The sequence below is a fragment of the Haemaphysalis longicornis genome, unplaced genomic scaffold (assembly GCF_048455015.1).
Source record: "Haemaphysalis longicornis isolate Haplotype H1 unplaced genomic scaffold, Haemaphysalis longicornis Haplotype H1 scaffold_5, whole genome shotgun sequence".
Classification (NCBI taxonomy): Eukaryota; Metazoa; Arthropoda; class Arachnida; order Ixodida; family Ixodidae; genus Haemaphysalis; species Haemaphysalis longicornis.
The window spans coordinates 181379340-181451428 of record NW_027526385.1 but is presented as its reverse complement, the minus strand read 5'-3'; the positions used below and the strand labels follow the sequence as shown (position 1 = coordinate 181451428).

The following is a 72089-nucleotide window of genomic DNA, read 5'->3' as shown; positions in this document are numbered from 1 at the left end:
GGACTAGTGCGCTAGTCCTCGTCGTTTCCAATTCTTCGTCCTTTTTTGGTTTTTTGCGCAATCGTTGGCATGGATAGATTCCAACTAGGCCGGGGCTCACGGTGTTGCTCACCCTGTCACCGACCCCAGAGGCATCCACGCCTAGATCGGGGGGGGGGGGGGGGGGGGGGGTGAGACGCCGGCGGGACGTTTTCTATAAAATTTTTTGTCTGCAGTGGTCCGCGTGTTCTGTGAGGTACTCGCAAGTGTGTTGTTCGGGCGGGTTTTTGCGTAATCGGAAATACATGTGCGGGTGATAGATGTCGGAACGGGTCGTTAGGTCTGGTGCGAGGTGCTGGCTAGAACTCTGACCCTTACAAGGGCTTATACCGAGAGACGGTGCGGTGCGATAGTAGTGGACGAGAAAGAAGTTACACACCAGGGTGTCGAACCGGAACCGGAACCGAACCGAAAACCAGAACTGAACCCGAATTTTTGACTGGAACCGGAACTGAACCGCACCCGTATTTTGTCCCCCATTTCGGAACTGAACCCGAGCCTGAACGAACCTAAGGAACCGTTCCGAACCCGTTCCGGGGCTTCAAAACTAATTTCTAGCTTTCGATTATATGGCTCTACTTCGTGTCTCACGATATTTTTGCCACTAGCCTGACGGAACCACTAAATACCATGCACGGTTTGCAGTTCCACGATCCAATATCAGGTTCTCTTATTATTATTACCCTGAATTTATTATGAAGATTTGCGTGTATACTGTCAGTTTTCATAAGGTACTGCTCTTCTCCCCCAGTTTTCTTTTTCATTTAGAATAGGTGAAGTTAAACGTATATTCCAAGACAACATATGATGGCTTATTCTTCATGGTTCCTACGTACATGGTGCTTAGTATGGTGTAAAGTTTTTGATGCGTTTGTAATTTTAATGCACCCGTGCCCCTTTTTGAAGACCCTCAGGTACATAAAAAAAATAAATCCGTATCTTTCGCTTATTCTCGTTCGAATAGGCAGTTATATATACAAACAGCAGTGAATTCAAACACTCGTAGTCCTCTACGTCACCTGGAATTCTTCTACAGGGACATTGTGTCCTTTGTTTACCGCTCTAACAGGGTGTGACAATTAAAAAAAATGGCGCCTCTTCAACTTTGCTTTTAAAGTAGTTGCGACGGCATTTTCTATCATCTTGAATTTGCTCAACCTTAACAGACGGTTAAAGACGGTTAATGCGGATTATCGGGCATATTGGACGGTTAGTGAGATGATTGAGTGAGCTAATATGAATTAGAGGAATTGTTGAATTCAATAATTCGGATTGGACGAATTAGCGGTCCAGTTAAGGTGTATTAGCGGGCCGCACAGACCTCGATATTTTAGGGGTCCTTGGCATTTCGATATTTCGCGGCGCTCCCACTCTCGACCTATCCGGTAACTTTGTTGCGCACAAATATGACAACCACCTGAATGCTATAAGATATTTTTCTGTGTGCACGTATTGCGCAGTTATAGCCACGTTTACTTTGACCCGCAGAGACGCGTTGATTAAAAAACAACAGGTTTTTTTGACGCCCCCCCCCCCCTTGTATAAGCGGAAGGGTTGGGTCGGAGAGCTGTCACGGCGAGTCCAGTCGACCCGGAGTCAGGGGGTGGATTGGCTCGTCCATCGGGCTGAGTCGGAAGGCCGCGAGGAGCAGAATACCGTATTTGCTTGAAATTTATTTATATCATTCCCTGACTATATCCTACTGCCCAGTCTCACCAATATTTTACCTGGGAAAAGTTTCTTACTGTAAAAAATTTAAACTCGACAAGCTTGACCCCCGTCACTATCTGCCCAGCGCGCCTCGGTCAGCTTTAGCAACTTCTATCTGCAAAAATATTCATGAGGGGCAATTCGTATATTTATGCTGAATTTATGCCTAGTGTAAACTTCTCCAAAAAGTTTTGTCGCTGACAAGAATATAAACTTTTTGCAATAAAATGTTATATTCGGCTCATAGCCAATTTTAAATCGAAGGTTTAGAGAGAGAGAACTCTTTAATGTGGGCTGGAAAGGTCAGCTCTGCTAGCGGCACTGCTTGCTACGCCAGATGGGGGTGATAACAATGCAGTGAAGTGAATGTGAGAGATCGGGAAAGCAGCAATAGAGACAAAACAAACGTTAATTGCATTTTATTGCGAAGGTTTAGTGCCCCACTGACGTCGTTGTACTCGAATACATCGTGCAGGAAAGCCAACTTTGTCTGACGATGGGGATCAATGATCGTGGGTGAAGTTGCCGGAATCGAACCCGGGTCTATCGCGTTATGAAGCGGGCGTCTAACCAATTGCTTCATTCGGACACAGTTGAAGTGAACGCCCAGCAGGGGGTACCGATTCGCGCCGTACAACCTAAACCCCAACGTTAGACCCATGGAGTGCACAGCCGAGAGTTGCTGTGAGTATTCTGGAAAAGTGGTGCGTACCTCCAGAGTAGCACATACTCGCAGTTTGGGATTTGCCAACCAAATAACCCATCACAACAAAGCTTCCCGTTCAACCATCGTCGTCATTGGACGGAGAAGTGCATGATTTTTTCGAACTTTTAGTCTATATTAGAAGTACTTAAGTTACAACGATCATGTTACTCGCGTGTGCGCCCTATACATTTCTAAACAAACACAGCAAATATTCTAATTTTATACTGTGCAGTTAAGATGCACCTGGCGCGCAAGTTTGAAGAAAAAAGTGTAAAACACGAAGTGCAGGCGCTAATATAAAAAAGTAACATCATCGTTTTTTTCCCGTAATCCCCGCCAGATGTAGGCCGTCACATGTTCTTTCATTATAAAAAATCATGTGCCATTATTTTGTTCGTGGAGCGCGTACAGCGCGAGAGAAGCGTCCGATCTGCCCGGCTTTGCACGACGTTCTTTAGTAATAACGACCTGCCTCAGATTTGTATCAATTATTTATGTTTTGTATAAAAGGCGCATCATACCTCCACGAATAGAACAGAAAATGGGACAGAGAAACGACTCTTTCTGTCCACGTTGGAACCATAAAAACTAATCCCCGCCCCAATTTACAGTGTAAAGATTGGGTAAAAGATGACAAAAATCTTACGTTCCGCCAGAGATTTAAAAAAACACTCTCATTTGTTGTTAAACTTTTGAAATTTGTTGATTGATTGATTGAAGGGCTTAACGCGCCGACGCAACGCAGGCGATGAGGCGCGCCGTAGTGGAGGGCTCCGGATTAATTTTGACCACCTGGGGATCTTTATCGTGCGCCGAAATCTCGTACACACGGGCGTTTTTGCTTTTCGCCTCCATCAGAAAAGCGGCCGCCGCGGCCGGGAATCGAACCCGCGACCTCGTGCTCAGCAGCGCAACGCCTTAGCCCCTGAGCCACCGCGGCGGGTTTTTGAAATTTGTTTCACGACTTCCATTTGAAATATAAACACCTTGCATAAAATTGATAGTAAAGTGTGTACAGCGCGAGCATGGATCCCTGTCATCCATGATCATCACAATTACAAGCAGGGATGTACGTTCACCCGGTTCTAATAAATTTATTGTTTCCCACACAGTACGCCACTTTATGCAACTTTTGTCCACAGCTAGGTACCCTCCAGCACATAATTGTGGAATGCGCTCACAACCCAGCCCTACCACTTATCTCTACCCGCCATGAGGTGTGGGAGACACTGTTGACCAGCTGTCAACCGGAGGACCAGAGTATCCTGGTGACACGGGCCAAGACGGCGAGGGCAACGCATGTATTCCCGAACTAGGGTTCCACCCTCACATTTGAGCTCATTAAATGTTTTCTCTCTCTCTCTCTCTCTCTCTCTCTCTCTCTCTCTCTCTCTCTCTCTCTCTCTCGCGGCGTGCTCAGACATGAAACGCTGATATCGGCGTCCTCAGAATATCGATATATTCGATATAAACCTAGCATTTTGGATAGCGGTGTGCACGGATCCAGTGAGTTGGCGACATGAATCAGCTCGGAAAGATAAAATAGCATATCAAAAAGAAGAGTATCCATGCTTTAAGAAATCGAGAGGAAGCTCTAAGAACTAAACCCGAAGAACACCGTTTCCTTGCTGCGCGGATTTTCAGGGTATATATACATTACAGCAATGGCGTCTTTGTAGTACAGGGGCGCTATATTTTTGCTAGTTTGAATAGGACGCAAAGTGTTTTTACTTCTATCAAAAGTAAATTTAATTGGCAACGTCTTGGGAAAGTTTCACAAAAATTGAAAGTATTTTTTTTTTTTCAAATCTGGCGCACAACATGAGTGTTTTCATCTTTTACCCAATCTATACACTTTAAATTGGACGCAGATTGGTTGGCATTGTGCCAAAGTGGACATTAAAAATTCCATTTGTTCGGTTTCATTCTCAGTTATTGTATCTCGGGGGGGATCATCTGCCTTTTATACGAAACATATATAATTTATACAAATCTGAGGGAGGTCGATATCACTACAGTGCGTCGTGGAGAGCCAGGCGAATATGGCTCCTCTCTCGCGCTGTACCCGCTCCCGAAACAAAATGATGCAATATGTTTTGACGATAATGAAAGAGCGTGTAAAGGCCTACATCTGTGGAGGATTTCAGAAGAATTGAAGCAGTTTTTTTTTTATGTTAGCGTCTGAACTTTGTGTTTTTCAAATTTTTATCCAAACTTGCGCGCCTGTTGCATCTTATCCGAGTTTTACACAATTATAATACCCAGTGTGTTTGTTTATAATGATTAGCAACAGAAGTGAGTAAAATTTGGTAGGTTCAGACTTCAGCACTTTTTGTACAATTTACACTCGAAAATAGAAAAAAACTGGGCTCTTAGACGAATTTGACATTTTATTGCGAAAAACTGTTATTTTTTCCAGCAACAAACCTTTTTCGTGGAAGTGTGCACCAGGCGTAAATTGGGCATAAAATTTAAGAATTTCCCGTAAAGAATATTTTCATAGATTGACGTCACAAAATTTGTCCGAGGCGCACGGGCACGTAGCGGCGGGGGTCCACCTTGTCACGTTCGGAATTTTTTTCATAGTAACACGCTATTTTTCTTAGACAAAATATTTGTGAATATGAACATATCAATAGCCAGGGAATGATATAAAAATGCTCAAATAAATTTAAGAGGTCGAACAGCCCCACTTTGTCCGATCTGATCTGACATCACACTCCTGCCCTGCGCCCCCCCCCCCCCCCCTTCCACACCTTCGTTAATTCGGAATTTCGGGTGATTAGGACGCGCCGTCTAGTCCCATCCAAATTCTGCGTTGTTCTATGGCTTAAAGCTCATTTATTTGGACAGTATCGGCCACAATTCGGTTAATTTGGACTCCCCGCCGAGTTCAGGTTGGGAAAGAGCAGGGCATCCTTCCATGGCTGCATTTAGCTAATTCTGATTCGCAGCTGAAATAAACGGCATAATCAAACGAAGGTCGTATCGCTCGTTCGTATCGAAACGGGATACGAACGAGCTTGAGTACATATCGGAGTTGCACACCAAAAAACACATGGCACTGGGTCATCATCTAGCCGACAAACGAGGCAAACATGACAGTGTTTTCTTTTCTGTCTTTTGTGTAGAGCACTTTTGGGTTGTCAGAAAACGGCGGTGACTGACTTGCAAAAAAATAAAAGTTTGGTTATATTGAAAACCATATTTCGGTGTTATGACCATATTCTCGATAATTCAGGCTCTCGGTTTATTCGGACAACGCGTTCGGTCACGTGAAATCCGAGTTTACGGAGTTTCACTGTATATATAAGGTAACTCTGTAGGAAGCAACAAAACTGAAAGAAAAAAGGTCCGGAGAAATTAAGAGAATTGGCTGCTAATGCATCGCATTCTTAGGCCACTTGTGTAGACTGTGAGTTCTTTGCAACCAAATATGAAACATTATATATCTTTAAAGTTTTTTTTTTGTTTTTTTTTCACCAATGATGCAAACATATATACCGGTATACCGATGTCATTCGCTTACTTCGATAATAAGTTTTTTCGACGACGCAAGGCGTACTGCAGAGTTGATCCATTTACGCTATTTTTACGGGTATTTCCAATGTTCTTTGGCGGAAGATTTTCGTTTATTTTTCTGTCTTTGGGGAAATGTATGAACCTATATTTTGGATTTGTCAGATTATTTTTGTGAAAATTTAGTTTTTCAATTTTTTGTTTTTGTTTCTAATTTTAGTTTCTTCAATATTTTGTCAGACAAATTATCTCCGTTTACTCTATCATGACGATTACAGGTGTTTCGCTAAATCTGCCCTTTTATGGAAATGCAGGACGTTACACTACTGCTTGCGTATCTCCCTATATTCAGTGAGTCATTATAGACGATCCGTCTTTCTAGGCGGCCTGTTAGCGCCTGGAAGATGAGTAGAATGAAGTCGCTTGAACGCCACCTGCCACACTTTGCAGGTGGAGGCTGACGCCTACGCCGGACAGTTTTTGACTTCTAGAGCTGCTAACGATCTTGTGTTAAAGCTAAACCACCGTTGAAACTATAGGCACATTAAAAGCGAAGGGACATGACAAGCTAAACCGCTGTTGAAAATATGGGTACACGAACAGCGCAGCAGACCAACCAGTTTTCATAAAATCTGATATTTTGCCTAACTGTGCGAGAATACGCGTGCGCGCGCGCGTACATGTGTTGACATTGGTTGTTACCAAAAGAGATTGCGCCCGGAAAGGCTCTCTTCTACCCAGAGGGGTTGCCTACCCTCCAAAGAGGCTCTCCACTTGCCAGCAGATGCTTCCGGTGGGGACTGGGGACGGTGATTTCGAGACGAGAAGCAGCCCGTCACAAGCCACCCGGGGAAGGGGGGGGGGGGAGATCGGGTGGGATGTTCGGAAAGCCGCACTGCAGTGAGACTCGATGCTACCAAAAAACGATGGTGGACGAAAGGGTCGTCTGCTTAGTGGGTTGACCGGGCAATCGGCAGCCTGCAGGGAGGCTGTCTATTTCGAGAAGATTCAGGGGAGGACGCGACAATGGAGAGGCGGAAGGGCAGGGGGGGTGGAGAGGCGTCAGCAGCATCGGGAGGCTGCCACCTGGCAAGAAGGCTGCATGCCTGCTTGCCAGAAGACTGCGGCGAGGGTGCATAATCTGAAGACGAGGTGCGACCCGTCCCGTGTAGGCGAGGGTGAGCATCAGAAGGCGGCACCTCGGCGACAACGTAGAGTCACGATCTAGAGCGCAGCTCTTCACGCCCGCACCTGTAATTTTGCGTAGCCCCTAAGCGTCGGCCTTGTTATAACCGGGAGACCGAAGAAGCCGACGAAGATAGAGCGAGCAGGAAAGCGGAGGATGAAAGTATGGAGAATGTGGGAGGCGGAGGGCGTCATGCCGACGCCGCGCAAGAAATGCTCTTCGGCGGCAACGCGCCACGATATAACGCCCGAGAATAGCGCGCGCCACGCCTCTTTTACTGATGACGTGTCACTTCTAGAAACAAAGAAGCTATGCGCCGGCGCCGACAAGACTGCAGTTCCCGCTGCGCTCAAATTTTGCGTTCGGGAGTACTCCTATCATGAGCCTTTGCGGTCTCGGCGTAACAGGTGCGTGATAGCAGCGCGGTGGGGCGAGGAGGGGCGCGCGCTGCTTGCGCATGCGCGCTCTCCGCCTCGTACTGCTCTCCCTCTACTGCGCGCGCTGCAAAGATAAAGCGGCTAGCGGTCGCTCGTGCTTCAGTCACTGCGTTGCTCCTTCCTTCCTTGGTTGACGCTCGCTCCCACGTTTACTCGTGTCTGCTACTCCAGCATCACGGAAGAAGCGATGGAAGCAACACTGCCTTCAATCAGTACTGAGGCCCCAATGCTCTGCATTTACTCGTGTTCCCCTCGCGGGAAGGCGCGGGAATTTTTTTTTGTTCATGAGCCTTTTTTTGTGTCCTCAACGAAACAACTGCGGGAAATGAAGCGGCGGGTTTATATGCCGTAATAAAATTTAATTCAGTTATGTAAATAAACTAACGTAAATTATTGTAAAATTGACTGGTGGAAACAAAGAGTAATGCTTAACACACACAGTAAAGAGTAACAGCCATAGGCAGCCTTAAGTGTTGCTGCGAACCTTTTATTTCGGTTCAGTTAGTGTTGTAATCGTTGACCTCATATAGAAAGCATTTAAGTTTGCCCAATCAGAACATTTGCGCAAAGGAACCTACATTAACAATTAACGATTTGGCAGAGGAACGAAAATCTAGCACAAAAAAAATTAAACAAAATTTTTTTTTCTCCGATCCCATCAGAACCCGTTTGAACCCGTCAGAACAGGAACAGAATGGGGCTCCGGAACCGAACCGGAACTGTGGCCGAAAGGCTTGAACCCGAACCCGTACCGAACCCGAAGAAATTCCGGTTCTACACCCTGTTACACTCGCCCGCACACACGCACACACGCACACACGCGCACACACGCACACGCACACACACACACACACACACACACACACACACACACACACACACACACACACACACACACACACACACACACACACACACACACACACACACACGCGCACACACACACGCACGCACGCACACGGGCGTTCAGGCAGGTAGGTGTTAGGGGCTGAAAGTTCGGGGGAGGGCTAATGGCATGAACGAGAGAACTTGTTCCTGATGGGACGTAGAAAGGAGAATGTGTGGGTAGCATCCTGCGGAGTGGCCATCTGTCTCCGTTATGGTTACTCTAGCTCCCCTGTACTGCAACTGTCGCAGTATCTGATGTTACTTCTCGATCCCGTTTAACGAGGCAGGCGCGCCTTCTGATTCCGACTCCCCAGTTACCAATTACGCTTGCTGGAAATTCACACAATATCTATCATAGAACCACGTCCAACCAGAATTTTACCGACTCTAGTCGGCGGGTCGGGGCACCGGTTATCATTTTCATTTTATTTCATTTATGGTCCCCTTGTCACTCGTAGGGATTACATAATTTTGGGGATCGGGCAAATATGACAAGTGTAGTAGAGCACGCAGTGTACACCAATGAATACCAAGCAATGAAGAAACAACAACCAAACCAAAAAAAGTTATTTTGCGCAGGTTGAAAAACACTTGCTGAAAACAAAGGCGAACATATTACAACAAAAGGCAGTAATAAAGGGGAAAAGGCAGACACGGGCATTGGTTGCATTTTGCTTCCGGGACTGATGCTTTTTTTGGGAGACATTTTCTCGACGAAGTAATTCTGTTTTTTGTGACTATCACCATAAAAAAATGTATTTTACTACGTAGCACTGCTTGGGCATTTACGATGAGTGCAGTCAATTCCTAACCGAGGAAAACCGTGAAGACAAAGTAAAAGATATGTTGATTTATTATATTGCCAAGTTTAATATTTAATAATCCCTCCAGTATTCATGGAAACTTCGAACAGGTAAGCCAGTCGGCTCACCAGACAGTTTTCAGCCCTCCACCTATTACGTAACAGCAGATAGTTTTCTGCGTTAATAGTCAGAAACAAGATCTACCGCCAATAAACATGACCATGCAGCAGTACTGGGTCCTTTGGCCGCATCTGATCGCAGCACTTCAGTGTAAACGTGGACTGTAACTGTTTTGGCAGCTGAACAATGACGTCACTGGTGATGAAAGTTTGTCCATATCAAAACTGTCTGTATGAGGTAGAAAACTACATTCGTTGTAGGCGGAATGGAGCTGAGCGATTTAAAAAAAGACGGTTTTTTGAATAAATCAAGCAAGTACAAATGCGAACAAAAATATGGCTCTCTTCACTCCAGGACAGAAATTTCCCTGCGAGCGGCTGAAGACCAAGGCTGCAGTGGAATTTAGGTGACGTGGCTAGCTGAGGACCTTCCGCCGCTCTCGGCAGCTGTGGCCCCCGAAACCCAGTCGCCAAAAGTGCTGCCACTCCGGGGTATATACGGCAACGCCGAGGACAGCGTCGGCGCTCTGCTCAAAAATCTCGCCACGAACGCCAGGGCCGAGGTCTTCACAGTGAAGGTGAGATGGTACCGGAAAAGATTCGTCGAGACATTATGCTCCGCGCTTGCGCAGAAACGCAGTATCTGAAGCCTCGACGTCGTCACCGACCTCGCTGTCGGCTTAGATGGCGGGTGGTGCTCCCTGGCCGTCCGTGCCCTCGTCTTCAATACCACCGTAACAGAGGTTACCATACGGCGTGTAGACATCTCCCGGCACTCCATAAAGACCATTGCGCATCTGTTGTCGATGAACGGCTCATCACCGAGTTTACCGTGCAGAGCTTTCTTGGGTTGTACACCAAGCGCTTTGCTATATTGTCTCGAGTCGTGGCCAGGAACAGAAATACTGTGGTGGCACGACTGAGCTGAGAGGAACCATAGTAGTTGAGGAGCGATCTATTTACGCTATATACATACAGCCATAGGTGCATGTCTCAATATCGTGGAGTTGCCGCCACCCGTGAAGTTGGAGACGAACCACGTGTCCCGTCGTGTGTTGAGTGCCGTTAGAACCAATTTCGGCCTTGTCAATCTGGCCGTTCGGTCCGCAACGAAGTAGCGACTGGGTAGGCGGGTGTTTGAGGAACTCAGCGCCAAAGCGTCGTTTCTGCCGCATCTGCTGAAAGTGACGGGGAAAAGCGAGGAGCAGCCCAGAGCTCCCACGCTGTCGGCGCACCCTAACATCTGGTCAAAGTGTTTGCCCCTAGTTTGCATCGTCTAGTAAAGAGTCGTCTGCTTCACCGGCCCAGGCACGCCAGCAGACGCCCTGAACCACGAGTGCTGAAGCAGTATTGTCAACATTCTCAAGTTCAAGTGGTCGGACGTGGTGCAACTTCAGCCTGAGCTGTGAAAAGCAGTAGTTCACCTCGAAAGTTATTCAGTCTGAATTTCTCACATTACAATGGCAGTTCGGTGCTACAAAAGTGAATCATACACGGCAAAAAAGTTAGAAAATAGGTAAGCTTCTGACTGGTATTCGCAGTGGGGCTTACGGTATAGCACATTATACCTACAGAAGGCGAGCATACCCTGCGCCACAGCCGAGTTTTAGCTTTAGATAACTAAAGGCGAGCTAGAGCATATTGAATTGTGGTTTTCAGCGTATTTTCGCAGACTTTCATAGATGCGGACGCAAGTAATTTGAAAAACGTAACTCCATAAGTACTACAGCACGTTTACGCTAATGGTGACTATGTTGGGGCTTCTCTCCTCACAGCGAAAACGCCTTGAGCACTCAGGGCGAAAAATACTTAAGCTAAATATCCCTGTATCAGACCTGGCCCAGGAGGCCTGTCCCCTCCCTGCAATATTTTAGAGCAGCTTATCATTCCGCCTGTGCCCCGACATACGCATTCAATTTACAATGCCCTACAATGACTACTACAACTACAAACTACAACTGTTTTGTCACTAACGTCTAAACTAAATGTAGATCTTCGTAACGTGTTACAGTAATGTAATCTTAATAAGTTAAAAATTAATTCTTCTAAAACAAAGTTCGTTGTCTTCCATTCCCACCAAAGGGCCATAGCATCCACACCATCTGTTACCATTGACAATCAGCTAATTTTCGCTAGTGAATACTCCTCATTTTTAGGCGTCCTGCTTGACTCCAACTTGAAGTATCATCATCATATTGATAACGTAAAGAGAAAAATGGCTTACGGCATGTGCATCCTCATTAAAGCAAGATCTTTCTTCAGTCATTCAACGCTAATACCACTATACTATTCATTTATTCATCCACATATTACATACTGCATCTCATGCTGGGGCAATACATACGACACTCACCTTAACCCATTACAAATAATATAAAATCAAGCTATTCGAATTATCTCCTCAAGCACGTATGGCGCGAATGCTCATTCATTGCTTTGTTCAAATAATATTTTGTCTGTTTCCAAACTGGTGAGTTATAACCTAGGTATTTTTTTGTTTAAGGTGCTTCGCAATGAGTTTCCGTGTTTCTCTTTTTTTGGCCGCTAGTCTTGTTAATACTAACACCACTATGTTTGCTTTTAAGCACAATTTCATTTTACCGAAAGTAAAAACTAACTACGGCAAACAGACAGTGCACTTCCCGGCTATATGTCTATGGAATTCTATGCCACCCGCAATTAACTCTTCTAACACATTCTTCAAAAAAGATTTAAAGTGCTACCCGATGTCCCTGCCTCAGACGTTACGAAGATTTTTCCTGATGCTTTGTTTTTCAGTGTTTTTCTTTTCTAAGTTGATTGTGTATAGTTATTGCTACCATGCCATTTACTTATTGACTCTGCTTTACATCATTCTTGTACACATCCCTCTTTTCATTTGCTGCTATTATTCAGTGTATTTTAAGTTATTCTGTGCAGGAGGTCCCGCTAGAGTCTTTGACCTTGGGACCTCCTTCTGTATATAACCCCCATGTATCATTTTGAGATATTAATAAATTGATTGATGACTCTCAAGGGCTGGAGCACTCGCTCGAAATCGACCCATCCGGCCTGATGTCGTCCACACAAAGTCCACCCACTAACACGTGGAATTCGTCTAGGCCCCTGCCCACGCAGGCCTAGAGGGAAATGAGGTGGCACACATGGAGACCCGAAAGCTGACACACCAGGCCGGCGTGAACACCCCCCCCCCCCCACCCCCTTACGGGGCAGTTCCAGCAAAAGCACGCTAATTACTCTTATTACCGTCTCTGCCGTCTTCTCTACCCACCAACCCATGCAACTCCTTGACATAAAGTACCAACGTAGGGACTGCTTGAAACGGGAGCTTCTCCGACGAGATCAATTGTCCATCATATTCACCCGTATCTCGTTGCGGTGTCACTTCGTCGCTAAACCATTCCATGTGGGAATGCCCTCAATGTCCATTCTCCACAATCACGAGCACCAAGCAGTGGGAGGCCTGAAACGCTGGGAAGCTCAGACCCTGCCACCCAAGAGCCACCACCAGCCTGGTGGTGGTGGCCCCGTCTCTTTAACCAATCTTTTCAGAATGAATTCTCCCTCTCTCTTTCTGTATCTCATGGTGTAACACCCAAGTTGTGATTCTGTCTGGCTCTTAATGTAAATAAGCCAAATAGAGCGCTCTGACCGACCACCTGACCGTTTATTATGTAAATTGAACCGAATCAAGCCCACGACAGCTTCACCTGAAAGACTACAGGAGAGCCAGGCAGCAGTTACCGCAGCCACACCCACACCTAGAAAGACACCAGCAGACTACATTCAGACAAGCACAAGTCGGTACACTACACACACCTGCTAGACTACACCTCATGCAAAGTAGAAAGACAGATACAGCCCCCGTATGCCGCACCTGTAATGTGATCGCCAACCAACAACACATATTATGGGAGTGCCCCATTTATGCACACATTAGACGACACTACACTATAGAGTGGCTGGCCACCCAGAAGACCAAGGACGAGCAACGTGGCCTGGTGGACTTCATCGAGAAGGCCATCAGTGGGAGCCTGGACGGAGGCACCCAGACTCCATGAAGCTCTCCGACAGAGACATTTCCCCTCTTTTGGTTAAAAATAAAACTCTCTCTCTCTCTCTCTCTCTCTCTCTCTCGCTCTCTCTATCTATCTATCTATCTATCTATCTATCTATCTATCTATCTATCTATCTATCTATCTATCTATCTATCTATCTATCTATCTATCTATCTATCTATCTATCTATCTATCTATCTATCTATCTATCTATCTATCTATCTATCTATCTCTCTCTCTCTCCTCTGCTCGTGCAGCCTGGTAAATTGAATATTTTCTTGAATAGTTTAATTGCCTTGGCAGAAAAAACGAAACAGCAAGCCAGTGATATTGCAAACCAAAAGGTGTTTATTCATGTCATTGCTGCCAGCGATGAGGAATCTACGGAATCCATTTATGCTGAACGGGCCAACAGTTGTTAGTCGACGACGTACCATTTAGGCAAACAAAAACGCCGGCCGTGTTCATTTTCTTGGCATGGACAGTGGTGTGGACATTGGCGTGGACTAGTGCACTAGAAAAAAAAATATATGACGGAGTCTAGTTGTCGCGCCAATATATGTATAGTTTGTTTAAAGTTCTGCTTTTTTATTTATTGGCAATACATTCTGCTGCCTGTAAAGTAGGTTAAGCTATATACAAGTGGTGGGGTATTTACGGAGTACAAAGTAAAAACAAGACGCGTATTACAGAAAGACTGTTGTTAAAGTTACAAAGCGTCTAAAATATTGCTTGTACAAGCGGAAGCCCAACATTTTCGTAAAGCCCCTTTCCGCAAGACATGTGTTGACTGATTAGAGATATTTGTTTATTTTATTTGTTTATTTTTACATACTGCCAATACCATGAGCGATTTTAGCAGGAAGGGCGTGAACATAAAACTCGAATAAGTGCACAATGGAGACACATACCTCGCGATAAAGTACAGAATGAAACTAAGAGAATCGGATCATTTAAAATCTTCAGTTCACGGACACCATAAAACATTGGTGTAAAGAAAAGTTCTTGGAAGAAAATAAATGCAGTGACTTGAATAATGGTTGACACCTTGGCATATGCATTAAGAAACACAATCAGAAACTACAATAATAAGAAATTACAATATGGCGAAGTAATTCAAGTCAGGGAAAATTTATACACAAACTAATAAAAAAAAAGAAAACATGACCAAGAATCACCAGAGTATTTTCTCTTCTCCTGAATTCAGTACTAAATGATGCTTAAACACAACTATACACAGTAGGAAGAATATGATAACATGATACTTCGCTGGGTAAAATATACACCCAAACACACAAATGAGAATCAACTAAGTGATTCCGCTTGCATAATACAAAGTTCATCTTCGACAAGGGTTAGAAACGTCTCTAATTCGGTAGTGCTGGAAATATTCGGATTCAGTTGATTCCATTTATTAGTGGCTAACGGAAAAAGTGAGCACTTAAAGCCGTTTGTGTTGAATGAGTATTCGTTAAGTCTCATTGGGTGTTTTTGGCGTGTTGTTTTGGTTAGGTCAAACGTGAGATAGAAGGATACATCAATTTTTAGATGACTATGAATTAATTCATGCATAAATTTTGTATGTGCTAACCTTGTTCTATTCATTCAAGTAAGTAATCCAGCGTTTTTAATTAGTTCTGTCGGGGAATCTGAATGTCTGTACCGGTTGTAGATGAACCTCATAGCTTTCCTTTGTATTCCTTCCAGTGTCGTGATTTGCTGTTGTGTGAATGGGGACCAAATGATATTTCCTGTCATTTACTACAAAACATCTGTCATTTACCCCGAAATAACGTTTTTTCTACAAGGAAACCTCATAATAAAGTGGCTGCTCTGAATAATTTTCATACGGAAGTTTTGTTCAAGCAGCTATCTACCGACACTGATTTTTATGGAGTTATCTTGGAAAAATCCATAATATAACCAGGTAGCGGTATACGTAATTTATACAAGCTGTGGGATAGAATAGAATCTGCGGCTAACGAAACCATGCGCACTTCTGTTTCTAACAGCGGAACTGTTATAGCTGGCTGTAATGTGGGGCTCGTAACGCATAACGCGTTAAAAATACCAAGAACTTGCCGAGCGCTCGTGAGCGCGTGTCTCGCGGCGACCGCTGACCGTCCCTCGCACGTGCAGTAGCTTTAAAAAAAAAAAAGCTGGCGAAAGCCCCGAGGAGCGCCTAGCGTTGCCTAGCAACCAACAATGCCACAGCTGGCACAACACCTGTGCCATGGAACGTCGACGCGACTGTCGGAACGCCGCGCATGCGTCGTCCATGTACGCGCCACCGCTGCGCCCCGGCTATCGTCACGCGCTACCGCTCATGTAATGCTTGGCACGAGGAACACGACGACATCGATGCATATGACGACGGCTACTACTAGTGGTACTAGCACAGTACAAAGCGGCGACAGAACGTGCACATAAGCAATTTCAAACATGTACAAATGCGTGGTGACATGTCGTTCAGTGCTCATGTCGAATGAAATCCTTCAGGTTCGCTATGATTGAAACCTTCCACGACTTATAGTGGAAGCGTCGTCAGTTACAATTTGCCATAGACACAGTAGCAACGTTTACAGAGCTGGTATTGATTTGCGGCGATTTCATGTGCTACCAGGAGAAAAAGCTTGAAAACATACTCTTTGCAGAAACATTTGAAAACTTTACTACACTTCTTGCGTATAAAATTGCCGAATTAAAATTGAGTCGCTTGCTAGTGTTATCCGGCGTAAAATGTTCATAGAATCATTGAGTTGGCGCATTATTTTTGTTAATATTGCGCACTTTGACTAATTTGATCCATCGCCGGACTATATGGTGGAAGTCTAGATCCTTACTTGAAATGTAATTATCAGCCCAAGAGAAAAAGCAAGCGCCATTGCTGCTATTGCTGAGACCGGAACAGAACCGAACAAGAGACCGGTACCACGCCGGCTGGAACTCCTGCCCTGACAATCCGCCAGTCGGAGTGGCAGCGTCCCCCTGAAGGCATCAACCAAGGGAAGACAAAAACTCAACCCGTCAATCAGGCGAACAAGGTGCTACACCATCACCAGGTGAGCACCCGGCGTTCCTCGTCCGACAAGGCTCGGTCTCGATCCTCTTTGCCACCCTTTTCCCCTAACCATTCGTGAGAACTAATGAAGGAGCTTCGGGCCATCCGTACAAGGGTCGCTACCCTGCTTCAAGAAAATGCCCACCTTAAAAGGGCCATGAAGACAGAATGCAAGTTCGGTTCTTTCGAAAGCTTGCCTCGTTAGCATAACACTGACAGCACTTAAAACGCCAACTTCGTTCAAATAAGCTCTGAAGAATGGTCATGCGACCCACTAGCTCATTTCTCGCACTAGAACCTAGGACGTATTATGGGCATCTGTGCGATAGGCTGAGGAAAGAAAAACGAACACAAGTGTTCAACCTCGCAAGCTTCCAGAACACGCTATTTGTGGTTCAATTTATTGCATATTTATATAGAAGTAAAAATTTTATATCGTAAGAATGGTGGCGTAAACAATAACAGTCACGGAGGCACAAGTAAACCCTAGGCCGGTTCTAGCTGTACAGCCATCCGGCACTTTGAGCTTACACCGGCTGACCGGCAACAGCGACATTCTCTTCTGTCACTCTGTCGAGCACACCCAATGTTGCACGAAATGATTGCTATCAACCGTAAGAAAAGCTGTACAGCTACAGATCCAGTCAAGACAAAGCATGTGTGGAAAGCGGTCCTGTGCAGTATCGTTGCGTCATCTGGGAGGACGAACGGTAACCGAGGCAACAAAACAAGTTTGGCCTGTGGCTGCAGCCGTAGTGGCCGTACTAACAATTGTATAAACTACCTGCCCTGTAGGCCTCCTGCGCTGGAGGTTTGGCGACATGCAGCGCCCCAGGTGGCCGACGCCTCTGGGTAGTACAAAAGCATACGACCCTCGCCGCGCTCCATGTGTTTTCAATAACAAGATAGAGTGATAGTTGGTTGTACTTTGTTTAATCGCTTTATGGCGCGTTTAAATGACTACATACTATATGAAATAGCCGTTAAAGTAGTTGCAGAGGCTAAACAAAAATAATATCAGTTAAAACAAGCCGATTTATCGGCTTTCTTTTGAGCGAGCTGTCGCAGTCATCGCGGCGTGGGGCAGTATCGCCAGGTCGGGTGGTCTAACCTCCTGACTATGATGATGTTCGGAGTTTAATGGCGCAAGGCCGACTAAGGGCAAAGAGCGCCAAACAATAGTGATTACGATGATGATGATGGTTTAAGTTTAATGGCGCAAGGCCGACTAAGGGCAAAGAGCGCCAAACAATAGTGATTACGATGATGATGATGGTTTAAGTTTAATGGCGCAAGACCGACATGAGCAAAGAGTGCCAAATACAAAGTTATTTGATGAGGAGGGAAATCGAATAAAGTCAGTTAATGACTATGAACACGGCTGGTGTAAAGGGCCAGGGTGAAGAACATGAGTGGTTAAAAGATAAATAAGGTGGCTGGTGTATAGGACCAGGGGTAAAATTATGGGTGGTATGAGATGATTTGTAAGAAATCAACTTCAGATAGGAACTTAAAAGTGCACTGAACAGAGAACATGGCATCATCTCCTAAGAAGTATGACGGGTATGTCGTGTGTGTAGTTGTGGGAAGTGTTTGCGTCGTGGAATGTCGAGTGCCTTACATTGTATGAGGATGTGGATCACGGATAGGGCCTCTCCGCACCTGCCTCCTGACTACCATTACTACTAACCTCCTGACTACCACTACCGTTCTTTCCTCTTGCGTGCGGTCAACAAAGGAAAGTTCAGGAGTAGAATAAACACGGAACGCTGCTGGTAACTGCAAAAGGTTTGCTTCAGCGGCAGCATGCAAGTGAACGCAAGAATTCTACAGCCGACTCAGCTTACATTGCTGGCCTGGCACCACCTTGAAAATAAGTTGAAATTTTGTTTTGTATTTTGGTAAACTAAATGATTCTTGCGTGGTGTTTTACGCCACACGATTTACGAACGGCAGGATACATGTATACTAGCGAGTAGGTGAGGCAAAAGCGTCAAATAAATAAATTAAGGGCTATTAAAGTACGCAAAACAAGCACCAAATCGCACGCACGCTGCCTGCAAAGATGTGTGCTTCTATATTTGCATAACATAACAGCCGCATGCATGGCGCGCGGTCCCGATTATTTACGTACGATCATCACTGACTCTGTTGGTTATCTTCTAGTGCAGGGGTCGTCGCTAACAATCTGAACGGGACACGCCAGTTTTGTCCTCAAATGGAGTTAGGCAGCGAGACAAAAACAGAGAATTGGTCGCTTCCAGTTGAATTGTCCCCCATCTTCACACTGCGCCAGAATATTGTCAAATATTATTGGCAATTCGTTATTTTTTTTGCGTTCAAATCCTCCTCTCCCTCCTACCCGATTTGCCGTCCAGCCCTCCGCCTTGTCGGCTGCATGCAACTTGGCCCAACGATTCAAAACGTTGCTGACTCTCATTCTAGCCTATAAATTGCGAACTGGGAATATATAATGCAAGAGCGTAGTTAAGTAAAGTGAGACCAAACAAGGAAAGCTAGCGGCCTCTCAGTTCGCCCGACCACCTTGTTTTACCGTCATTAATTTCGGAATCGTAAAACAGATTTCAGGCTTCTGCCGCTCGCTGCATTTTGTCACTGAGACACGCAACAAAACGGCAAGCTAACGCTGCACCATGTATTCGCAATGGCGACGCAAACGAGCACTGTTTTAATGAAAGTGCACGCATAGTGCGCAGGCACGCTAAAGAGCGGCGCACCGCAGCAGGCGAGCCAGCGGTCCGCCAGACTCGCTGGCTTTTTAAAGCGCGATCATCGCCGATTGCGTCCCTGTTATTTTTGATCGGCTGTTGTTGAAAAGTCCTTGTCCCGTAGAGTATTAGTTTAAACTACAAGTTTTACTTCAAATGGTCAATGAACCTGCGAGTGGGAGAGCGCCGTCACCGTCCCGGCACTTTCGTCGGCACTGTAAACGTGTCTAGCGCTGCAAAGCTTTTTTCCCTTATGCCAAGTTGATCGCCGGAAGAGACCGGACTCGTCGGGGATGGGCTGGGGACCATGTCGCAAAACAATTGGGAACATAGAGCTCATTTTGCTTCTCTCAACACACGATCCTATGGGACCCGCGCAGCTTTATACTACCCGGTAGTACTGCCCGGAAGCCGCTTGCGCAGCGCCCCCTGGGCAGCGCAGGAGGCCTGGACACGCAAACTCTGACGTAACGAAACACATGACTTAGCAGGATAATTAACATTTTCCCTTAATGGCTTACTTTGTCAGTAAATCAAACACCTTTTGGTGCCGGACAAGCGATGAGGGCACTATAAAACACCAAATCTTTGTAATAAAACCAACATGTATTTGGTTTGCATGGTCCCTTTAAGCGGGAACTCCAACTCACGAAATTTGCTTCTCTCAGAAGGAGATCACATGCTCGTGGGAACGTTGGTGGTCGCACCTTTAATGCGCTTTGGCGTTTTCCCCCTTACAGCAATAATTGCAGCAATACATCCGCGACCACCGTCACTGAAACACGCAAGGTACCTTCTGTCCAACTTGCATTCACGGATGGGCTCACGTTTGTTTATGAGCAGCGTGGTAAGAATAGACCACGCCGGGACTTCCTGCTAGGCCTTGCCGTCGCTTCGGACAACCCTCGTTGTGGTGGCAACGGGAGTGTGCACCTTTGCTGATCGCTCGCCTTGGCCGTGTGATAGAAGTGGCGGTCGAAGGGGAGGGCCTCACTCCTGATTATTTTCACGACGACGACTGTCAGCATCGCATCTACCAGAGATACATCGAAACAAGCAAGAGCAACCAAACCCCCAGCAACCAGCAGCCGACGCACCAGCCGAAGACGCGCCGAGCAAAGCAGCGGATCCTGCCATGAGCCAGCCTTGCGGAAGGAGACTGCAAATCGTCTTTCACCCAAAGGGTCGATTAGATTAGTGGATTAACGCGGCTGAAAGCCACCGACAGCGTTAAACGTGATCTATGCAGCCTCCGGGGTTCCTTACATAAGCTATCATCAGGTACGCACAGAACCCATATCGAACTACTTCGTCGTTAGTACGCCCTCCAAGGATCTAGCGGTTCTGCTCTCTTCCCTTAAGGTTATTCACATTAAGGACCAAACCTTTGAAATGCCGACTCACGTCGTCGCTCTGCCCCGCACAGTGACCGGCATCGTACTCAACATACCTGAGGAGGAATTTCCGGACGACATTACTACGGAATTCAAGGATCACAACCTGAACTTATTCAAAGTGCCAGGAGGATGGGAGTCTCCAAATCCATCCAAATTCTGTCTCAAGGCACCGTAGTACCATATGGGGTCCGATACCGAGAATCTCCCAACGCTGCTACACGTTTCGCAGGAAAACGGCGTCCTTCCCGCGCTGCTGGAAAGTAGGCCACCGACCAGATGTGCGCCCAGCGGTCTAGAGCCGCAGCCACACCTACGGCATAGTCAACCCTACCGAGGGACACCCATGCATCCCCAAGTGTGTGGTCTGCAATGGTCAACACCTGATCGGTGCAGTAGACCGCCCGCTTAGATTACAACCCCAACGGAGACTCCCACCATCGTAACAAGGCGGAGGACAGCTACAGCGACAAGAACACCACCTGAGGTCAACGCAGCGGTTCAAGTTCATACTGAGAAACCCATGGCCGAGCCTGCAGGAGCCAGAGAGATGTCGCTCAAAACCTCATTTTTCTTCCGGCAATACCGCCAAATCCATGTCTCCATAACGGAGCCAATCGAGGTCGCCGTCAGTCAACAACCGCAGGTGACTAACTTTCCAGGAAAGGGATGAGACGTTACCACTAGCGTCATTTGAAGCCGCCGACAAACGGGTGAGCTCGGGTACCGGGCCATCCCACCGTTCCTCGAACAACAGCCCTCCTCCTTGGCTACCCAAATCCCCTCAGAGTTTCGGCGGGAACTCACTAGTCTTAAAGAAGTGAAATCTCTTACGAAGAGCACTGAGAAGCTCTTAAAGGATAAGCAAGCCTTGCGGGACGAAAATAAAGCACTCCGTTAACCAAAGACTACCTCGGCAGATCCCTCTGGTAGAGGTGTTAAGTCATCTCCCACAAAAAGCGCGCTGTCGAAACCTCCTTCCCTCATCAAGGCGCAGATAGACTTGGCGACATTGCATGCACGCTTCAAGGCATTCTAGAAGTGAAAAATGCTATCTAAAAGTGTATGATAATACCTCCACAGAGCCAACTACTAAAAGCTCCGTCACAGCAATACTCCGCTCCTCATGTGAAGAGGTACAAAGGAAAACCGTACACTTAAAATCTGGCAGAAGAATTACCGTGGATTTAAACGTAAGCGGCCACAACTAAGACTACTTGTTCAGACAATTGACTTTCCTCCTGATGTAGTTCCACTGCAAGAAACCGGAACTAATGTTACTCTGGGGCTATAAAGCTCTTTAGGACTCCCAAAATTACCGCAAGCCGTCCTGGTCAACTGCAACCGACCGGTGACCAGGCAACAGATTGACAGTATAGACTCACCATGATCTAATAGCAATCTTTTTAAAGAAGCGCGAAGCAGCTAACTAGTTAAATAAAAGAAGCCGCGAATTCAATAAATTAGGTAAACTAATTAAGCTAAATAAGCTAAGCTAAATTAGGCTAATTAGGTAAAACGCTGATAGTACAGTAAAAAAGGCGTGAAGCCGCTAGCTGGTTATACCTTCGTTAAGTAAGCAACCTTGTGAATGAACAGCTATTCTAACTGTAGGGGGACTCCACTCATATGTGATCGAGCTTGCGAGCAGGGGGACTCAACAGGGTTCAGTTCTTTACCCGTTCCTTTTGAACGTAGCATGATGGGGCGTCCAGAAATACTGGAACCGATCAACGGTCTCCAATGCCGCCTCTATGCGGTCGATTCCACGCTTTGGGTCAGCGAAGACAGTGACGGGCAAAGTCAGGGTATTTTGCAACGGGGCATTGAGGCGGTGGAGCGTTACGTAGGTCCCCGAGGCCTCAGGTGCCCCTCGCAAAAGTCAGAACGGTTGCTCTACAGACTCAGTAGTAAGGGTAGATGTACACACCCAAATACCACGGCTGTAAAGGTTTTCGCGAATGGAACGCAACCCAATCTCACAGTGTTCAGTATACGGGTTCGGGTTTTCGGTCTCCGAATACAGGCCAATAGACACAACTCGGAAAACGTCTTCGCGCTCCAAAAAAGCGTGCAGCAGACTGCTCGACTCATATCGCGAATCGCTAACCGGAATCACGGCATGAAGGAGCACATTCTTGTTCGATCAGTTGAGCATTCGTTTTCCCTAGGATAACACACCTAAAAAAGGGCGGGAAACTCAAAATTGACTGCTTTATTAGACGGGCCTACAAGGAGGCTCTTCGCATCCGTATCCCTGCTCCTACCGAACGTTTAGAGGCGCTGGGGCTTCACAACATCCTAAGTGAACTAACAGAGGTTCAACGGCTGGCTCAACGAGAGCGGATTAGCTAAAGCCAGATGGGTCGGCATATTGCCGGCTCTCTGGGCGTCAACCACCGGAAAATTGGCACTCGTAAGGTACCCTTTGCTCCCGAAGTGCGCAATCTATTTCACATTTCACCGATCCCTAAAAATGTGCACCGGGCACACAATCGGGAACACAGCCAGGCAAGAGCGAGGGTCCTGCACAAACGATTAAAAAAATTCCCCGCATTTCCCCGAGGGGAAGAATGTGAAAGTGCGAATGCACGAGTTGAATTTGCGCGGTTCGGTAATGTTCGCGAAAGAAAGATCACACACACACACACAACTACAAAGAAAGAAAGATGCATTTATTCACAGACACCTATTTGTGTTGTCGTTGTACTTGATTGCTAGAGCGGATCTCAGCTTTGAAATTTCGTGTCAGTACTCCTTTAAGCAGGTGCATTAGCCCTTCTCACGCCCGATTCCTGGCCAATCCCCCACGTGGGTATGTGCCTTGTCAGCGGCCAGGCAGCGCGCGCCCATCTCCCCCCGTTGCCGAGGAAGACGAGGAGATTCCTTGCCAATCCCCCACGTGGGTATGTGCCATGTCAGCGGCCAGGCAGCGCGCGCCCATCTCCCCCCGTTGCCAAGGAAGACGAGGAGCGCGCGCACCCGCAGCTGTTGCTATGCGGACGGCGGCGGACGCTTCAGGCTCGCTTAAGAAGTGCATTCGCACTTAAAAATTACACGGTTCGCGATGCCATCGCCCTTGCAATAATAGTCAATCGACACGGCAATTTAGCGCCGTGTCGTCTTTGTTCTTTCTACTTTCGTCCATGTTTTGTGAGCGCTTCAACCTTCAAGATGAGGGCAATTTCATTACCTTCGGTTTGGTCCGCACGAACGAACGGGAGGTGAGTGAAGGGGCCGCTATTGCCTTAGCAATGACGGCCTCTGCAAAAATCAAATACGTGGTGAGCGACTCAGAGCCTACTATAATAAATAACGTGAGGGGGCACATCCCTGCAGGAACACTGCTATTCTAAAGACTGGGGTCAACAACAATCAGCGGTCTGGCAAGATATGCCAAGCATGGGTACCTGCACCCTTCGGCCTGGCTCGTAAGGAATGCGCGTACGACGCCGCTCGAGGATTTTCTAACCGAGCTGGTGACAACGGGCAGGGATCAGCTCGTGTCCTACAGGGAAATCACTAATCACTAAAGGCTAGAGCGGGCCCGCTTTCCACCAGCTGATCCTACCCTGAGTAAATGCCAATCCGTGGCTTGGTGACTTTTGCAATTGAACTCGTACCCCAACCCGGTTGCGTACAGTCAATGGTACCTCAGGCAATATTCTGACAAGTGCCAGTGGTGTAAGGATAGGGCAGACCTAGCACACACACTGTGAGCCTGCCAACACGCGACAACGTTAGGAGGCAACATCGCTAGTGTAGAGCAATGGGAGACCGTATTGCTCAGTATTGCTCAGGGAATAAAATCTGGGCCATTCAGCTGGCAGATGACGGTGCTAGAGCCCAATGGCTCTTGGACGACGTCTAGGATCCCTGGCCGTTATACAATATTGTTCCTATCTCTCTCTCTCTCTCTCTCTCTCTCTCTCTCTCTCTCTCTCTCTTTATGTATACAGTCCACCGCAGAACCGTTACCACACATTTAACGTTTTTCTCGCTGTTCGCTATCACGCTGGGAGGTAGCACCGCACGCAGTAGTGGTGGTAGGAGATTTGGATGCCCCACATACAGCGTGGGGCTACAGATGCAGTAACAAAAAAAATGGTGCAGCTTGCAGTAGTGGTGCAAGGCTGGAGAACTAGCAGAGCTGGTGGCCCCTCTCTTTTCGCCGGAGACCCAGCTGTTGCACCTCATTTTTCCGGACTTGCCTCTGAAAGTTCTCCATGACTGGCAGGGCTGAATCACTTCGTCCGCAGGCTTTCACATCTCTACCAAAGTGGACCGCTTTAGCATGCGCTAGAACCCGCAGCCAAGTCCAAAGCTAACGCCCGCTCTACGAACCCAAAAGGAATGCTGGGCGCCCGGTTTTCGATGATAGCTCAATCTTTATTTCCGGACAAACACCGCTGTTGCAAACATAATACACAACAACAAAACAAACCCATAACACTAAGACATAAAATCACTGTTCCACTCTAGGATACAGTGCTGACTACTAAAATATATTCATTTTTGTTAACTTCGCCACTTGTGACAACCAGTCTGGAACACATTGGCGTGCGTTCTGCACTTCAAGAAAAGAGAATATGGCCTCTCGGAAATACTCATTTACTGGGCGCGCATCAATGTCCGAGTGGCGGACTGCCATTCGGCATCTCCACACACTGTGCAGACCTAGTAATATTATTAGATCTAGAGGAACGCCATGATCATCATGTTCAACGAACAAATACCGAATAAGATGGGCATCGATTGGCAGATCTTTTTTCAGCGTACGTTGCAGCACATCCCAGAAGAAGACCCCTTCCCAACAGTCAATAAAAAACATGTTCAATTGTTTCCGGTTTGTTGCATAACCAACACTGTTCACCCCACTGCATAAAAAGGCCCTTTTCCTGCACGCATGTTTTCACAAGGAGTGTACCGTTGTGTAGTTGAAAGAAAAATGTTTTAAATCCCGTTGCAACTGGCATTGTTTTAACCCGTTTTAACACATCTTTACCCGTGCCAGCCGAGTGAGCAATTCAGTACATAGGAATGGGAAAAAATGGGGTCGCAGAGATCGTTATACAGTCTCTTCCTAGTGACTGTGCTCAAATACTATAACAAAAACCGTGCACGTAGAAAACGTAACGAGTTCACAACTTCTTTTAGATAGCCACGGATACCAACGCAGGCAAAACCCTGCCCAATCTCACTCGGCAAACGGTGCGCAAAAAGGGATCATTTACATCCCGCCAAAACAGAAAGCAGTTTGCCAACTGACGTAAAAAGAAATGTGTTAAGCCTAACCCCCTCTTCGCGTACACGTCGAAAAAGAATTGTACGACTCATCCTCTCCCAGGTTGAACCCCAAACAAAAACGTGAAAACACGATGTAACTTTTGGACGTTTGCCCGTTAACAGTGGAGTACCTGTAAGACATATCAAAGTTTGCTCGCCATAAAAAGGTTGCAAATCGTTGTGCGAGTGAAGATGGATAAATTCGTGCCCTTCCACTTCTCTGCATTTTCCCTAAGCTCTACGGCTTGTTTCCTCCAGTAAGGGTCACTGTCGGAATAATAAATACTCTAGGGAAACACCAAGGTACTTCACCGGTGTCGTCATCCACTTGACATTTTGAAATACCCCCGGTGTTGAACTCCACTCTCCGTGCCAGATGCCCAGACACTTGTCCCAGTTTACAGCTCATCCACTAACATAACAGAACCATTTGACTGTATTAATGGCCCTAGCAATGCTTTGTTGATCTACGCAGAAGATAGCGATGTCATCCACGTATGCTAAAACGTTAATTTCAGCTGCACGAAGTTGAAGTCCCTTGACAGTGTCGTTTTTATTATGCTTTAGCATAATGATTCTATATATATGCAAAAGAGGAGGGGGGAAAGATGACACCCCCGCCTCACGGACCTCTGCACTTCTATACGCCTTCCAACCACTTTGTTAACAATAAGTCTAATTGTAAAGTTGCTGCACGCCATGCGAACACCCTCTAGAATGACTGGCGCGATGTTACTATGTTCCAAAACTTCCATACGTCCATCGTGGGGCACACGATCAAACGCCTTTTCAAGGTCTACCTGTAGCATTGCGACGCCTGTATGCGTCACGTCACAAATCTCAAGTACACTCCGCGCCTTGTGTATGTTCGTAAAAATTGACCTGCCTTTAACACCACATGTTTGATGCGGCCCTACTAAGATGCTAATTTCAATCTGAAACCTTCTAGCCAATATGTACATTAGTATTTTATAATCAACGTTTGCTAAGCTTATGGGCCGGTACGATGTGACTTGACGGAGTTTGACCATATCTTCTGGTTTGGGAATTAAAATCATGAACAAAAACGATGCTAGCTCAATCGCATAGACGCCGGTTTTATACTGCGAGGGACCCAGGTTCGATTCCGACCACAAGAAGTGTTTTTGGTTGTTCCAATTGACTGGGCATGTTATTGTTCGCCGCCACCGCTAGCTCCATAGCCCCCGCGTCCTTGGGGTGGCCCAGTGGTTAGGTTGCCGGTTTCACGGCGTAAAGGCCCCGGGTTTGATTCCCGGAGCTTCAATGACCACCTTTTTTATCCTGCTCGGGCAGGATCGACGAGGTGTTTGAGATTCGCGTCGAGCAGCCGGGGGGGGGGGGGGAAGTCACATGGAAGCCTAAGAGCAACCTTTCCTTTTAGGCCTCAGTGTTTTTTGATACTCTACGGATAATACATACAACATGGTCTCCTAGGCGTCTTGACTTGATTATCGAAGCTCTGTGACTTAACTTGCCGTTAATATGCAGGCCTAGAATGCGGATCTGTTTAACTGTGTTGACTGAAGTATCGAGCAGCGTAATATTCACAGCTTAGCCAAGGACGCCTTATCTTCTACAAGGACGGTGCAAACGCGGTGCGATTTCCAATGCATACAGAAACAGACCGTTCGCGAGAACTTTAGGCAGCTGTGGCGACCAGTACATCGACCAGTCATGACGAAAGGCCTGAAAAGAGCCGAAGCCTGTCTGCTCCACCGAGTAAGAACAGACTCAGCCCGTACACCAGCTTGGCTACATAAAATCAACATTGTTTCATCCCCTTTTTGCCCCTCGTGCAGTGTGACTGGTGGCATTGATCACTTCATTATGAACTGCTCCAAAACCAACCCTGAGCGGACGAACTTTTTTCGTGATATCCAGAAGTTAGGAGTGCCCGGCTACATCGGAGGACAATATTTTCTCAAGGGACCACTGGATTGTGCGAAGAAAGGTGTCTCATCTCCTACTGGGATTCTTGCAGTCCACAAGACTAAGTGAGGTGTGGTGACATTGTGTGTCTGTTATTTTAGGAATAAGTGAGGTGTGATGAGTTTGAGAGTTTGATATGGTATTGGGGACGATTAGGCGGAGCAATTGCCGGCAGCTATGCAAGGCTATGTTCGCCTTATTCAACAATAATTACTTACTTACTCATGCTTGTAGAGTCCTCAGGGTTAACTTTATTGAGAGGCTGTTTAGATTTAGTGGTAGAGCAGACAAGGCCACAACTTGCATAATTAAAGATAATGGTAGTGAATTCTTGTAGACTAGATGTCGGGTCCCCCAGGTTTCCGCTTGATCTCTGGTTTCCGTCATATCACCCTAATAAATGTCGTGTTGTATTTTGGAATTTAGGATGGTTATTTTGTTAGATGAATCACAGCTGTTAAAAAGGAGCGTTGAGATAACAGCACCATGTGGGGCGCCTCATGAACCCATGTAAAAAGTACCATGCTGTTTGTCTTCAAGTTTGAGAAGGGCACTGTTTTGTGGAGTTTAAGTTTGTGGATCTTAAATTGACAACGATACTGATAGCTTTGGCGTTTTTTAAAACCATAGTTAAGATCAAGGGCTAAAACATCTTTGTCATTCCCTCTCATTGCTATAGGTTGGGTAATGTTTTGATTTAATTAAAGAATGCTTTGTGCAGACCTGTGTGAGCAGGAACCGTATATGATATATCAGCGGAAAAGCCAAGATTTTTAAAGAGAAATAATCGATCCCTGCATGATTTCTATGTGTGCACCACCGCAAGAGCTTAAAACGATGGGTCTAAATTTGCCAATATTAACGCGGTCTCCCCGTTCGGGGACAAAGGTGACAAGGGAGGTCTTCGACTCAATCGGTAGCGATGACCATTTTAGATAAAATTTATCCATTTAAGTAGCGGTGCATGCCAGGAAACTGTGAGGTTTGCCCGGAGTCCGACCGCAATTATGTCTCATCACGAGGCTGTTCTCCTGCGCACCTTATTGAGTGCTGCTTTTAGATTGCGAAGCGTAACGTAAGCATCTACTTCTGGCTTTGGTTTCCCTGAGTCTGGCAGAGTACACTAGCGGTGGCTCATCCATTTACTCGGTTCGTTTAGGAACCGCCCTGAAGGAAATTCTCGTCGCAGACTGCTTGAGCTTGGAGCGTGCCTACCGCTTCTTCCGTGATTTTATCAGCTGTGACGTCATTGAAACATGTCACCTTGGTGCTACGTTGATCGGCTAGTAGCCGGCGGTATCGGCGGGAGCGGAACGGACTACGAGCATGCATGCCGAGTGACAGTGCAGCAAGAGTGCCCTGGGCCGCCCTTGCAGTCCGGTGTAGTACATGAGCTATGCTACGTACATGTATTTGCTCTGCCGGTTTAGGTGAGGCTTCCTTTAATTAAGTTTGAACATGTAATTTCTTCGCCAGACTGCGCCAGTTGTTTTCTAATTTTTCTTCAAGATGTATTTTGGCGATTGTGTGGCCTGCTTGAAAGATGTTACTTCTGAGAGCCATTACCTGAAATCTCGTGAATGCGGTCACTGTTGCCACACAGGAAAATGCTCAGGAATTACTAAGACCATGCTGAAGAGCACGACAACGGAAGAGGTACTGGAATGGTAGGGTACTACTTGCGTTAGTAGCAAATCTCAACGAAGCCACAAACAGGATGACCTCAACACTCAAGCAGGGTTTCCTTGTGCATCTTCGACTAACGCTTCACTGGCCGGCGTAATGTCGAAATTGGTTCTACTGCTTCGCCTCTTAGATTTCTTGGAAAACAAATGCAAAGAACAATTAGTAATGCACGATGTCACGGATCGCAAAATTTCAAGCAGACTGAAGCTATAGAGGGCATCGAAAAGTCTCTTGACTTGCATTCTGCGTGCGACAACTTGGCAACAACCCTGAAGTCACGAAAGAAGGAAATTAATGATCTGCAGAAAAATTAACTCGCTTAGAGGCTCAATTGCTGGCCAAGAATAAACGGCCGTGTGACCTAGAATTCCAAGTGGGTAGATTAGAGCACTACCAGAGGGAAAAGAACTTGTAAATTCATGACATTGAATGTATCGAAGGGGAGGAATTACATGTAATTCTGAGCGTTGTTGCCAAGAAACTACAACTGAAAGGCCCAGTCACGAGGTCGTTGAAGTCGTACCCAGGATCAGCGCCAAAGCAGGCGTGATCTGCCGTATACATGTTCGATTTTCTCGACAAGAAATGAAAGCTGAATGGTTTCAGAAACACTGAAAGAAAGGGGCATTTAGCAATGGAAACGTCACAGCGTGCATAAAAAGATATTGTGGTGGAGCAAGGAAGTTGCTACGGGCAAGACATACGAATTAGCTAAGCACGGATGGCTGATCGTTAAAAATCATGAGGGAGCCAAAGTTGTGGAAATGAGAAAAGTATTGGAACTAAATATAATAACGTAAAGGGACCGTAGCTTGCCATCGCTTAAACATTGGGTAGCACAAAAACAAAAGCGGGCATCGGAGAACTCCAAGAACGTAACCCTCGAGCTAATGCACGTATATTTCAGAAACCTAGACAAACCTTGGAATTATTTACAATTCGTTTTTAAGCCACCGAGGCTATCCCTATACTTTCTTATTTTGACTGAAACTATAATCTCGGAGAGTGGCTGTGCAATGCTCCCAGTAGGTTCCAGCCAAAATTGCTGTGTAGGGGGCACAGGTAAGGAGGAGGCGTGAAGGCGGTTCAGAGTCGATGGTTGTTCGACAGATTGTTTGTTATCTTTACTGAAGCTGAAGTGCTAGCATAAACGGATGCCAATCTACAAGGTGAGTTCTTAGTTTGTGCTGTGTAGAGGCCATGGAGCAAAAATATATAGGAGACGAAACGCCCATAGCGGCCGGCGTATCGAGCGACCAGATAATGTCACAATGATAACTACGGAGACATACGGAGCTCCGCAGCTACGGCGGCGAACAATTTGACAGCAGCACCTGGTTGAATGTATTAAAAGGAATGCTGTTGTTTGCAGCATTCGCCACAAGGCGTGAATCTCTATGCGCTCCAGCTGCTGCACGACGCGGTGACGGAACGCGCGTTTATCTCGGACGTAGCGTACGCGCGCGCGTGCGCGCGTCATAAATTGGCCGGTGCACTCAACTCGCTTCGAGCGCATCGCACGTGAGATAAGGCCGTGCGTTTACAGGTTTTACTTTTTTTTTGCGTTTACAGGTTCGTATTTTGGGCTTGCTGCTCGCCCAAGATTGCTTACGCATAAAAAAAATGCCCCTGTTATTCGCTCGCACCGGCCGGTTTAAAATTTGACAGAAAATTAATCGCGAAGGCCGGCTCTTCAGCCAACGGAAGCGCAGAAGAGCGCACACACTCTCGCTTCGGCCACGGAATGTTTCTGCGGCCCGGCGAAATGCCGACGCGATGCCGCGGCCGGGTTGGACTGGGCGGGCGCGAACAGAACGCGCCCGCCCACGGCGATGACCGCGCACTTCCTTCGCTTGACGCCAGATGCCGGAAACTTGACGTTCACCAAGTGCTCGTGATGTTATCAGGCTGCCCCAGGAAGCTCAGTTTCCCCTCCTATTTTATTCTTGCTCCGTGATAGAGGCCACTCAATAAAAATATTGCACTCTATTTAGAAGAGCTTTCCGTATTTCTGAGCAGGCACAACCATATGCAGATAATTCTTGCCAGAGACTTAACATTGACATTACTGATACATCTAAAGGTGGTGTTAACGACAACGTAACGCTGTTAAGCGGCTGTGGATTTGCATATACAATTCGAGATTGTACACGAGAAGAAATCTTATGTGACCGTTTGATGCAAACATGTATTGAATATATCAGCACCAGAACGCCGAAATTCGTTACATTTGGCTGAATTTAACAAAGTTGCAGACCATCACTTTACTTCACGAGCAGTTTCATGGAATAATGGCTTGCCACTAGTACAGCCGCAGTTACAAAAATGGGTAATATTGGACAAAGACGTTAGCAGAAAGATTAGATCGTTGAAATGGGATGAAGTTACCGAAGTACACAATCATTTGGTAACTTATGATATAATTGCAGAGAAATTTGAAGTCATTTACAATAAATCAAACGTAAAATAAAGCTTGAACGCAGAAATACCACAAGACTTTGGTATCATAAGGAGATAATAAACGACGTTATCAACAAGGCGTCGTGTTTTAAAAAATGCCGTAAGAACACAGATAATGCTCTGTTGGAAAAAGAATTTAGACAACTAAGGAGCAGTTTCGAAATCGGAAGCATCGTCAGTCTCGCAAACCCAAGTAAATAACCTTTTCTTAAATAAAGCACAATCTTACGCTGCCTTGCACGAGATAACAAAACTGCTGCATCAACATGTACGTGCATAAATGTAGCTTCATCGAAGCGTTGATATCTTGAAAAGGTAAGCGAAGAAAACTTTTGCACTCATTAATGCAGTAACCCCATTGTATGTCGATTGATTGAGGGGTTTAACGCGCCGACGCAACGCAGGCGATGAGGCGCGCCGTAGTGGAGGGCTCCGGATTAATTTTGACCACCTGGGGATCTTTATCGTGCGCCGAAATCTCGTACACACGGGCGTTTTTGCTTTTCGCCTCCATCAGAAAAGCGACCGCCGCGGCCGGGAATCAAACCCGCGACCTCGTGCTCAGCAGCGCAACGCCTTAGCCACTGAGCCACCGCGGCGGGTAACCCCATTGTATGTCAAGCTAGAGGAATATTCTCTGGGCTATCAACAACTGCCTCGATCGATCAGCAGGTTCAGTGGAGAGCTGTGCGCGCGGGTGGCGCGAGCACGGAATGCCCCCGTTCTAACAGCGGCGACCCTAGCGGAAGCTTTTTGTCCCTGTGTGAATCTGCCGCAGGAGTTACATGACCAGTAGAGCATTGAGGGACTCTGGCTTAGTATATGCACACTGGACAAGAAGGAAAGCGCTAGGGTAGTGAGATATTACCTAGTTCTTCCACGCTTTACATCTGACACCTTAATAAGAAAAGTTGTATATAAATCATTGTAGGAACCAATATTGTCACGATGCCAAAGACGACGCAGTTGTCTTCAAGGAAAACAAGTTTATTGGAGCGAACTTGTGCTCCCCTAACAACTCAAAGAATACACAGGCGGCGAAGCAGCAGTCAGCCGAGTGACGTACGCAAGCGAGCGTCGGCGATCGGAAAACCCGTGGCGTCTGCTCTGCAGGCTTTTATCTTTCGGCGCGAGTGTTTCTCGAACCATCGACTTACATCTGGAACGTTGTAGATCAAAGAAGATTATTCGAGGCTAGGGACGTTAGGGCGAAACGCTCTCCGTACCAGAATGAGATAGCCCGTGCAGCATCAAAATAAAGAATGAAAGATGCGCTTCGCTTGGGACACAGATAACATAGCCAGGCGCGGCCGGGCAGTAAAAACAAAAAATAAACCAACAAACCCAATGCCTAGTTCGCGGCATTACTCCCCATCTAAGAGAACATCGGCCCGATGCTAAAATAAAACGACAGTGCGAACAGACAACAACATCAAAAAAGTAAATCATCTTGCGCAGTAAGGTTTGAGACGAACCACGTGGACGATTTCGGGCCGCGTGCGTCGTCGTGATGTGCCGGAATCACCATCGGGGACCACCTTGTAGGTAATTTGACAAACATGTTCTAGAATCCGGTAGGGTCCGAAACACCGTCGCCGAAGCTTCTCGCTGAGTCCGCGTCATCGGATGGGAGTCCAAACCCACAAACGATCACCAGGTTGGTACTCGGCGTCCCGGCATCGGGGATTATAGCGTCCGGTATCCACCAGCTGCTGGTCCGTTACACGAACTCGAGCGAGCTGGCCGGACTCCCCCGCACGTTGAACGTATCCTTGGACGTCGGCGTTGAGTTCGTCGTCTTCTACGTGCGGAAGCATGGCGTCGAGCATCGTAGTCGGCCGTCTTCCGTAGACAAGTTCTAACGGTGTCATCTGCGTAGTTTCCTGTATATTGTATATGCAAATCCATACAAATCCACATACAAATCCACGGCTATCCACGGCTATTCCGGGCGAATACCACAACGTCGTCGAGGTATACGAGGCAAGTGTGCCACTTCAGGCCAGCTAGCACAGTGTCCATGACTCTTTGAAACGTTGCTGGCGCCGTGCACAGCCCAAACGGCATCACCTTGAACTCGTATAGGCCGTCCGGGGTTATAAACGCAGTTTTCTCTCGGTCTCTCTCGTCCACTTCAATTTTCCAGTAGCCGGTCTTCAGATTCATCGATGAGAAGTACTTCGCATGGCAGAGGTGGTCAAGGGCGTCGTCGATTCGTGGCAGGGGATACACGTCCTTTTTGGAGATTTTGTTTACTCGCCGCTAGTCAACGCAGAACCTTAATGTGCCGTCTTTTTTCTTTACGAGTACGACCGGCGCAGCCCAGGGGCTTTTCGATGGCTGTATAATGTCGTCACTGAGCATGTCGTCGACTTGAGTCCGGATGGCTTCCGCTTCGTGGGAAGAGACGCGGTACGGTGGCTGTCAGGTAGGTCGGGCTCCATCTTCAGTTATACGGTGCTTCGCTAGGGGTGTCTGACGTAATTTTGAACTCGACGAAAAACACTCGCTGTAGCGACGCAGCAAAGCCAATAATTTGTTCCCTTGTTCTTGCGGTAGCGCCGGATTCACGTCGAAGGGCTGCGGAAGCTTGAAGGTATCATCGGGTGTGCGTTCAAAGTCGGCGACCGCGAGCACGTCACTTGCTCTTTGCGTTTCTTCGAGGAACGCAATTGCAGCTCCCTTGTTTAAATGCTGGTATTCTTCGGTGAAATTAGTGACCAAAACGCGAGATTGGCGTTGCTTAAAGTGCGCAATGCCTCTTGCGACGGAGACACCGCGGTTGAGAAGCAACCTTCGATCACTCTCTACGATAGCGTCCATGTCAGAAGCAGCATCCTCACAGTAGACGGCGATCATCAAGCTTGCGCGGGGTGGCAGGGTGACGTGATCGCGGGCGATCCTTACAGCAGCACGGTGATCGGGATTCAGTGGCGGCGTCGTAGAGTGATCAGCGGAAAAAGTTATCGACTTGGTCTGGAGATCAATTATTGCGCCGTTGTCCGTCAAAAAGTCCATTCCGAGAATTACGTCGCGGGAGCAGTTAGGCAAAATAACGAACACAGCAGGGTACGTGGTGCCGCCTATAATGACGAGTGATGTGCACGTTCCACTTGGGGTTACGAGATGGCCTCTTGCTGTGCGTATATGCGGACCGTCCCATTTGGTCGTAACTTTCTTCAGCTTAGACGGGAATGATTCGCTCATCACCGAGTAGTCCGTTCCCGTGTCGATGAGGGTAACTACATCAAAGCCGTCGATGGACAACTGGACGTCAGACGCCGCCTTCCTCGATTTCCGGTTGCATCGGGGTGTCGTATCTCGGCTTGTGCGTCTTGACGGTTGGTCACTACGCGTCGTCGTTATCGTCGTTTTCTCAGCGGCAGGCTTGGTCATGTCGGGTACGCGTTGCGCCGTGTCGTTGTCGTCGTGTTCGAGAGTCACGTCCCGGTTATATCGGGTCGTCGGGATGAGGCCATGTCGTGAATTATGGTCTTTGGCGAGTCGTTGCGTCGTTGTAGAGTTTTCATTTTTCCGCCGTGTTGGAACTTCACCTCCAGAAGTTGCTGCTTTTAGTTTCCCCCGCGTGGGCTGGGGGACCCTCCACGTGCGAAGTCAGCATTGGCACGGTGGTTTGTGGACTGGTATGGGTAGGGTGATGGTGAACGGTTGAAATGGGCTGGTCCACGGCCGGTGTTCGACAGGTATTTTGAATCTCAGTCGGGCGCTGGACGGGTCGGGGGCGTGGTGCGTCGACGGAGAACCGTCGCAAACCGAGCCTCTTGTAAGGGCAGTGACGGTAGATGTGGTTGGCCTCTCCGCAGTGGTAGCACAGCGGACGATTATCTGGAGTTCGCCACATGTCGGTCTTCCTCGGGGCAGGGGGTTTCACCACAGTTGGTCGGGCCGGTGACAAGGGACGACGGTATAAAGCCTCGTGGGGAAGGTGGGCAAGGTCGACGGGCAGCAGCCGCGTAGGTCGTGGCTTGCGGCTCACGGGGTGCTTCTGGCGTTGTTAAAGTTCCAAACGCTAGCTGCACTTCTTCCTTAATCCCGTCGGTAAGGGAAGCGACTTGGGGTTGCGGTGGCGTTGGGAGAAGTTTCCGCAGCTCTTCTCTCACTATTGCGCGGATAGTCTCGCGTAGGCTGTCGGCCGGAATCCGCGTGCTGTCGAAATAGTTCACATTGGGGGCGCTAACAAAGTTGCGATCATACTGCTTCGCACGCATTTAGAGGGCCTTCTCAATTGTGCTGGCTTCGGTCACACATTTGGTGACGGTTTTGGGTGGATTGCAGGCACGTCCAGCAAACAGTTCCTCCTTCACACCGCGCATCAAGAAGCGTAACATTTTTTCTTCTGCCATGCAAGGGTCAGCACGCCTGAAGAGCCTCTTCATCTCCTCGACGAACACAACAATGTTTTCGTTAGGTTGTTGTGTCCGCGTCAGCAGCAATACTTCGGCCCCCTCTTTCCGCACAACCGTGGTGAACGTCGTTAAAAATTTTGTTCTGAAATCGTTCCAAGACTCTAGGGAGCTGTAGTGGTTTTCGAACCAGATCGGTGCTGAGTCCTCAAGCTAGAAGAACACTTGCCTCAGTGTCTCCGCGTCGTCCCATCGGTTAAACAGCCTGACCCGTTTGACCTGCTCCAACCAGTCTTCGGGGTCCTCCGCAGGCGACACATAGAATGATGGGGGCTCCCTGGGTTGCTGAAGAACGAGGGCAGGATTGGAAGCGCTGGTCATGGTACCTGCGCTGATCATGGAGGTTTTCGCGACGTCTTCTTTCTTCACTTTATCCAGAAGCAGTCCGAACTCTGGCTGTAGACCTTGCTGTCGGCGGCTGACACGAGTTGGGCTGGCTTGGCGGCTTCTACAGGTTTTTGGGAGCATAAAGGTGCGTACCCCGCACCTCCACCAGATGTCACAATGCCAAAGACGACGCAGTTGCCCTCAAGGAAAACAAGTTTATTGGAGCGAACTTGTGCTCGCCTAACAACTCAAAGAATACACAGGCGACGAAGCAGCAGTCAGCCGAGTGACGTACGCAAGCGAGCGTCGGCGATAGGAAAACCCGTGGCGTCTGCTCTGCAGGCTTTTACCTTTACGCGCGAGTGTTTCTCAAACCGTCGATTTACACCTAGAACGTTGTAGATCAAATAAGATTATTGGAGGCTAGTGGCGTTAGGGCGAAACGCTCTCCGTATCAGAATGAGATAATCCGTGCGGCATCAAAATAAAGAATGAAACATGCGCTTTGGTTGGGACACAGATAACATAGCCGGGTGCGGGCGGGCATTAAAAACAAAACATAAACAAACAAACTCAATGCCTAGTTCGCGGCCATATTAAGGTACGAATCAAGTATATACGGCCGAGCCTCACAATGCCGAATAAACATATTCTACAACATAATAAAAAGAATATCTCGCAGCATCTTATACGAAACACGTATTTACGGAGAGTACAAAGATTTATGCACGCATAAAAAATGGTGCTTGTCGTACACAGTTCATCTTCGCTGCGTTATATTCAAATAACTTTGAAGTTGACACCGTAATATAAAGACCTCTCGGTCGTAGTAAAAACCTAATCTCTTTATGCCTAATAATTTCTGGCGTGCGAGGGGGACAATAAACCAGTTTCGTGGAAAATAACGACGTGCACTAGATCTTTCTTTTTTTGTCGCGTGACCTTTAGGCCAGCATTGTGACTTTTAAAACTCCCACTTCCCGCTTTAAACCGAAACGAGAAGTGCGAACGCAAGAGACCAGATCATAGACAACTGCATTTTAGTTAGATCCGCTAACTGTAAAGAAATTCAATATACTTACGGGATTCCAACATCTTCGGGTGGGGTAGAATAATCTGGACCGATCCCGCCATGCCCTGTACCGCAAAGTGCGAAATATTACACGTGCATTCTTATTTATTGCTATTTAGGCCTTATAAGTAGTGCCACAGTTCCGCCTTCAAAGTACTTAAGCAGACTTGACTGCCCCGAGGAATGTTTTTCGCATGAATTCGCTGTGCCATATTCGTTTGAAGAATCAGGTTTATTGGTAATTACCTGATGGCATTACTAAGGCGAAGGCCTAAGTGCCCCATCTTCCGAAAAACTGTCGCTGCGATCCGGTTCAAAAAAACGGAACAGGAAATTAAAAAAGGCATGTGTGATCAGATCAGATTTCAACACCGGTGTCCGCAGTGGCAGCCCAATGCGCTACCGCAGCGCTGTCCGTGAAGGTCTCAAGGGCTAGAACAAAAATTTTTATCATTTTCGTTCCTTTCCCCGTGTGACATGCCAACTTGGCGGCGGAGGGGGGGGGGACGTTGTGACCCAGAATCGGGAGCTTTGAGGGGCTAATCTGCCCGCTTAACAAAGTCCGAAAACTAAAAATTGGTAACGTAAAAGTTGTAGAATAGTGCGTGCCACGTTGCGGCTGAACGTGGTGGCACGTGAGCTGAACAGGTGCCTAAAGCTACACAGAATCCTAATTCTAGGGAACTTGTGGTGTGCGGCAGCCTGCTTGCCGACGTAATTTCAGCCGTAAAACGCAAGAACAAAAGCGAAGAGACGGGTACACGGCGTAGCGGAAAACATTCATTCACCCAAAAGAAGCCGTAAGAAGTAATGCGCGCCAACAAAGATACAAAAGCAACGAAAAGGACACAGATACGATGTAGCAGTAAACAATTGTTAACAAGTATTACGAAGCTTTCGTCTTCAAAGCATGCAAGCGGACATAAAGTAATTTTTGCACGTATGTTTCTTTTTTGTTTCTATTTTACCGACAGTTTTCGATAAACAGGCAAACCAGCCGATTTCATAACCAATTTTTCATTTCGGGAAAATCTTGTGTTTAAGGATTGCAAATTTTTGGCATTACATAACATAATGCATAGCCGAAACTAGTGAAGTGTTGCGACATAAATCAGTGCTCGTGGCTGAGCTTCAAAATGTTTTCGAGGGCCCCTACGACGACCATTTTAATCAAGTTCGTGAATAAGAAGTTTTCAAGCATATTGCATGTGAGTTTGCTCTCTACCGAATATCTGCAGGTAACCATTCGTCAGCGTTTCTTTTGTATAACAATAATGTCCTGCATAACGCAATGGATATAACGCAATGAATTGTCGGTTTTTTTTTTTTTTTTTTTCAGACCGTCTTACTCCTTACCGTTTGTTCAGCTTGGAGCATGTCCAAAGACCGCTCGTACGAAACGATTTCCTCAATCAGCGTCGGATGTGCACAAATTTGCTTCAAGTTTTTTATTCTTTTTGAGTAATGGCGCCCACGTTGTTTGTTACATTCCCTTCTCTTCTCTAATTGCACTCTCCTACCATGGCAAGTTTCTGTTTCAAAAAATGCCCAAAACTAAGGAGTGGTAACGTAAGAGTTGTACAATAGTGCGTGCCACGGGACATCTGAAGGTGATGGCACGTGAATAGACCAGGTGCACACCAGCTGCGCAGAACCGAGATTATAGGGAAGCTGTGGTGTGTGCCGGCCTGCTTGCTGTAGTAGTTCGGGCTGCCAGATGGAGAAACGAAAGCGACAAAAAAGATGCAAATTCTATAAAGAGGTAACGAGTTATTATAGCGAAAGTTTAAGGGAAATCATTTTTAGTTGTACCAATGGCATTCTGTCAAAAAACGAATGCATTTTCCCATAGACGTATTCGTCGACCGGAAAGCTTATAAGATGTCTAGACACAAGGCGCGCGCGTTAAACCGGGATTTCATTGTGTCAAAACGGTTACTTGGAAATTGCGCAAAAAAGAATGGTTCTGGAAGAGAGAATAAATGCATCGATCATGAAGAAGCAGTGCAACAGTCTACCGTTATCTCATAAACCACGTATCGGTGTAGATTTAGATTGTTTGTGCAGGCGTTTATACTTAGTGCTAGAAAGATCGTCGCATGAGATCGTTCTTCGTTTGCGATTTGAGTCTTTGAAAGTTTTACAGTCAATTGGTAGCACTATAAGCGACGATTAGCGCACTTTTAGCTTACGCGCTTCTCTCAACTTTTTTTAGTAAGGGATGGCAAATTTCTTATTCGTAATGTCACGCTTTCGCCTTCAATTTTGGATATACGCGGACATAACCCTTTCATGCCCAGTGTTGCTCAGGAGCAACAACTAAAACAATACATTTTTTTCTCTCGTACTTTATAGTTTTCTCGACATTTAACACCACCTATTGACAGACAAAAGATCCCAGACCTTCAAAAATTAAAGGGGAGAGGGTAGCACGTACTTCCATGTGCTAAAAAAATATTCTTTACGCGTCTCAACTGGTATCGAGCCCGGGTGGCTGAATGGGCAGCAACAGGTAAACGAAATTGTGCAATTACCTTGTTATTACAAATTATAGAAACACAAACTCTGCGTTATTATCTTCGCTTCAATCATAAATCATGCTCTGAAGGCAGCTTTCTTGTTCAAGTGATATATGGTGCAGCCAGTGCCCAGTGTGTCCTAGTGTCCGTCCTAATGAACCAAATTTTTTTTCTGACTTCATATTTGTGATGTCCGGAGTCATTTTAAATCATAAAAAAATTTCTCACACGCATAATGAAGCAAAATAATAAAGTTTTGTGCAGCAAAGGGACAACTGCCCCGAATTTGTGTTATTGACTGGGCTGCCTTGTTGTACTACATTGCTTTTATTTCAGGTTCTTCTTAACTCTCCCCTCATCACAGTCGTGTGGTGACGAGGCTTGACTATGGCAATGGTTTTCTGTTTCAATGGGGCCAATTGTGTTTTTGGTTGAGTGATTTGGCTTTTTCCAGGTGTATCACCAGTTCGTCTATCTGTCGTAGCAAGAATGTTCATATTATGTGAAGTTCTTTCAGCAAAGCCACCTCGGCTGTTTCATGCGCCCAGTCTGAATTTTTCCATCACCAGCTCTCTCTTCTATTTTCCCTTATTTTCCCATTAATGGTCCTCCTGACGGTGTTGTACCAGTGGTTTACTCATTTGGTCCCAATTTATTATCCTCTTGAGAAGTTGTCCGCAGCCACATCCTCGTGGATAGAGTTCCGCGATTTGGTTTGTATTACCCTGTGGAAAGCTTGTAATGATTATAATACATAGTTCGAAAATTAGTGGTACCGCTACATTAAAGAAGTTCTTCGGGTGCTTCAGACTGCTTATACGCTTGGGTGTCAAAACGTGGCGATACTTACCAACGACTTCGCTACTGCCGAATCGTATTTGCGTCTCTTTCTTCGGTTACGTGCGTCCCTCTTTTGGCGCGAATAACAGCGACAGGCTTCTACAGTTCTACTATTTCCTATTTACGTTTATTTCTTCGCAATGGTTTCTTCTTTGTGCTAAAATACGCTAACAAGCTACCTGATGACACACGCCCCAGATATCCCACAATCGCAATATTGCGCGGCTGGGGTGCACCTCTTCGATTAACGTGCCATCGCGTTCACTTGTTGTCAGCATCAGTTTATTATTCATAACAAAAAAATATACAGGAAAGCAACGTGTAAGCATGCATAGGTCTAGACCCACGGGGCATGCATATAGGTCTAGCAGTGGCCTCATAGTTGAGTACGTGCAGTATCAGCCAGGTGATTGCGCACTGGGCTCTCGCTCAGGAAACGCGGATTCAAATCCAATATGAGCAGGAAGGTGTATTTTATTTTCACTTTCCAGTTGGGGCAATTTTCTGTACCGCACAACAGCAACCACACAGTTGCTTTCGAAAAATAGGGCACGTAAAGCTTCCGCCATAAACGTTGCACCAAATTCGGTGATACGGCCTAGAGCTGCGTTTAAGGGGGCTTAACATAAACGCTACCTTGATCATTCGCCTTCTGGGGGAAATGAATATGACTGCGCGGTCGACATAATTTTAGCGAGGAGCAGATAAGTGAATATTGTTTGCGGTTAAGGGAGTACGGTGGTTACGTTGTGCATAATATTGGAAGTATGGTTGCCTTCTAACTGATTATTTTGATGGTGACTCCATGGTTTTACAGCACTCCATCTTACAGCAAAAGTGAATAGGTCAGTTCTGTTTCGGCTTTATTATCGAAACAATGCACTTACTGGTGCATGTTCTTTTTAAAAGTGCCCGTCCGGTTTACGTTGCCTCGATTTGTTCCTGTGATTCATTCTGCTGTGCTAGTCTATAATCAGTAGCATTCTCGTTTGTGTCTATAAAATACACTTTAGGTGCATGAACCTGGAGCTCGACTTCTTGTTTCCCTAAGAAACCTCGAGGTCAAAATAAGTCATTTCCAAGCACTTAAAAAATTACTAAAGCTTTTTTGTTTGCAGTGCAACTAAGAACATTTTTAGCGTGTAACAAGCAGTACTCACAGCACAGAAGTCAGCATGAACATAATAAGGAGAATATGAACGGATTTCATAACGTCGTATCAAGAACTGTTGCACCGAAAAATTCTGTGCAATGGTCGAGCAAAAATAGTAGATGAATGTATGCTCGCCCTGAAACACAAAAAAATAAAAACATATATGTGAAATGCCCACCGGAATTTTTAAGCAGTTAAATATTCAGCGTCTCCGGTGGTAGGAAAATGTCTTACCCCAATTATCGCTGGCCAAAACGAAGTAAACTCCTATAGATAATAACTTCTGAATATACTTTTTGCAAAAGAGAAAAAAAAAAATCGTAGTGGCTAGTTATTGCGGGACCTAATACTAAATTTGCGTAAAAATGCTAATAACAAGCGCACACAGCCGCACAAAGGAATTGTTAGAACTTGCATGTTCAGCTTGTCTGGTGACAGGAGAAGGTTTTCACAAAATGGTCTCAGTGAAAAGGGAAAGGCAGTCGGTTATAAATGTTAGCCAGTATTACTTTTTTATCTCTAGTTTTATCTTTGCAAGCGTAAATATGAAAAATGCCGTTCTGCGCTAGCGGAGAAGATTCGTGGGGTGAAACTACACTTCAAAACGTACTTATTCGTGTACCTGGGAGAGTAACGTGTCGCGTCGAAAATCATATTTTCTCCCATCCGTCAAGAGAAACATTATTCCCGCAACAAAATTGAATACTGCGCTCACTTCAGCAAGGTTTACTTCTCCCAAAATAACCAAGGCGAAAGGCAAAACACGAGTCTTTACTATTTTTTATCAAGCATTCAATAAATTTATGTTGAAACTGGGGGAAAGCTTTTGTCTGCAGTGCTACCAATCACTCCACTGGCAACCCCAACCCGTTATGCTCGGAATGTCAGTTTAGGTCATGTGACCATAACTACTTTCAAGCTGATTTTATAAGAAACAGTAATTTTATATGTACCCCATAACGATTTGCCAACCTGATTTTGGTTCAAGCTTGTAGCAACATTGCCAAACAGGTCCTCAAAATTATAAAACAAGAATTACTTCCAGTCATCTAGTTCAATCAGCACCGAATCTGAATGGAAAACAAAAACCGCAATCTCTATTTTCTTAAACCTGAACGCGAGCAAGAACCCTTTTTTGTTCAGGTCTTGTGAAAGCTTGGCGCGCTAAAAAAAAGATTGGTGGCCGGTGTAGGACGAAACCGTTTGGCCTTGCAACTGAGAGAGTACGGGTTCAAAGAAATGGAGTCGTCATCACTCATACCATCAACCGTACAATTCTTAAATCTTTCTTAGTGAGAGCAAGAATGAGGATAAAACGCTGTATTCTAAAATACGTGTTCGGGGAAGGTACGCGCATCAAAAAAGGTAGTGTTTGGAGCGATGGTCTCTCTTAAGGGTATTCAATAGGGTATTGAAAAGTATTCTTCTCAGAAGAGTAAATAACTTTCTATATAATATTCTCCTTCCTTCCGGTCTCCCCACTCCTTTTTTAAATTTTTTTGGCAGTACTGTAGTGTTTTTAAATTCTTTAAGTTTTATTTTCTTGCCAAATTCATAAATTAGGTTGCACTTGATGATTTACAATTGTACTCAGCATCATAACAACTGCTCTAATTTCGTGATGACTGCTCATGAGTTTCAGAAAATAGTATTTCTGCACACAAAAGCGAATACTTGAGCCTAAAATATATTGTCAGGGATGATTCGACTAGCGGTATAATACTAGACAGGTACGTTAGCAGCCAGGAGCGTAGCCGGGGGGGTGGGGGGGTTTCGCTGTCAAAACACCACCCCACGCACGCACGCACGCACGCACACACACGCACACGCACACACACACACACACACACACACACACACACACACACACACACACACACACACACACACACACATTTTTGAGCGCCGCATTTCTTCCTCACCCCTCCTTTTTTTCATTGCTTTGATATATGATACACCGAATTAATATGCTATAATATAAAAGCAATAATCAGAAGTGTGTCCGTCTGATATAGCCCAAAAGTTTCTAACCTTTGTTTGGGCGCAGTGTTTCCTTTTTGTTTTGGTTTTTAAAAAAGCGGCGTATATAACCTCCGGAAAGATATTTCTGTCTGCGCCACTGCTAACAGCGGTTTTGGAAAATTCCTTGTTTTCTGTTGAGCCCTTGTATGTTGAATGAGCAGTACAAAGACGCTTTTTGGACGTACTAACAAGAAATGGTACCAAAAATTACTGCTTAAAATTGCTTAGGTTGTACGAAAAGAAGCAACACAAATATCCAACTTTTGAAAGCCACCGCAGTTGCCTACGACAAAACGCCCAATAAAAAGCTTATTATTTTTTATATAAGACTAAATTTCGCATATTTGACTCGAGTCATACAGTTTCATGCAGCGTTATCAAGCTTTTCATTAATGAAAGCGTGCGTTTACATGTATGACATGCCAGTTGTGGTTGTGGATACAGCAAGAATTGTAAGACGAGCTGTTCAATAAAAAACGTACTTAAAATATTACGACAGAATAAGCTGAGGCCTCGTGAACAAAATAAAGCAATTGCAATTAAAAGAGTGACCTTTACAGCGAAGGTTCCAAGCCTCCTCCTTGATTTTCAACGAAAGTGTTTCATAGAATTTTAGTCAACTTGATGTAGGATTCACTGAAACAACAAAACCGTGCTTTTGACGCAAATAAAGTCAGCAATGGCCAATATCCGATAGAAGGTAAAGAAAGCTGCGAACTGTTCCACAAACGTAAGTATGGGCTTTGTTTCTTAGCTCCAAAAGCTTACGACAGGCTGATTGAGTGGCAGCAGCGAAAAAAGGGATCTAAAAGTGTACTCGCACGTAAGGGACTCGCCGCAATTCCAGCGTCTTATATTTTTGGAACCATGTCTAAGAACGAAAGGCTATTGTGTCGAACGCATTCAAATCAAACTTGCGTGCATTTGGAAAGTATGATAGAAAGAGGGCTTTACAATATTCATGTGCCGAACTGTTGCTAGTTTTGAAAGCTAGCAAGAACTAAGGCATCCGAGACTGGAGGACGCCCCTTACATGGCGGGCGCTCTCAACATCCTGCACCAATGAGCTGGGAATTAAAGATGTTTATTATCTCTATCTTTTTCCTTTCAAAGAGAGTAACAAATAACCTCCGCAACACCCCACTTCCGCGTACCCACAATACCTGGCGACGCCTGTAAAGAAATATCACATTTGCACAGGACTTCACCACATTCCAAGCTAATGCTTTAACACTTGCTCCCTTCACATGTTAGCTATGTAATACTGCCCGGAACAAATTTCGTCATATAAATTAAAAAGACTGTGCTCCACTTCCTATTACCGCTTTCACTGTTTCTTAAGCGTTTGGAGGCATTGCAAAAGCTATAGTTGTCGCCATCGCGGAGCGGCACTACGTGATTTGCTCGTCGCAGCAGATACGCCTTCCTTGTCTGCTGTGCTGCTTTTGCGGCTATCTTTTTAAAGTGGCTATCCAATGAGTTCATTGGTGCAAATAAAATAAAGCTGGCCAGAAGCCGCTAGATGGCCTTAATGACGTAATTCCAGCGCTCGAAGAATACCAAGACCGAGAAAGAAAGAAAAATCTTTTGAGCAAGTTTCTAAGTTATTTGATGGGCATAGAGCAGCAAGTTTCGGGTGAGGTACTTTGTGACCCCCTAACCTAAGTACTGGATATGTTGGCTTGCTACGTTCTGAAAGCATTCAAGATTTTAAAAAAGTTGAAAAACTTTTCAGGGTCTCTTGAATGCCCAGAATCCACACTTCTACCACCTCAACCAACCCCCCTCCATTCCCCTTCACCCAATGATCAAGCTATTTAGTCTACCCGGTGGGGAAGGAACTGCCTTCTGGAACCTCCTGGACTTGACAGGCTGACCACGCCCCCTTCCCCTACCTTTTTCTTTATAAGGAACGTTTGCTCATCATCATCATGGCTGCACTCTCTTCCACATGACAAAGTGTAGGGTATAGCACGCCCAGGAATCAGTCGACGAGTTTACTGCGCCTTGGCGGCGCTTCTCAGTCGAGAAACGTTTGCACCTGGATGGGGAAGGCGAGCGACATTGTTGCTTTAACACGCCAGTTATTGTTTCCTCTGGGGCAGCGCGTTGTGGTTGCACTTCTTCGGTACTCCTATTTTTTCGTCAGGCCATTAGAAATTCTTGGGGTCATAAAGTCATCGACTTATATTAAAGGGAAGCATTCTTTGTATCACTGATGGCGGTGTCATAATCAAAAGCACTGCGGGAAAGCTAACTTTACACGACGGGTGGTCACATGATTTCGATGACGACCAGGAAAAAAACGCTTCCCGGGGTCAGAAACATCCTTGAGTCCCTTGTGTTACGAAGCGATGTCTATCCGGTTGCGCCATTCCGGGACGGTCGGGAGACAGGGAGAGGGAGAGTCAGTAAGAGAGAGAGAAAGAGAGAGAATTTTTGTTTTTCCGGCTTGAAGCAGTTTCGATTTTCGAGCACATTTGAACGCTTCCCTTCGAATGACCATGATGTGGGTGCGGCGCTCAGCTTTCTGGCGAGGGATTCGTTTGCTGTCGCCTATGTTTAGGCTGATTCTCTGGCCATTTTGACTTTGATCCTTGAAGCTTGCACTTCGATCATTGACGCTCTGAATTTGATTGCAATGGCTTTGACGTGGGTACTTCGCCATTTGATTTTCGCACCCAAGAAAGCTTCTCGTTTCAATATTCGCATTCATTAGCCGGAAAATGTCCAGATTTTTGTCGTGTTATTATTATCAATCCTAGATATTTGTTTTACAGGGAAGCTGCTTATGGTTAGGTTTCCCGGCTTTTATGTCTACAAGCAAAAATAATTCGTGAGGGCTCAGGTGCCTTCCAAGCACCAAGCGTTCGTATGCGCCTGCTTATTTGTTTGCGTGCTTGCATGCTCGTAGTTGGATCCGCAGTTTCTTTACGTGAAGGGTTTTTCAGATGTTTGCCGCTGTGCGACCAACGTCGGCCATGTCTATACGCCCGCAGCACCCTTCTTTGTTGTCGTTCCCAGCGTTTGCGTGCCTAGTTTCTTTTCCTTCCACTTCCCGGTATTGAAAAGTCTGCCACGCCTTTTACTGCCAACGTTTACACTGCTGGAAACGGGTTACAGGCGCGGTAAAGCACTAGTTGTTCAAGTGACCTACTGGTGACCAGCGGATGGATCACTGGTTGGTCACCACTGGCGCGTCGGCAGTGATCCACAAAATTGTCAGTGAGTTACTGATCCACTTGAGAGCAGACGCACCAGTAACATTTCTGATTTATTAGAGTGACAGACCAAGAAAAAATTGACCACAGCTTTCCGCGGGGGAAACCATGGGGTGATGCGACGCGGTAGCATCGCGGTAGCAGACCTGTTAGTCTCCATTCAAATCATCGGTGGTCATCGGATGTCATCGGAGCGGCGGCGGTGGAGCGACTGAGCGGAGCGGCGCAGTCATCGCGTTTATATGGACCGCGCGTTAACGGTGAGGGTAATGAGAGAGAGTAGGGCATGCGCATGTGTTAACCGAGCACTAACGTGCGCTGACGCACAGCTGGCATGGCGAGGGGAGCGAGCGCTAACGCAAGATGGCGCTGCGGTGAGAGCGGCGTTACCGCGCAGCTGGCGTGGCGAGGAGAATGGGGGAGAGGCGTGCGGATGGACACCGGATGCATGCATGGAGGGACAAGGCGAGTTAAAGAGATGCGTCGCATCTAATAAGCGCATTCATGAAACGTACCTAACGCGTTGAACTGTTTCCTTCATCAATATTTGGGTGTGTCTCGCCCGTGCGCACTGATTTATCAGTAGCAACACCCAGATCGTTGATACCTCGCATTGGCGCTTCACTTCCTTTTAACGTAAACGATTTGTAGCCGGTGATTTCGTGCACATAAAACATAAATAATTGTTCCACACATTTTTTACGTTGAAGTTTCGTGTTGGTATGTGGTCTGTATACAAAAAAAACATTTCGCAGTTGGCAACGGGATGGCGATTTGGTATACGGGAATTAGTTTTTAAGAAGTGTGCTGTTAATTAATGATTGTGAAGTTTTTATGGTTACTTTTTGTTAATATTGCTTAAAAGTATTTAAAATGGGTTGAGAAAATAATTGTAAAATGAAAGTGCGTGTTACCTGGGCGGACCAAGTCGTACACCGTCACGTGATTGGCGGACTCTCTGGCGTTGGAAGGCCTCCGTCTAAATTCTACTCCACCCAGAAAGATTGGGCCATAGAAAGCGACATGGTAATGTTTTTCGTGTTTCAACTTTTTTTTACAATTGTCGCAAATTGTTTTTCTAAAAAGTTTTCGGGTGAACGTTTTTTGATATTTTGTATGTCTATAAAATGTGTTTTGACGTCTGTTTGGCGCAACATAAATAGTGACATGTGGTCGTGCGTTCCGTCATTCAGTTGAGATAGAAGAAGGATTTCGATCCACAGCTGCGCGTAGGTGCACGTAATCTTTCGCTTAAATTTTATATGACGTCAAACATTTTTAATATTAGACAGCCCTGAAGACTGTAGATAACACAATATGAAAATCAGTGCAACATTTTAATGCGAAATTACCTATTTATTGTAACGTTATCTCTAAAAAAAACCACTCCTGTGTTGTCTTTATTTGTTCGTCCGGCCAGTTCGCAGTGGTTCCCCACTAAGAATCTGTACCAACAGGCCCTGTTCTCAACATTTTTGCAGAAATATTCCGAATATGTATAGTTAGATGCGAATGTGCCGGGCTAGAAATCTGGTGGTCATTTTTGCAGCATTTATTTACTTTATCAGCAAGGCAAGATGAAGCAGGCAAAATGCGACTCAACGACGGCATGTAAATGTGAAGCAGTTAAAAGGCCCACCATGACCGACCAGCCGGTCAATGTCAATTGTACGTTTTCTGCTCGTGTGTGAAGAAAATGAATAATAAAATGCAACATCCTAATTGCCTTGGTCGAATAAAGGAAACAGTACGCCAGGGATATCTTCAAATCTAAAGGCGTTTATTGGTGTCATTCCTGGCAGAGATGAGGAATCTTTGGACTTCAAATTTTTTCAACGGGCCAAAAATTCTTAGCGTCCAGCAGCGATGACGAACCGGCTCGTACACATGAACGACGACCGTCTCCTAACCTTTGGCATGGGCAGTCAGGTGGACAATCGCGGCTAACTGAGCACTGAAAAGAAATACGGGTGAGTCTACTTTTCCCGCACATATATGTGGTGTTTTTTAAGTTCTGGCTATTTTATGTACTGAGAGTTCTTGGTGCTTTTAAGTAGAGCTTGGAAATACTTCGAATCATTTATGGAGTCTAGAAACAAAGTGTCGTTACATACAGATTGCTGTAAATGTCTTCGAACATGCTAGGAAGCGCGTAACTAAATTTTAGCTGGAGGTTTGAAATTATGTTGCTTCAGCAAGCTATTTATTTACTGAATGCGCAATATCTGTCACTTACCATACGAAAGAAAGTTTCTTCTGCAAGAAAATATCTTAATAAAGGGGGTGCCCTGAAAAATTGTGATAAAAACATTGGATGCACACAACTTTATGCAAACCGCGAGCATTTCACGCCATGCGCACGGAGAAGATGTGGACCTAGCAGGCATTATCAAGAAATTATCAACTGTGGGAAAGGAAACTGGGAAAATAGAAATGCTGTTTAAGGAAACCGCCCACTATATTGCTGTGTTCTCTGGTATTTTGCGCAGGTACAGCCGGTAAAAGGCTTGTCTATAACACAGCGTTCGTACTCTCAGCCCTATCCTGCCCCGACGGAGCGGGACTTGAATGAAACTACTGCGGAATTCTGAAGTCTTAGCCCTTCGCTTTTGCCTCCGACATGTTTGGAACGATTATGTTTCGGCAGTTTTCGGATGTAGCTGGTTGAAGTTGAAATCGCTGTTATAGACAAGCGTTTTACTGGCTGTACTGTTGAAATTTCTACCCACTATTGGTTTACGCAACTTTCATGTGCAATGACGAGAAAACGCTCTAAAACACAGACATTGAAAAGCATCTAAACTAAGCCTATGGCTATAATCTTCACATCTTGTAGTCTGCGGACAATGGCTATACTGTCACGAAGCCAAGGACGACGCAGTAGTCTTGAAGGAGAAACAAGTTTGTTGGAGCGAACTTGTGCTCCCCTAACAACTCAAAAGAATACAGAGGCGGCGAAGCAGCGGTCAACAAATTGACTTGCGTCGGCGAGCGTCGCAGAATCGAATGCCGAGGCGTCTGCTCTGCAGGCTTTTTATCTACGGCGCGAGTGTTTCTGGAACCGTCGATTCACATCCAGAAAATTGTAGATCACAGACGATTATTCTGGGCTAGCGACGTTAGGGCGAAACAGTTTGCTTATCTGAATGTGATAGCCCGTGCGGCATAAAAATAAAGAATGGAAGACGCGCTTTGCTTGGAACGCAGATAACACAGCCGGGCGTGCGCCGGCAGTAAAAACAAACCATAAATAAGCGAGCCCATACATTGTTCGCGTCATTACCCCCCCTCTAAGAATGCATCGACCCGATGCTAAAATAAAAGACAGTACGAACAAACAACAACAACAAAAAAAGTCCGTCATCTTGCACAGTAAGGTTTTAAGCGAACCACGTGGACGACTTCGGGCCGCGTGCGTCGTCGTGATGTTCCGGAATCACCATCGGGGATCACCTCGTAGGTAACTTGGCCGACACGTCGTAGAATTTGGTAGGGTCCGAAATATCGTCGCAGAAGCTTCTCACTGAGTCCGCGTCGTCGGATGGGAGTCCAAAACCAAACACGGTCCCCTGGGTGGTACTCGGCGTCTCGGCGTTGGAGGTTGTAGCGCCCGGCATCCACGAGCTGCTGGCGCGTTGTACGAACTCGAGCCAGCTGGCGGGCCTCCTCCGCACGCTGAAGGTATCCTTGGACGTCGCTGTTGAGGTCGTCGTCTTCTACGTGCGGAAGCATGGCGTCGAGCATCGTTGTTGACCGTCTTCCGTAGACAAGCTCGAACGGCGTTAGCTGCGTCGTCTCCTGGATAGCCGTGTTGTACGCAAACGTGACATACGGGAGCACTTCGTCCCAAGTCTTATGTTCAACATCAACGTACATTGACAGCATATCTGCGATTGTCTTGTTCAGACGTTCTGTTAGTCCGTTCGTTTGGGGGTGGTACGCCGTCGTTCTTCTTTGATCCGTGTTTCTGTAGCGTAATATTCCTTGCATCAGCTCCGCAGTAAAGGCCGTTCCGCGGTACGTGATTAGGACTTCCGGGGCTCCATGTCGCAGCACAAATTGGCTTATGAAGAACTTTGCGACTTCCTGTGCAGTGCCCCTCGGAAGAGCGGCGGTCTCTGCGTAGCGCGTCATGTAGTTTGTCGCCACGACAATCCACTTGTTCTGTGATTGTGACGTAGGGAACGGGCCTAAAAGGTCCTTTCCAAGCTGTTGAAAGGGCCTCGAAGGGACGGCGATCGGTTGCAGAAAGCCGGCGGGTCTTGTCGGCGGCGTTTTTCGTCGCTGGCAGTCACGGCAACTCCGAACGTAGTTGGTGACGTCGGATGTAAGGCGGGGCCAGAAGTACTTCGCCTTGATTTTTGCAATAGTGCGAGGTGTGCCGAGATGTCCGGAAGACGGGTCGTCGTGGCACGCTTCCAAAATTTCGTCACGGAGCTCTGCATGGATGACAAGTAGGTAATGTTGTAATGACAAGTAATGACAAGTAATTACAAAGAAGTGATGACAAAGTGATGACAAGTAATGACATGTAGGTAGGTAGGTCCTCGTTCCGGGGCTGAAATTCTTCTTCACGAGGACGGAGGTTTTGAGGCTGAATGCTGGCAAGTTCCGCTTGAACGCCCTAGGCACGGGGACATTTTGTTCCTCGAGGTAGTCGATCATGACGCGCAAGTCGGGGTGGGCATGCTGCTGGGCGGCTAGGTCGCTCTCCGTAACGACTCCGAAGAACGCGCTGTATTCATCGGAGTCTAGTGGTGGCGGGTCGACGGGGGCGCGGGACAGGCAGTCGGCGTCGGAGTGTTGCCTGCCGGATTCGTAGACGATTGTAACGTCGAACTCTTGCAGGCACAAGCTCCACCGCCCAAGACGACCAGATGGGTTCTTCAAATTGGCGAGCCAACACAATGCATGGTGGTCTGTGGCAACCTTGAATGGTCTACCATATACGTATGGGCAAAATTTTGAAATGGCCCATATAATTGCGAGGCACTCTTTTTCAGAAGCTGAGTAATTTTTCTCCTCCTTCGACAGACAACGGCTGGCAAAGGCGATTACTTTTTCGCTGCCGCTTTGCTTTCGGACGAGAACGGCACCCAAGCCTATATCGCTGGCGTCGGTGTGCATTTCTGTTTCCGCGTTTCCGTCGAAATGAGCGAGCACGGGAGGGCTTTGCAGGCGTTTTTGCAGCTCGCAGAATGCCTTCTATTGGTCGTTTTCCTAGCTAAAAGGCGTGCTATCTTTCGTCAAGCGTGTGAGTGGCTCTGCAATGCGGGCGAAGTTTGCGACGAAGCGCCGGTAGGATGCGCACAGTCCGAGAAATATTCGCACGCCCTTCTTGTCTTTCGGCCTTGGGAAGTTCGCAATGGCCGAAGCGTTTTCCGGGTCAGGTAGGACTCCCGCGGCGTTGACGACGTGGCCCAAGAACTTCAGCTCCTCATACGCGAAACGACACTTTTCAGGCTTCAGCGTTAACCCCGATATACGAATGGCCTCGAGTACAGACTCCAACCTTGCAAGGTGGTTGTCGAAATTCCGGGCGAATACCACAACGTCGTCGAGGTATACGAGGCAAGTGTGCCACTTCAGGCCAGCTAGCACAGTGTCCATGACTCTTTGAAACGTTGCTGGCGCCGTGCACAGCCCAAACGGCATCACCTTGAACTCGTATAGGCCGTCCGGGGTTATAAACGCAGTTTTCTCTCGGTCTCTCTCGTCCACTTCAATTTTCCAGTAGCCGGTCTTCAGATTCATCGATGAGAAGTACTTCGCATGGCAGAGGTGGTCAAGGGCGTCGTCGATTCGTGGCAGGGGATACACGTCCTTTTTGGAGATTTTGTTTACTCGCCGCTAGTCAACGCAGAACCTTAATGTGCCGTCTTTTTTCTTTACGAGTACGACCGGCGCAGCCCAGGGGCTTTTCGATGGCTGTATAATGTCGTCACTGAGCATGTCGTCGACTTGAGTCCGGATGGCTTCCGGTTCGTGGGAAGAGACGCGGTACGGTGGCTGTCAGGTAGGTCGGGCTCCATCTTCAGTTATACGGTGCTTCGCTAGGGGTGTCTGACGTAATTTTGAACTCGACGAAAAACACTCGCTGTAGCGACGCAGCAAAGCCAATAATTTGTTCCCTTGTTCTTGCGGTAGCGCCGGATTCACGTCGAAGGGCTGCGGAAGCTTGAAGGTGTCATCGGGTGTGCGTTCAAAGTCGGCGACCGCGAGCACGTCACTTGCTCTTTGCGTTTCTTCGAGGAACTCAATTGCAGCTCCCTTGTTTAAATGCTGGTATTCTTCGGTGAAATTAGTGACCAAAACGCGAGATTGGCGTTGCTTAAAGTGCGCAATGCCTCTTGCGACGGAGACACCGCGGTTGAGAAGCAACCTTCGATCACTCTCTACGATAGCGTCCATGTCAGAAGCAGCATCCTCACAGTAGACGGCGATCATCAAGCTTGCGCGGGGTGGCAGGGTGACGTGATCGTGGGCGATCCTTACAGCAGCACGGTGATCGGGATTCAGTGGCGGCGTCGTAGAGTGATCAGCGGAAAAAGTTATCGACTTGGTCTGGAGATCAATTATTGCGCCGTTGTCCGTCAAAAAGTCCATTCCGAGAATTACGTCGCGGGAGCAGTTAGGCAAAATAACGAACACAGCAGGGTACGTGGTGCCGCCTATAATGACGCGTGATGTGCACGTTCCACTTGGGGTTACGAGATGGCATCTTGCTGTGCGTATATGCGGACCGTCCCATGTTGTCGTAACTTTCCTCAGCTTCGACGCGAATGAGCCGCTCATTACCGAGTAGTCGGCTCCCGTGCGGATGAGGGCGACTACGTCAAAGCCGTCGATGGACAACTGAACGTCGGACGCCGCTTTCCTCGAGTTTCTGGTGCGTCGGGGCGTTGTATCTCGGCTTGTGCGTGTTGACGGTCGGGCACCATGCGTCGTCATTCTCGTCATCTTCTCAGCGGCAGGCTCTGTCGTTTCGGGTACGCGTGCGTCGTGTCGTCGTCGGGTTCGGGAGTCACGTCCGGGTTAGATCGAGTCGTTGGGCTGCAGGTACGGTGTTCGGTGCGGCCATGCGTCGTTGGAGGGTCTTCGTTTTTTCGCCGTTCTGCAACTTCACCTCCAGAAGTTGCTGCTTTTAGTTTCCCCCGCGTGGGCTGTGGGACCTTCCACGTGAGAAGTCAGTGGTGTTATGGCGGTTTGGAGACTGGTACCGGTAGGGCGACGGCGAACGGTTGAAGCGGGCAGGTCCTCGGTTCGTGTTGGACAGGTATTCGTCGATCTGAGTAGGGCGCTGGAAGGGGCCCGGCGTGGTGCGTCGACGGAGAATCCTCGCAGACCGAGCCTCTTGTAAGGGCAGCGACAGTAGATGTGGTCGGCCTCTCCGCAGTGGTAGCACAGCGGGCGATTATCGGGCGTTCGCCACACGTCGGTCTTCCTTGGCGTCTGGTATTGGTCTACAGGGCGTCGGGCGGGCGGCATTTGACGGCGGTATGGCTGGGCCTCTTGACGACGGGTTGGAGCAGGGCGGGGTTGACGAAGAGCTGCGGAGTAGGTCATCGCTTGGGGCTGACGGGGTGCTTCTGAAGGCATAGAAGTTCCCAGCGCCTCTTGAACCTCTTTACGGATGACGTCACTCAGAGAAGCCACTTGAGGTTGCGGCGTTCTTGGAAAAAGCTTCCGAAGCTCCTCCCTGACCACTGCTCGGATGGTATCGCGCAATGTATCGGAGCTTCCAGTTGCGGCACCGATGTTCTCCGAGAACAGCGCGTTGACAGGGCGGTCGTACTGCCTCGTTCGAATTTCTCGCGTCTTCTCCACCGCGGCCGCCTCAGACGTGAACTCAGCCACCGTCTTCGGCGGGTTACGAACTAGACAAGCAAAAAGCTCTTGCTTCACTCCTCGCATTAGAAACCTGAGCTTCTTTTCGTCGGTCAGTTCGGGGTCCGCACGGCGAAAAAGTCGCTTCATCTCCTCAACGAAGATCACGACACCTTCGTTGGGGTGCTGCATTCGAGTTTCAAGCATAAGCGCAGCTCGATCTTTTCTCACAACGGTAGTGAAGGTCTTAAGGAACTCCCTTTTGAATTGAGTCCAGTCGGTCAAAGAACTCTCATGGTTCTCGAACCAAGTGCGAGCAGCATCTTCTAAGTAAAAGAAGACATGCCGGAAAGTTTCTTCGCCGTCCCCCCTGTTGAAGATGCGGACGCGCTCCAGCTTCTCCAACTATTCTTCAGTTTCTTCAGCGGGGGCTCCCCGGAACGATGGCGGTTCCCGGGGCTGCTGCAGGACGATTGGCGACGTTCTTTCTTGCACCCTGGTGTTGGTTGCAGCGTTCCTTCTCTTGGGTCCTTCTGGCATGAGGCCGAACTCGGGTATCAATCCTTGCAGTCGGCGGCTTTCTCTGGTTGGGCTGGCTTGGCGGCTTCCAGATGTCGTAGAGAGCATAAAGGGTGAGTACCCAGCACCTCCACCAGATGTCACGAAGCCAAGGACGACGCAGTTGTCTTGAAGGATAAACAAGCTTATTGGAGCGAACTTGTGCTCCCCTAACAACTCAAAAGAATACAGAGGCGGCGAAGCAGCGGTCAACAAAGTGACTTGCGTCGGCGAGCGTCGCAGAAACGAATGCCGAGGCGTCTGCTCTGCAGCTTTTGATCTTTCGGCGCGAGTGTTTCTGGAACCGTCGATTCACGTCCAGAACATTGTAGATCACAGACGATTATTCTGGGCTAGCGACGTTAGGGCGAAACAGTTTGCTTATCTGAATGTGATAGCCCGTGCGATATAAAAATAAAGAATGGAAGACGCGCTTTGCTTGGAACGCAGATAACACAGCCGGGCGTGGCCCGCAGTAAAAACAAACAATAAATAAGCAAGCCCATACATGGTTCGCGGCAATACGCACGACCCCATACGTTCTCCTAATCGGTTACGGGGCCAAAGTGTCCTGTCGCCTTTTAAATGCGAATGCATTTCTTAGTCGGGGGTTGTCTTGCGTACGTTGGCCGGCGTCCGCGCAGGTGTTATCTCTCCGCTCCCGCGCGCGCCCTAGCAACGGATGTGGCGCGCCTAGCAACCGGAGCAGGTGGTGAGCGGCGGAGGGTAAGGAGAGGAGGAGCGCGCGCGGTCGGGTGAGGGCGCTCGCATCGCGTAGCTCGCTCGGGCGGAGAGAGAGAGCTCGGGCGCTCCTCCTCTCCGCGCTCGGACTATGAACCATGCACACCAAGCACTCTATGCGGTGTCTCTCTTCCGGCTCCGCCAACACGTGCCCCACTACCATTCACGGGAGTTGCATTGATCTGGTCTTTACGCGAAACTGTGATGCGCGTATGCTTCTCAAAGACCCTTTGACCGTGCACTTTAGCGACCACAAGGCGGTCATTGTGGCCGTCAGGTACAACGATAACACAAACAGGTGCTGATGAATGAATAAATGGGTACGTTCACACTCACGGCTCTCTTCATTTAATTACGCCATTGATAATAATTACTCGCAGCGCACTCATCGGTGCACCCAATGCATTCGCATTTCTGCACGATCCCCTTCGGGGAGGTGGGGGGGATTTTTTTTTGTCTCAGGGTAATGCTTCCGACTTCTGTGCAGGAGCTCTGGGTGCGAATCATGAGTTTTGCAGTTTTTTATCCTTTCTTTGTTACAACGGCCAGCTTTTTCTGAAGCAATCAATCGAGTTGTCACATTTATGAGCCTTATTTTTCTTCCGTGGAGAAGAGTGGAGTAATACGCTTTAGGCCGCTTTCGGCACAGCACACAAAACACTGCCCTTCACTCCGAGAACTCCAATTTCCAAACAGCCACCTATTTTTATAACCTTATATGCAGTATTTTTCAGAGGCTGCGGTAAGGTGGCGCCTTGTATAGACCGCTTTCGATTTAGCGTGCGGAAAAACAATGACTATATTTCGGAAAGTAACGCAGGTTACGCATAGCCATTCAGATAAGACTGCATGACGTCGTGCGGACTGCCTGAGTCGCAACCTGATTTTAAAAGTATATTACCCTTCTTTACCATTATTATTGGCAAATTCAAATGAGCGACTTAGGCAATAAGTGCGTAGAAAAGTGTTAATTGAACCCTGGATTTAGTTTTGAAGTATTATTTTTGTCTGCATTGCGCAGTTCTACCCAGGCATTTCATAATTGAACCAATTAACGGAAGCACAGAGCCTTAATTTCAACGTAATTTGCGGAGCATAAAAAAAGCACGGCGCCATTCCAGCCCGCAACTTCAGGTACCGAAATGGCGTACCACTGGTCTACGGTGTGCCCTTTCAAGATATGTAAAAATACCAAATTGTGACTTGCACCATCTTGATCGGTAATAGAATTTTTTTCTTCTTCGACACACAAGTTTACCTGCTAAACGAGGGAGCAGTTCAATAAATATAAGTCTATTTAGGCTGTCTAAACGTTATATAGCCCTTTGCAGATGATTTAGACCAATACTACAGCTCAACTTTCTGTTACACAACTTCATGGAAGAAGATACAAGTAACTTATAGAACGCCGGCATGCATCCAGCCTCTGGCCTGCGGTTCAGAGCTGCCTCTGGCATATTTACACGCGACCGAGTACTGAGAAAGTGTTTTGCCAAAACATGAGCGGGGTAGGCATTTCCTTGAATTATCGTCAACAAACACCGCCTCGAAAGCCCTGGACAAAAAATAGACACTGAAAGGAATGCGACCCTTTCGCCATGCCACAGCTGTCCGAGGCAGAGGTCGGCGGACTCACTCACGAGTCCACTCACTCAGACTCATTTGGACTCAAACCCACACGTGAGTTTGAGTTTGAGTGAGCGCGAGGCTAGTGCGACATGGTGAGTTTGAGCCCGACTGAGTTTGAGTACGCCTGAGACCGAGTGAGTTCTGAGTCCATTTTCAGTTTTGAGTACATTTTGAGTTTGAGTACACTTTGTGTTCTGAGTCCATTTTGAGTTTTGAGTACATTTTGAGTTTGAGTACACTTTGAGTTTTGAGTACATTTTGAGTTTGTGTACATTTTGAGTTTTGAGTACATTTTGAGTTTGAGTACATTTTGAGTACTGAGTACTCTTTGAGTTTGAGTACATTTTGAGTTCTGAGTACATATGAGTAGCCTAGGAGGCAGATATCGTTGGCGGTTTAGTTCCATGTGTCGCTTTGGGCTCTCATTTCAGGTTAGCTGCGGGTACGGCACCATTCGCAATAAACATGATCGGTTGGTGGGGATGGGGCAGGAGTGTCTGATTTAGCGGCTGGGCGTGTGAATAATGATTGACTGGTGAGGTCCTAAAAAAGGGTTATCGCACCTTTTCTTCTTGATGGATCCTCTAAGAAGGTGGGAGAGGGTGGTGGGAAACCACACGGCGGCGCTTTCTTGTTGGTTGTTCGCCTGCTTCTGTTAACGGTTTGATTTTCTAGGGTCCAAAGGAAGAGGTGAGCGCCAAGCGGAAGGGGCGGCGGTTGTCCCCTCCGATGTTTCAAATAGGTTGTCAAGTGAACTTACTGGGCGAAGCCCGTTTAGATAGAATAATGACCGCATTATGAGGTAGATTGTGTAAAATTCAGATGTCGCTAAGGCGTGCAAGGTATCAAGTTAAAGGTCCCGATTAACGGAATCACGCGAGATAAATTAAAAAAGAATTCTTCCTGTGTATAGTCATCAGACAGTCACAAGTCATAGATTGGGTTAAAATTCAAAATGACGCCATGAGGGCGTGTCGGGAATCATATTGAAGGTCTAGATGAGGGGAATCACGTGGGACAAAAATGCGTTATGGTTATATTATGACCTAGTCATGGCTAAGTCATAGATTGGTTAAAATTCAACTTCATAGCGCTAGGGCCTGTGGCGTATGAAATTAAAAGGCTCGATGAGGGGAATCACGCCGGACAAATGCAGAAATTGTTCCTGATTATTATCATATGACACAGCCATAATAATAGGTCATAAATTTGGTTAAAATTCAAAATGATAGCACTAGTGTGTGCGAGGCATCAAATTGAAGGTTGCGATGAGAGAAATCGCATGGGATAAAAATACGGTATGGATATATCATGAGATAGTCATGGTTAGTCATTGTTTGGGTTAACATTCAAATTGATACCACTAGGATGTGTTGGGTATCAAATTAATGGTCTCGATGAGGGGAATCACGTAGGACAAATACAAAAATGATTCATGGTTACAGTCATGTGACCTAGTCATGGCGAGTCTTATGTGTGGTTAAAATTGGAAGTGATCCCGCTCGGGCGTGTAGGGTATCAAATATGCGATCGTGATGAGGGAAATCACATGGGACAAATAAAAAAAAGGCTTCGGGGTTCTAATCATGAGACAGTCATTGTGAGTCATAGATTCGGTTAAAAATTCTAGGTGAGGCCGCCAAAATAAATGGGGTATCAAATTCAAGGTTTCAATTAGGGGAATCACGTAGGGCATGTAAATAATGCGTCCTGCCCACAGTCATGAGGGTCATGGTCATACTCATACTCATCGCTTTAATAAAATTCTTGCGGGAGGAGATTGCTAATACATTGCTTTATTTGGTTACATGTACATCCATGCATCGGCGGAAGGTGTTTCAGGACCCCTTTAAGCTCAAACCATCATCGAAACCAACCCGGCATAATGTTTTAGAGCTGCGACGCTTGAGTTGAGGGAATAGTGTGAAACACTAAAAGGAATATGACTTAACAGGACTCTGCTGAGAGTTAGTTGGTTCATGTTTATGAAAAAAACCCAAACAGCACGAACGAAACAGGACAGAGGAAATAAACACATAGAGCACAAACGGGCGCCGAGTATCAACTGTTTATTTTTTTCGAGCTTACAAGCAAATTTACACCAAAAACCAGAACACGTTTCTAAGATAATCAGATAGTGGATGGCATCAAAAAAACATGCCCAACAAGTTTTTGATTACAAGAACCCGTGTAAAAATTGGATTCTTTATCAAACAGTGACAAGGATGGTGTGCTTATGCATTTGTCATTCGCTTTTTTGATGTAATAGGCTTCTATAATCTCCCTCTCGGTATTATCTGAAGCTCGGTTAAGGAACTTTGTTTCTCCGAGTAGTGGCTGACATCAGAATCTTTGACAAGGGTCGCTCATGTGACCGCCTGAATAGCTGCGTACTGCAAGTCTGTGTTCTGTTGCACGCTCGGGCCGTCTGCCGGGAAGACGGGCAGATGCTTTAATGAGCGTGCAAGAGAACACAGACTTGCAGTACGCAGCAATTCAGGCGGTCACATGAGCGACCATTGCCATCCACTATCTCATTATCTTAGAAACGGGCTCTGTTTCTTGGTGTAAATTTGCTTGTACGCTCGGAGAAATAAACAGTTGGTAGTCAGCGCCCGTTTGTGTTCTACGTGTTTCTTTCCTCGGTCCTGTTTCGTTCGCGCTGTTTGGGTTTTTTCATGAACTAAAAGGAACAGTGAGGTTTTGTAAGGGCTTAAGACTGTTCACAATTTTATATTGACTGGATCCCATATGGCAGGCGGATACGTAATTTTAGTGCGGTTAGTTTTGAGGTCTTCAAGTTACAAAATGTGTGTGCGCCTGCCTTATGTTGTGTAATATTTCTCCCAATGATGCCTATTGTAGCAGTAACTTGTAACTTTCCAGTAATGGCATTTCTGCAAACTCAGACCTCAACATTTTAGAAGCGATAGTCAATGCTACTAAATGTGCGGCCATGTAACCCAATACTGCCAGCCCTGATATGTAATGACTGGAATTCGGCATGGTGGAGTTTCCGCAACAATATTTGTTCATTAGTGCCGGCTGCCGTGTCCATTATTTGCGGCGCTGGATAACATTTTGTCGAAATTCGCAGTCTGTGGTCTACCTATATTTACTGGACGGTTGGATTAATTTCCCTTGCCCTCTAGGGCACACAGAGACAGCCCATTGATGGCCAGACTGATGGACCAAGCGCCGGCATATAAGGGTGAAACTCTTGCCAAGTCACGTGGTTTGTTTGAGCTGCCGCAAAACAAAGCTGCAGCAATGCACTCAGCGATTAAGCCAAGCCTAAGCAGGCATCTCATCCTCGCCTTGTCACGCGGCATTGCAGCGTCGATGCTCCGAGCGGACGAAGCGATAAGAAAAGCGCAGCTTTCGCGCAGGCGGATGAACGTCACTCGCAACACAACCTTGAAATATGTGGCGTAGTAGAGCTTTCGCTTTAAAAATCCAGGACATGTACGGATATTAACCAAAATTTGCACAACATTTTGATATGAATTAATTACAAAAAGGTAGTTTTTTAGTGTATTGTCAGCTGATATGAGAACAGCAGGTCAAAAAAAACTTGAAATATAAAATTTTCAGCGAAGCTTTCATCCTCTTACTTATGTATTCGGTTGTCCACCCCAAAACGTACTGAAGAAAAGCCAACTTTCCTTGGCGTTGCTGATAATCGTAGGTGAAGTAAGGAAAAAAAAGCTTGGGGTGGTCGGAATCGAACTAGACCTTCGCGTTACGAGGCCAACGTCTATTCAATTGAGCTATGCAAACATGGTCGAAACAGTTTAGACTAGGAGAGGGACGCGTGTTCTGGCAAAATTAGACAGCCATGGAATGCCACTGTCGTTATAGCATTAGCGAGCATGAGCGCAGTGCAGTAAAGATCTTCTACAAGAAACAGTAGAAAACCAAGGTATACACAATCCGCTCGCTTGTGGATTACTTTATTTGGTGTTGTACTTGATTTTGGACAGATTTGCGTTCTCGTGTCGAGTTGTCGTTGATTCAACGCTGTCTCCAAATGAAATATTTGCAACTTTTTGGGGGCAAGCAGGGAGGGTCCTGCCAAATTCTACCGAGATAGGTTCAATAGGCCTGAAGGCAGCGTTATTTACATGCCATCATCCAAAGTGAAAATAGAGCACAGAAGTTTGTAATGTCGAAATGAAAAGAATGCCTCCCGCCAATAAGCTCACTTTTGCGCAGACGAGACTTAGTAGAATCAGAAATGTTAAAATTGTTTGTTTCTTTCAACACAAAAAAAAAATCCCGCGGCAAAAACGGCATAAAATGGTATGAGAATCGCGCCTTTAGGGAAATAATGACGTGCTTTCCTGGCTATTAGATTGATTTGATTGATTGATTGATTGTGGGGTTTAACGCGCCGACGCAACGCAGGCGATGAGGCGTGCCGTAGTGGAGGGCTACGGATTAATTTTGACCACCTGGGGATCTTTAACGTGCGCCGAAATCTCGTACACACGGGCGTTTTTGCTTTTCGCCTCCATCAGAAAAGCGGCCGCCGCGGCCGGGAAACGAACCCGCGACCTTGTGCTCTTTTCTGGCTATTCACCATATGGATTTAATGTGCCAATTATGTTATAAAGTAAGCCAGATCTTTCGCTACTAAGTATTACTCAGTGCAAGTCCAGTGTGTTGAATGTATAGAGACCAAATTATACGAAAGAAGCAAGGTATGATGAATGGAGACCGGCCCATTTATGCGTAATCAAGGCAACATGCGAGCTATACATTTTTAACACACGGAGTAGTGCCCAAGTGGCCACGAGAATTGAGTCCGACTATACAGAACGAACGCTATGATCGAAGTGAAATATAATGAAATACGACTGCCATTATTCACAATGTTAATAAAGATTGGCGTGGCCAAATAATAGGACACAACGCCTACCTGCCTTTTATTGCTTACACGTGTGAGTACGTCAGGAACAATATGTTTCCGCACACACAATGATGATCCCAGCTACATCGACCACATCGATCAGGCCTGTCTGCGTGCACCCACTGCTATTGTTGCATCCAAATTATTAAATACGACGCCTTAGGTGTGGACGTCCTTCAACGTTAATTCAGATGGGCGAACCAAGATAAACACCACGGACTGTTGGTTTCGTGACAGTTTCACAATTATGCTCTGCGTGAGTGATATCTTTGTGCACGTAATTTACCGTGCTTAAACTTGACATGGCGGTCATGTCGGCATCTGCAGAAGAACATGTTTCGCTCCAGGACACCATTAGAAAGTACAACGGCAATAAAACTTAATGGCAAGGGCAATATTTATGTCGAAGTTTGAAACACGACCCACGCGTGTATGACACTGTAGCTTCCAAGTAAACAATTTACCATGTCGTTTCCAAAGAAAGCTGAGAAAAGCGCGAAAGCGTTCTCAAATCAACACTCCGTGAAAAGTGTGCCAAAGCGTGCGCTAAAAATCTGTGCAACGTTAGCTGAAAGTTCGTCTAGTCGATTGTCAAACATTCAAATACACAGCTCGTGAACGAAGAGCGAACCCATGCTTCAATTTTTGGCGCACACAGTGAACGCATCTGGGAAAGCTTTAAAAGCTTACCGGCTCAAAAGCTTATCAGTTTACGAGATAAAGGTAGACCGTTTTACTCCCAGAACAAGATTGATGCGTGTACGGTCTCATCTAGAACAGTTCCATTATCGCGAGGTTGAAGTAACTCGTTTTTCCGCAAGGAAGTCCTGTTTCACTCAACCGCCGTGTGTACTGAGATCTTATCAGGGCTTTTCGGACGACAAACCGTTTTATGGGGAAATGCTGATGTTTTTCCATGGGACGGCACCGATTCCACTAAGAAAGATTTCGTTTTAATGACAGGCAGGCTGTGTAGACAAAATATTATTTAAGACAAACACTCTTATCGCGCTAACAATAACGTGTAAATGGTCCAGCTGTGCATAAACTCCTAAGGTAGTGGTACAATATGGCGAAGTAAAACGTCCATTTTCTAGGGCAGCAGAGACCGTGTCGGTTAAAACGGGGAAAATACAGTGAAACAACAAACGAGCACGAGTAGTTGTTGGTTGTCTTTCAGAGGAAGATAAGCTTTTCGCCCAATATGCCTTGAGAACCAGGAGATCGATTGCGCTAGTACCTACGAACCCGACGCAGCACGGCTTGCAGAACAACCGCTACAGACAATGTGTGCGCCAAGCGCTCTCCGCGACTGCTGCTCAGCCTAAGAAGCACGAGGAGAGGCCAACTGCCAGGGTAACTTCAGGTTTACCTGATTTCTACCAACAATAATTGTTATTGTTAACTAAGACCGAGAAATTTTGATGGAAGTACTATAAGTAGTTTCTTTTAAAACGTGACGCGTCCTTCCCCCTTATGATATCGGCACAGCGTTCAGAACAAATTCTTGGCAGTGTTTCTCAACACTCACAATTAAGAGGAATTACATTTGTTGCAAAAAACGGTCAAGCCTATTTCATAATCGCTCCTAAAGAACCTGCACTTTAATTGACAGTGGCGTGTTTTGTGTGTCGTAAAACGCTTATATACGTCGCATTACGTTCGTGTTCTCCCCTTCTACAGCAGCAATTATGAACGCGCGTTTACTTGAATGCTAGAAGTTGCTTGACAATTTTCCTTGCCAAATTACTCATGTAAATCTGACGAGCGCCTCAATAATTGCATTGTCCTTTGTTGTTCCCAAACACCTGCTGGCTTTCGATGCTTGTGCCTATTTTCAGACATCAGCTGAACAAATCGGCAGCAGCTATGAAAGAATAATTATTCCAACCTATGGAGCAGTTTCTGGTATTTCAATAAAGTTCATGGCTGGCAACTAGCTTGACTGCTACAAAACAACCTAAACGACCCACTATACAGCAGGATCGTCATATTTCAGGCTTCAACTCTATCATCATCAGCAGCCTATTTAGGTCTGCTGCATGACGAAGGCATTCCACATTGACTTCCACCCGCTTCTGTCCTGCGCTGCCGAAGTTCATTCGTTGCCACCAAATTTTCTACCTATTTTATCACTTCGCTAAAACTGTGGTAGCGGAGGGGAATGATGATAGGTAGGTATCTGATTAGTGAGCTCATCAGTGTATTTTTACTAGCTATACTATGCAACCAATCTTACACTTCGAGTCTATAGTAGAGGGGGAAATGGAGACTACGTCGGTGTCACTGGAACATTTGGTGCAACGATCGGAAGACGTAATTATTTTGACTTGTGGAATATATGATAACGAATCGTCCTCTTGGTTGATACCGCCCGCCCGCAATAAGTACTCAATATGGTCAGTTTATAACGATGGTTTCCGCAAAATGACCGAAAGAAATACCCTATCCTATGGGAGATCTCTGATACTGCTAATTGGCGGCTTGAAAGCAACACAAAAGTGCTCACTAAAGAAATCTAACTCGGATTGGCTTTATTCAGCTGACTATGTAGTGTTTCCGAAAAGCGGTCAGAGTAATGTAATTTTTCAAGGATCCCTAGACCCTAGCACAACGTACTCGGTTTGCTTTGACCTTAATTTGCCAGAGCACTGGAAAACGTTCAGAAAAAGAATTTCCTCAACACGGAAAGGCAAACTCGTATCTCGAAATTGTGCCTCTTACAAGACCCACGACCATCTAGGAAGGCGCGCTTCACTCAGTGGAAGCACAGTTAAATTTGGGTGCTGGGACTTGCGCGCTTACGAAATGCAGTATACCCTAACGTGTCATGTTCCCCAATTCGAGATTATTCATTGGGCTCTCCATGTGCTGAACGTTTCATCAAAATTGCAAACATGCGAAGACCACCCAGACTGGAGGCTTTCGGTGAAGCACTGCAATGCTGACGTCTTACTGAATTTATTTCCGGTGCAAGATTGGTTGTTTGAATGCACACAGCCCCAACAATCTTAGAATACCGACACGAGACGTTCTATACGTGGGCAGAGAAAACTGAGGTGCCGGTTGTTTACATTTTGGTGCACTCATTAGGAGCGCTTGCTGTGATCTTCCCAACCATGGCAATATTCGGCTTGGTACTTTCATTTGTACACTACACAGAGTTTGGTGGTAGTTCCGCAAAAAAATGTCATTTAAATTCGGCGCTATTCATTTCATCATCATTTTTATCAACCGGGGCTCCCACATCCGAGGATCTTACCAGAACGCGGGGTGGCCACGATACTACTCGATGCAAGCAAACGATTCTAGGTTTCTGGTTGCTGAGTATGTTTTCCTTGTCCTTCTATTTTCGCGCTGAGCTCACGGCTCACATGGCTGTAGAGATCCCTCCTAACCCCATCGACACCCTGTCAGAGCTCGAGGCTGCTTTAACGAAAAGGGCAATAGTCCCTTGCGTTATAAAAGGCACTCCGCAACATTTGGCTCTTGATAGCGAGGACTTTGGAAAGAGCTCTGCATTGTTGACGAGGCTTCGTTCGGCGTTTAAAAAAAATGCAGTCACTACTAGGCCCATCTTTTCTACCTACTATGATTGCCTGCGCAGTTGTGCCAGGCGACACGGATACGTGTGCTTGATGTATGCTCTTATGGACTGCGAAGGCTACAGACCAATGAGTGGAGTAGTTCAATCTGAAGAAAGGCTGCAATTATTTTTCATGTCTGCTCCTGTTCGTCGGAACTTTCCGAAAGCGTTGGCTTACGGAAGGCTGATGACAAGAATATTTGAAACTTCTTTGAATCAAGGAGCTTTCAACAACCCGGTGTTGTGCCGCCATTTTACAAGAAGGCCTTCTCATTTTAAACATAGGGTAAAGATAGAAAACGAGCTCACTGTGAAACTGCCACAGTTAAAGGTGTTTTTCGCTGTTTTAGGTACACTTATCTTGCTCTCTCACATTGTATTGTGCATAGAGGTAACGCTTCACCAAACTCTTAATATCTGACTCCGATAAGCGTCACACATGTGGAATTTCCTTCGGTAAAAAGCGCAGTCCTTTTGAAATACTGCTTCATCTCAATAAATAAAGGTGGCCACGGCAGCATTTTTTTTTTCAGTTTACATATCGTTGTTAACAAGGTTAGCTGAAATGCGTACAGGTGAGAGCAGGTGTGTTATCCAATAGAAATGCACACAATGCACGCTTGAGAGTATATACCACAAAATTCCGTCGTATTAGCAGGAATGTTTCTATTGGTTAACAAGGCTATGCACTAAGTACTGTATTCTGGACAAAAACGTTGTTGATGTTTTTGTTTGTGCTGCTGTCCTCTAGAGAAAATGGCCGCCACTGTCATACAAAACAGAAACATACACATAATCTCGAGTAAAAGCCCCACCCGCGTATGTACCCCCCCTTTTTTCTGACAATTAGTTGTGAAGAAGAAAGTTCTCCACGTATTATCCGCACTTGTGTTTCCAAAGCATGCGCCACACCACAGCGTTGAGTCACCATCCTCGATCTCTTTAGCGCAGAAACTCCCTAGATAAGAGCACCGTGTCTGCCTGCCATGCCGCGGGTTTTCTCCGTGTTTTGAGGCAGCGTCCCAGAGTACGTGGCCCTGAACTATTTTTGTTGTTTGTGCACCATAGTTCCAAGTTTTAGTTCTCGCGCGGCGTGGCTCTTTGCTTCTTGCTTGCGGGTCGCATTGTTGTGTGAGGCCTGCATCACCGGACTGTGTGTGAGTGCGTGCGTGCGTCCGTGCGTGTGCGTGTGTGTGTGTGTGTGTGCGTGTGCGTGCGTGCGTGCGTGTGTGTGTGTGTGTGCGTGCGTGTGTGTGCGCGTGCGTGCGTGCGTGTGTGTGTGTGTGTGTGTGTGTGTGTGTGTGTGTGTGTGTGTGTGTGTGTGTGTGTGTGTGTGTGTGTGTGTGTGTGTGTGTGTGTGTGCGTGCGTGCGCGCGTGCATGCGTGTGTGCATCCGTGTGCATGTGCGTGTTGAAACTGCTCAGCAAGTCCTCACTTCGACGGTGATGATGACGACGTACGGTTAAGCTGCAACCGGAATAAATGGCGTGTATCCCATCACAATATGACTCACTCTTAAAACAGAGGAAAATTGTTCTTGTAGGGTCCACACCTCCCCCCCCCCAAAAAAAAAATAACAATACCGCTGGAATTTCGCTAAAAACTGCGGCCCTTGCACGAGTTGATACAATATTTAGGTTATTGCGGAATTTCAAAATGGTCCTCCAGAGTAAAACCTGATTGCATTACCATGGCGCTACCGCGGCACCTATATATTGGGGGAAGGAGAGTTGGAAAAAATTTCGCGACAAGTGAACTTGAAGGCATGTGAGTAAAAGTTGAATGCCAGCCACGGGCAACTCTAACTCCGGAAAAGTGTGGTAAAACTTGATCGGTGTGTCCAACGATGTACTAAGCAAAATGACGAAGATGATGATGATGAATAAACGTTATTTGAGTCCAGTTCCTGATGTTAGGGCACCCGCCTGGAAGGAGGCTTCCTTAGTCCAGGATGCCTTGGACTGTGCTGGCCATCCGTGCCCTCTCCACCAATCGTCGCTGCTGTGAGAGGTTGGAGCTAGTCAGCAGCTCCACCCACTGCTCCCAGGTAGGGTTGGGGTTAGGGGTGAGGGTAGGGTTAAGGGTGAGGGTAGGGGTAGGCAAAAAAACAAAAAATATAAAGATAATCAAACACGATGTAGCAGTAAAAAATTCTATGAGTACCCGAAATTACAGAACACCACAACGACTTTTTACAATTAGAATTTTGTACACATTTGGTAATTAGGTTGGAGGTTTAGCGTTTTTTCATCAGAGAAAGAAGGATGTGTTGTTTAGGTGCGTCTAAGATAATAGGCGTCAACAGACATCTTGCTATTTTACTGCGCACGTTATACGTCTCCCTGCCCTCATTTTGGACTGTGTATAGAGCGACCTTTCAAAAAAACAATCGCCATTCTTCGCTGGGGGCCGTCTTGTCAGTGTTCCTGTTCTTCCCGGACATTCTTGAGAAGCAAGTCTACACTCAACGATTCCTTCTCAATGCCATTTATGGACCTGCCGCTCTGCTTCGGCGATTCCTCACGGAAGCGTCGCAGCATACGTCGGTGAAGAAGTCCCGCCCCATACCTGACCTTCGGTTCCGGCCTTTGTTGGCCAAACGTAAGCAAGCTGGAATAATTCCTACCCGGGGATTTTTTGTGGATATTTGCCAGCCCCAATATCAGGGCCTTACCGCTACTTTCAGATCTCCCAAGACTGTCCAGGCAGCATTGACTTGACAGGTGTGCTTTTCGCCATCCGTCATCTTCATAAGAGTCTGTTTTCCACACTTTTTGCACTATAGTATCTTACAGTCACCCTCCGAAAGCAGCAAACAACGCTTGCGTTCCATGTGGCATAATTCGCCCTCGACGTTGACATTGCCTTCTATAGGGCCTTTGTTCTTTTGCCAGTGGCAAAGCCGTCTCATTCACCACTTCCGAACAGAAGCAGGCTTACGGCAAACTCATGAAGCCGTATTGAAAAGCATACCATACGCCACGATAGTTGAATTCTTGGCTACAACTGCCAAAGCTCAGCAGTGGTCTCCTCCGGTTACCGATGGCATTACTTACGATGTGTACAAAAATACCGACTTTACAGCTCTTGTGCCGCTTCTGGACATTGTATATCAGGTCTGGCTCTCCGGTCAACGATCTGACTTCTGTCTTCACCCAGCCTTTGTTCTGGAACTAAAGCCCGGGAGACAACCGCAGTAACTTCGAGAGTTGGGCGCAATCGTTTTGGCATGTATACTGTGCAGGCTGTTAGAACGAATTCTTGCCACATGTGTTTAGTGGCTGCTTGACAAGTTATTGACACCACTCGTAGAAAATGGAATTCCGCCTAATCTTAGTACTAAGGATGGCGGAAAATACCGGTCTTCTAACGTTTGCACTTGTGTCTTCTCCAGGCGCGTGTGGACCGTTTTTGCTATGCGGATATGCAAGGCGCATAACAACGTTTTCCGCGTTCCTTTTTACGGGGCCTAAGTTGCCTCAGCCAAGTGAAAAAAATCTCCACGAAGGGAATCATGACGAGTGGTCGAAGCACTGGGGATTGTTCTTACCGTAAATCACCCGTGAGAGAGCTTACTGCTGCTAAAACGATTTCCAATACAATCCTATTTAATATAATCCAATCCAATCCATTTGCATCCAATCCAATCCAAATCAAAATTCAATTCAATTTATTCCAATCCAATGCTCCTCGCGCATGCGAAGATGGCCCTCCAGGAGCACTCTCTCTCTCTCCCTCCCTCTCTCTAACCTTTCGCGAACCTTTTATTTTGTTCTTGTTAACCTCTTGTGAACCTTCTGTTTACAGATGTTTCGATTTGCAGGGTGCTGTGCGTCTCTCTCTCTCTCTTCCCTCTCTCTCTAACCTTTTGTGAACGTTTTATTTTGTTCTTGTTAACCTTTTGTGAACCTTTTGTTCACAGATTTTTCGATTTACACGGTGCTGTGCCGTGAGTCCGGACGCCGGACGGACAATTCTCGGCCTTAAGGTACTTCGCCCCTAAAATTGTTCCCGTCGTAGGAATCAAATTCTTCGTCCCTCGCGTTATGAAACCGGCGTCTATCCGATTCTGCTATCATCGCTTTTAGGGGCCACGCCATTTCCCTTTGGTTTATAGCGCCGAAGCGGCTTTGGAATTTGGCTGATTTGAAGTGGACTTTGCCTTCGGGCATTGGGAGTTTGAATTTTGGACTTCAGGATGGTGGATTAGAGGCTTTGATTTCACTTATTTCGCACGGAGAACGCTTCACGTTTTAACTATCCTTTTTTTAAGAAAGGACAGACCTCCGAAAAGCCAAGTTAAATCTTTTGAAAACTAGCAGATCCGCTGTTTGCTAAGTCCTGGCATCTCAACTGCGAAGAAGACCGAGTTTTTGAGATTCATTTTATTGCCGATAGACCTGCACCTAGCCATTATCCAAGACCCTGTCACCTCACTGTATTCACCCCATCTGGAGTAGCAAGCCCTACCGTTAGTGGGGCTGACCTCTTCAGCTTTCATTAAAGGCGTTCTCTCTCTCTCTCTCTGTACTGCCTCATTTGCGCGGTTGACATAACGGCCCAGGCAGTCCATCCAGAGGTGTCGTGACAACCCCGAGTACCTCCACCAGTCGTTAACAGAAATTCAGACAGAATAGGGGTATGCAATTCTCATCCTGTACCTCCTTTCATTAACGCGTGAGGCAACAGCTCACTTGGAGCATCTTCGATTGTACTGCACTAGAATTCGACGCCATTCCTATTGCTGGCCGCCTTTCGAGTTCTGTTTTAGGGATATCAGCATCAGCGCTAGCAGCTCAGTGGCTGTTATCTGTACGAACAAAAGCTGGGCAGTTTCTTACATTGTTCGCCGCATCTCTGAGAAGTGTGGCAGTGCCTGCTGCGTGATCCTCAGTCTCCTATTGCGTTCCGTGCTAAACAAACGGCTCGTGTACCAGGCGCAGTTCCGGCACATGCCGCACTCATATTGGAATAATGTTGATGGTATGAACAGGTCGGCCATGATCATCATTACTGGCCTCCTACGCATAAAGCCAATTGCGCAGCTACAATGACGTCAGCTAAGCACGCTGGATGAGATCATTCATTAGCGTCGTTTCAAACTCACGAGTAGGGTGGGCTACACCTGGAGTCAGTATATCTCACCGCGTATATCGCTAAGCCGGCTTCAGGATGCCAGACTTTTCTGCTGGTAGACGGCCCTGGTTGTACCGTAAGGGGGCAGACA

General features: G+C 46.6%; 1 long non-coding RNA gene across 1 annotated transcript; it reads right to left on the bottom strand.

Moving 5' to 3' along the window:
- Positions 1-13821: 13821 nt before the first annotated feature.
- Positions 13822-45075, bottom strand: LOC144139537 (uncharacterized). The gene is made up of 4 exons (XR_013316253.1): positions 44941-45075; positions 42374-42502; positions 37865-37919; positions 13822-13979 (listed from the first exon to the last, which is right to left on the bottom strand). It is a non-coding gene; the product is annotated as an uncharacterized LOC144139537 (long non-coding RNA).
- Between the last annotated feature and the right edge of the window lie 27014 nt (positions 45076-72089).